This window comes from Dendropsophus ebraccatus, chromosome 11 (assembly GCF_027789765.1).
Source record: "Dendropsophus ebraccatus isolate aDenEbr1 chromosome 11, aDenEbr1.pat, whole genome shotgun sequence".
Taxonomy (NCBI): Eukaryota; Metazoa; Chordata; class Amphibia; order Anura; family Hylidae; genus Dendropsophus; species Dendropsophus ebraccatus.
Window position 1 is genome coordinate 89,271,432 of NC_091464.1, and position 60,948 is coordinate 89,332,379.

The following is a 60,948-nucleotide window of genomic DNA, read 5'->3' on the forward strand; positions in this document are numbered from 1 at the left end:
TCCCCTTCCCAGACAGCCCCGTGCGTCTGCCCCTCCAGCTGTCCCCTTCCCAGACAGCCCCGTGCGTCTGCCCCTCCAGCTGTCCCCTTCCCAGACAGCCCCGTGCGTCTGCCCCTCCAGCTGTCCCCTTCCCAGACAGCCCCGTGCGTCTGCCCCTCCAGCTGTCCCCTTCCCAGACAGCCCCGTGCGTCTGCCCCTCCAGCTGTCCCCTTCCCAGACAGCCCCGTGCGTCTGCCCCTCCAGCTGTCCCCTTCCCAGACAGCCCCGTGCGTCTGCCCCTCCAGCTGTCCCCTTCCCAGACAGCCCCGTGCGTCTGCCCCTCCAGCTGTCCCCTTCCCAGACAGCCCCGTGCGTCTGCCCCTCCAGCTGTCCCCTTCCCAGACAGCCCCGTGCGTCTGCCCCTCCAGCTGTCCCCTTCCCAGACAGCCCCGTGCGTCTGCCCCTCCAGCTGTCCCCTTCCCAGACAGCCCCGTGCGTCTGCCCCTCCAGCTGTCCCCTTCCCAGACAGCCCCGTGCGTCTGCCCCTCCAGCTGTCCCCTTCCCAGACAGCCCCGTGCCTCTGCCCCTCCAGCTGTCCCCTTTCCCAGACAGCCCCGTGCATCTGCCCCTGTGGTTGTCACCCAGCTTTCCCAGATGCCCGTAGACTCACCGGTTCCCTCTCCTTGTCCTTCTCCAGCCGCTCGATCTCCTCCATCAGCCTCCGGGACTCAGCTTGCAAAGACTCCACCTGAGACTCCTCCACGCCGTACGCGTCCTCTGCCATGGAGACATAAGAGGCTCATGGGATGCGGGGCGAGATTCTCTCTCCCCCCCCCCCCCGTTTGATGGATATAAATTATGAGGGTTTATATAGTTTCCACAGAACTGCTTGCTGCCCGACATCTTATGGTCTTATAATGGTTACAATGTAATCACATGGTTAAACAGACACATGAACTGTAACAAACACTCAGCTGTGGTGATCAGTCCAGGGCAGGTCTGTAATCTCTCAATGAAAATAACAATTGACTGACAGCAAACAGATCTTAACCCTTTAAGGACAGAGCAAATTTCGATTTTTGCGTTTTCGGTTTTTCCTCCTTGTGCATAAAAGGCCATAGCACTTGCATTTTTCCACCTAGAGACCCACATGAGCCCTTATTTTTTGCGTCACTAATTGTACTTTGCAATGACAGGCTGAATTTTTGCATAAAGTACACTGCAAAACCAGAAAAAAATTCAAAGTGTGGTGAAATTGCAAAAAAAAAACGCATTTGGTTTATTTGGGGGAAATGTGTTTTTACGCCATTCGCCCTGGGGTAAAACTGACTTGTTATATATGTTCCTCAAGTCGTTACGATTAAAACGATATGTAACATGTATAACTTATATTGTATCTGATGGCCTATAAAAAATTCAAACCATTGTCAACAAATATACGTCACTTAAAACCGCTCCATTCCCAGGCTTATAGCGCTTTTATCCTTTGGTCTATGGGGCTGTGTCAGGTGTCATTTTTTGCGCCATGATATGTTCTTTCTATCGGTACCTTGATTGCGTATATACGACTTTTTGATCGCTTTTCTGGATTTTTCTGGATTTGATGAGACCAAAAATGCGCAATTTTGCACTTTGGGATTTTTTTTGCGCTGACGCCATTTACCGTGCGAGATCAGGAATGTGATTAATTACTAGTTCGGGCGATTACGCACGCGGCGATAGCAAACATGTTTATTTATTTATTTACTTTTATTTCTTACCTGGGAAAAGGGGGGTGATTCAGACTTTTATTAGGGGAGGGGGATTTTTACTAATAATGACATTTTTTTTTTTAACTTTTACACTTATACTAGAAGCCCCCCTAGGGTTAGGGTTATTCCCCCCTGGGGTTAGGGTTATTCCCCCCTGGGGGACTTCTAGTACAAGTGCTTTGATCTCTCATTGAGATCTCTGCAGCATAGATATGCTGCAGAGATCCATGAGATAGGCACTCGTTTACTTCCGGCTGCTGCAGCCGGAAGTAAACGAGTGCCGAGCCGGGGACGGCGCCATCTTTGAGCGGTCCCCGGCCGGCTTCATTTACGGAGATCGCTCCTCCGGGATAACATCCCGGAGGATCGATCTCCCCACTAGACACCAGGGATGACGCTGCGTCCGGTAATCAGATGCAGCTGTCATGTTTGACAGCTGCATCTGATTACTGTATTAGCGGGCACAGCGATCGGACCGTGCCCGCTAATACCTACGGTCCCAGGCTACACGCGGCACCGGCGCGGTTCAGAGCGGGGCCGCCGCGCGGCCCCGCTCTGAACTCCCTTACCGGCATCAGGGCGTAAATTTACGCCCGATGTCGTTAAGGGGTTAAAAAGGGTGAAGTAATAGGGTGGGGGCCCTGCGGCCTTCCGGCTGCTGCAGAACTACAACTCCCATCATGATCATGCCTGGACAGCCAAAGCTAAAACTCTCCAGACATGATGGGAATTGTAGTTTTCCCCAATAGCTGGAGGGCCACAGGTTTCCAAGCCCTGGTCTAAGTGTTCAAAAACAAATTATAACATCTACATTAGACAGGAGCTGCAGAGATGGCGGCACTCACTAAGCTTGGAGGAAATATCACAGTCGAACTCATCGAAGGTGTCGCGTCCCTCCATGAACTGCTCATAGCACTTCGCCGTGTAATCCAGGAATAACTGCAACAGGATGTATAATAGAGATATAGATACACACACACTGGAGTCCCTTAATATACAGTGTGTATAATAATATATATATATATATATATATATATATATATATATATATATATATATATATATATATATATATATATATATATATATATATATATATATATACACACACACACACACACATACATATACACACACAGGAGCCTATCCATATACAGGCTGTATATCGTCTTATTGCAGCCAAGTATTACTAAAGATTACCATTAGATGTCGCTGTTTTGTATATTTAAAGCGCAACTGTAATTTCAGGGTCATTTTTTCTGAAAACATTAAATATCAACAGTACAAGCGATTTAAGAAACTCTGTAATAGGTTTTATGTACTAAAAAAAAAAAAAGTTTACTTCTGTACTGAAAAAGCAGTCTCCCAGCCTCCGCCCTCACTCAGAAGCAGCAGGATTTCTGTCTCCATTATGTGGCTATGGAGAGGGGAGGGGCTGAGAGGAGTGAATGAGCATGGAGCAGTCCTGCACAGCACAACACCCTGCAATCTTCTCTCAGTAAGTTCATAGAGAAGCACTGACCTTTCTGACACCTGAATTTAGCGTTTTAGGTGCCCAGAGAGTCTACAAACAGCTGACCTTTATGTCACCTCTTCCTGCTCCCTCATCTCCCTCGGCCCCTCCATAAGGATAGAATGTAGAGAGCAGAACCAGTCTTCACTGGCTTCTCTGTAATAAAGAAGTGTTTGCCTGAATGCACAGATAAGTAGTCAGGGGGGGGGGGGGGGGGAGGCTGGGAGATTGCTTTTTGCGTACAGAAGGAGGCTTTTTTGGCTGATGAAACCTATTACAGAGTTTCTTAAAATCGCTTATACTACTGAGTTCTGCAATTAAAAAAAAAAAAAAAAAAAAAAAAAAAAACACGACAGTTACGCTTGAAGTATGGAAGCTGCACAGCTGAAGTGTCTCAAAGAGTTATTGTGTGTGTGTACCAAATTCTGTGAACCAGTAGGATCTTTACTTTCTCCTGTCCTATCACCTCTTCCCTTTCTATGCTTTCGTTGCAGTCTTTCCACCCAACCACAGCGCACAAAATACGCTGGACAGGAAGGGGAGGAGTTTTTCCTGGGAGCAGTCTTAGTCAGTAGCCCGCATGGGTAGGACGCAGGACAGTGCCCTCTAACAAACTTCTCTCTTCAAGGACCTATACCCTGCGCGATGCAGTGCTAAACCCTTCAGGAGAGGACTAGCCAAAAAAAAAAAAATATATATCATCTCAACCCACGCCGAGAATTAGGAGTAACCACAGTGCAGGACAGTATCCACTAAAGACCCAAAGAACTAGGAACTGATCCGGGTGGAGCAAAGTTACTGGAAAGTCTATGAACTCCATCTCGCAGCAAGAGTGTCAGCCAGGAAATACTCAGCACTCTGCTCATCCCAGGTAACAAGGTTTGGGGCCTGTGTCACCCATCAGTACGGTTCAGCCAGTGCTAGTGGGCATAAGGTGGTGTAAAGACTATAGGAAAGTCAATACACGTGCACAGGTTGTCGTCTTCTTATACAAGTATTCTTCTCTACACTCCAACATCCCGGCAGAGCACATTACTACTTAGGTTGAGACTCATGGCACCCTCCCTCTCTACTATGCTACCTCAGTACAACCTTATCAACACTACTACATCCTACTCTGCACATATCAAGCAGATTTGGTGGGTTTAAGTCTCAGTATTTATTGGAACTTTGTCAAGCGTATCCCTCAGCACCTTTGTATTACCTGTTGCACATTTGCCAATAGTAAATCAAGTCAACGTTATCACCAGAGTCTGATTATTAACTACCACCTGCACAGCATTTACACAGCAACCTTGGGACACTTCCCCTTTCTGTATGTGTGGGGGGGGGGTCCGACTATTTGGGAGGGTCATTACACCGCTCTGGCCACCTGTGACTACACTATCCCAAGGGACCCAGTAGCAAACCGACAAGACACCGACCACAGGGGAAAAGGGTACAACCGGCCTTACACTTTAAGCAGGTGTGCCATCACACCTGTGTGCCCACCAGGAACTGGCGTCATATTAAAAACCCTTAAGGTCTGGCTGTATTGCGGCCATCCACCACAGGAGTGGCGTCACACTTCCATCTAACAAGTAACAGGCCGTCCCACCGCTACAACATCTGGGGGTCACCACACCTCCACATATAGCATGTACAGTATATCTACATACTAGGGCCCCTCCATATACAAGATGTATATCTATATACCAGGGACATTTATAAGACAAGACAATTTGAATAAACCTAAGATTACTATTTACACACACACACACACACACACACACACACACACACACACACGTCTGACAGTGAGTGCAGCTCTGGAGTATAACAGGATGTAACTCAGGATCAGTATGGTGATAACATTCTTTGCAATTATGTAGTCCGTGACTGTACCTGGTTAAACTCGATACCATCCTCACTTTGCTTAGACGCTTGCGGGTCCTTGAACACCAGGTTATCTATCTTCAGCACAGAGCTCATCTGGATGAACATATGATGAAGCAGCCATAAGTGATCCGGTATATTACAGTGACACCCCTGTCCCCCATGCTTTACACTGCAGCTCTGCTTATTCAGATTTTCTATTGATGTAGCTAAGCAGATGTCAGAGCCGACCTCTGTGGTTATAAACTACACAACCAGGGTTATAATGCTCCTGTGCTCTATACCTTAACACAGTCTATCAGCCAGACCAGGGCAGCCACGATCTGGGGCCACGTGTGCGGGGCCCCCACTGTATACATGGAGCTTTTTGACAAGACGAAGGGATATCTGCAAGAGAAATGGGTAAGGTGTCGATCAGGCCATTCTCCACACTAAGGTGTGTGTGTGTGTGTGTGTGTGTGTGTGTGTGTGTATATATAGAAATGCCCAGGCATACACAGAACAGGTCATAGAAGGGTCCAGGTTATAGGTCATACAGTGTGTGGTCTGGGGGTACAGGATATTACACCATTCCAGTACTGATATAGCCTCCAGACACTACATTATATGTGACTGATATTAGCCGCTCCTCTTATAACACTCCATTACTGATACAGTGCCTTATGCACCTGTTGCTAAGTTCTCACTCCAGGTTAAGTGGAGATGGAGTAAGTCTACAAGTCGCCATTAGGTGTCAAGCGTTATTTATGAGTCTTTTTGTTCCATGCACAGCTGAGGAAGGTAATGGGTTAATGTTGCTGTTATACCATGTGTTCTGTGCCAGCCTATAGGAGGTGCTTTCTCTTCTTCTGCCTATCCCTGCTCTCCACACACACTCACCCCCTGAAAGAGGAATTAGTTAGCTCCATGTGGGAGGAAGTGACCAGTTCAGTATAGTCTAGACAGTGTGTATAGATGCAGCTAGAGACAACCAGTTTTTTTATTTACTTCTACTATGCAGTGCTAAGCACTTAAAAGGGAGAAGAGTCCATGAACACACTAACCCACGCCGACAACATGTCTAAAAAGTGCAAGGCGGTATCCTGAAACACAAGAGGAACTAGCCAGAACTTATCAGCGGCCATTCTAAGCAGATTGCAGACTGCTACACGGCTTAAGGCCTGGCAAGTACCGGCTTGGGAGATTGGCTGGGATAGGACAAAGCTACCGAAAGAGGTCTATGTATCCTGTCTCGCAACGCAGGTAACTGGGAAAGCCCCGAAGCTTTGCTACACCAAGATAACCAGGACAGGGGCTTGTATTACCCTATTAGGACGGGTAGCTTTACACTGTAGGGCACAAGGTGGTCAGACAGTCTAAACACAGGTGTGAGTACAAGTATTTCTTCAAAGTTCCGGCAGAGTCCACAGCTACACTGGGATGGGGCTCCTTCAACAAACTCTTCTCCTTTACTCCACTCAACTCTTAAGCACCACTAAAACTACCTCTCTTCTCTACTTCTCCAAGCACCTCCTCAAGCACAAACGAGTTTATGCACTAAAGTCTGTATCAAAGATTGATCTACTGATGAAAGTATTGTATTACTAAAGAACTTTATAGTAAAGCTGTTCTATTTTTGCAACACTGTCATACTTCGTATGCACCAGCACCAATACACAGCGCCGTACACCTAGGGTTATTTTTTACTCTCTGTGGGTGGCGGTACTGATAATCCGGGTGGGTTGGTTGCCTCTCAGGACTACTGAGACAAGAGCCCAAGGGACCCATCACAGCCTGGCGGGTTACCGACCATTTGGGGAACACTACCAGCCACATACAAAGAAGGTACCAACATCACACCTGTGTGCTGGACAAGCGTCACCACAACACCATTTTTGGCTGAGCTGACAACCACCAACAACAACATCATCATCACCTGGTGGGTCACAACACTGATATAACCTACAGACATTACATCATATGTGGCTGATATCAGCCAATCCTCTTCTATCGCTCCAGCCACTGGCGTAGCTACCATGAGGGCAGGGTATGCAGTCGCTATGGGGCCCAGGCCCCCCATGGTAAAACATGTGCAACAGTGTGATCTCCTAGGCCCCCTGTGAGAGTGATTGGTGCCAGCATCACAGAATATACAGAGAGAGGGAGGGAGGGGATAAAACATGGGTGCACACACTCTCCCCCCCTCCCAGGCACTGTGAAGGAGCCCTGACTGGAGATTCCTCTCCTCCTGCAGCAGCTAGAGTCTGCTCTCCGGTCAGGCCTGTCAGCTGCCTGCACTGAGGAGCATGATAACCTCTGACCCCCAGCCCTCTCCTGTAGGACCTCATACGGTGACAGCTCCTTCCTCCTTCTGCAAGTATATGCTGTCACCCATAAGGAGTCTGTGTGGGGGGTGGGGAAACATGGTGGCTGCTTACAAAGATGTATAAGTAAGTGTGTGTGTGGTTATTCCTACAGGTGCTGTGACATTATGGGACTACATCTCCTGTCTGCTGTCAGTGCCCCCCACCCTCCTCAGACTCAATGGAGACACAGATTGACACAGACAGATCAGACAGACTGGGAGTTGTAGTCCCACACTGTCAATTTACAAAGCTGCCCTGTGGCTGCAGCTCCTGGAGGACTGAACCCCCCCATCATGCTTATGCATTATAGTCACCCTGCATACAATGAGAATAATGCGAATTGTCCGAATTGTCCTATTTTTCCTTGCAGTGCCAGACAGGATATATATGCAGTGCCAGACAGGTCTTGTAAAGTTCACTATGGAGCCCAGACATTTCTAGTTACTCCCCTGACTCCAGCACAAATATAACACTCACCCCAGCACTTTGAACACTCTGGGAATCTCCTCTTCAAACTTGGAGTCCGGGATTTCATAGTTGGGGCAGATGAAGCTGTAGATGAAAGCGAAGATCTTTAGGAAATCCTTGGCGGATGGTCCCTGTAAGGACTTCATCGTCAGCGTCTGGGAGTAGCCGTTCTCATTGAGAAACTGCAAGATATGTCAAGGAAGAAGGAGAAGGGTGAGAGACTGAGAAGGAGACCTCACTATAGAGTCCCTGCAGATACAGGAGCCAACTCAGACTTGTACTGATGCTACAATGACAGGTAGTGATTGACAGAGGACAGACCTACCTCATACAGCTGGCGGATGCACTGCTGGATGTAGGATTTATCGTGTAGAGGTCGGGGGTCCTTAATCTTCTCAGAGGGTCCAAATGCCCCATAGCTGTTCCTTGTGCCGCTAGCCCTAAGAGTAACAAGGACAAGACACAGTCAGTGACATCACTGAGAATACAGCCTATCCATCACTAGAGATCAGCAGTCACCTCACTGAGAATACAGCCTATCCATCACTAGAGATCAGCAGTCACCTCACTGAGAATACAGCCTATCCATCACTAGAGATCAGCAGTCACCTCACTGAGAATACAGCCTATCCATCACTAGAGATCAGCAGTCACCTCACTGAGAATACAGCCTATCCATCACTAGAGATCAGCAGTCACCTCACTGAGAATACAGCCTATCCATCACTAGAGATCAGCAGTGACATCACTGAGAATACAGCCTATCCATCACTAGAGATCAGCAGTGACATCACTGAGAATACAGCCTATCCATCACTAGAGATCAGTGACATTGCTGAGAATACAGCCTATCCATCACTAGAGATCAGCGCTGACATCACTGAGAATGCAGCCTATCCATCACTAGAGATCAGTGACATTGCTGAGAATACAGCCTATCCATCACTAGAGATCAGTGACACTGCTGAGAATACAGCCTATCCATCACTAGAGATCAGCGGTGACATCACTGAGAATACAGCCTACCCATCACTAGAGATCAGTGACATCACTGAGAATACAGCCTATCCATCACTAGAGATCAGTGACATCACTGAGAATACAGCCTATCCATCACTAGAGATCAGTGACATTGCTGAGAATACAGCATACTATCCATTTACCTTCCACCAAAAAAGCTGGTCTTCCTCTCGGACGTGCCGGAGGGCGGTTTGCTCATACTTAGCTTCCCCAGTCCTGGACGCTCCTTACTGTATATGACAAAAAAAAAAAACAGTGAAAACATTAAAATTTTTAGGATGAGGCTCCGCAGCGGCTGAGGTGCAGCATGAGGCTCCGCAGCGGCTGAGGTGCAGCATGAGGCTCCGCAGCGGCTGAGGTGCAGCATGAGGCTCCGCAGCGGCTGAGGTGCAGCATGAGGCTCCGCAGCGGCTGAGGTGCAGCATGAGGCTCCGCAGCGGCTGAGGTGCAGCATGAGGCTCCGCAGCGGCTGAGGTGCAGCATGAGGCTCCGCAGCGGCTGAGGTGCAGCATGAGGCTCCGCAGCGGCTGAGGTGCAGCATGAGGCTCCGCAGCGGCTGAGGTGCAGCATGAGGCTCCGCAGCGGCTGAGGTGCAGCATGAGGCTCCGCAGCGGCTGAGGTGCAGCATGAGGCTCCGCAGCGGCTGAGGTGCAGCATGAGGCTCCGCAGCGGCTGAGGTGCAGCATGAGGCTCCGCAGCGGCTGAGGTGCAGCATGAGGCTCCGCAGCGGCTGAGGTGCAGCATGAGGCTCCGCAGCGGCTGAGGTGCAGCATGAGGCTCCGCAGCGGCTGAGGTGCAGCATGAGGCTCCGCAGCGGCTGAGGTGCAGCATGAGGCTCCGCAGCGGCTGAGGTGCAGCATGAGGCTCCGCAGCGGCTGAGGTGCAGCATGAGGCTCCGCAGCGGCTGAGGTGCAGCATGAGGCTCCGCAGCGGCTGAGGTGCAGCATGAGGCTCCGCAGCGGCTGAGGTGCAGCATGAGGCTCCGCAGCGGCTGAGGTGCAGCATGAGGCTCCGCAGCGGCTGAGGTGCAGCATGAGGCTCCGCAGCGGCTGAGGTGCAGCATGAGGCTCCGCAGCGGCTGAGGTGCAGCATGAGGCTCCGCAGCGGCTGAGGTGCAGCATGAGGCTCCGCAGCAGCACTTACGCCTGTGGGGTGTGGAGCCCCATCCGGTTGTTGTCCTGTACCCGCTGGGGCGCCAGGGACTGTCTGGGTGCGGTTGAGCTTCTCCTCATTGTTCCTTCCAGAAAAGAGAGCAGTAAAGTTATTAATGTTATTGGATTGTCAGCTCTTAGGACGAGGCATACATCAGTGTAATGTAGAGCAATATCCCGTGACCGTCCATCTGCTGCAGAACTACAACCCCCAGAGTGTCCTATCAGCCAGAGGGTCAGAGCATGCTGGGAGTTGTAGCTTGCCAACAGGGGGAGGGTGTCAAGTGGAGGAACACTGCATTAAGTAGGGGGAGAGAACCTTGGCTGTCCAGGCATGATGGGAGTTGTAGTTCTGCAACAGCTGGAGGACCAAGGACCAAGCCCTCTACACCCCGTCACACTGCAGCATCACTAATCTATGAGACAGAGTGTCAGCTCTTGGGCCCAGGCCTATCCCCTCCCCCGCTGTTACACAGCATATAGGGACACACGTTACGGCACTAGACCAGCCCCCTGCAGATTGTCAGCTCTTGAGCTTCCGTCCTCTCAGCCTCCACTTACCGGCTCCGCTTCTCTCTCCGTCTCCTCCCAGCAGTTATCTTTAAATTTAGCGCCGAGCGGTCACGTGACGTGTGACGTTCACTCACAAACGTCGTAAAAAGGCCGGGTTCTGAGCCGCCGGCGCCATGTTGTTACTCCCGGAAGTCGTTATATCGTACGCCGGAAGTTGTTCCTTAGAGACAGTAACATGGCGGATGAGGATGAAGATCAGACTGTAAGTAGAAAAGGCGCAGAGTCTGTTGTTTATATTGAGTTTAGGCTGATATGTTGTGGCTTTAAGAACGTGTATCTTCATTATCTAGTGAAGAACTACAAGTCTTAGCATGCCTTATCCTGTAAGCTGTAATCCAGTCCTATGGTTACCAACATGTATGCCTGGTAAAGCCTCCCATATGGCAGCTGCATGTGGTGATAATGGAGGGTGGCCGGTGTCTGTAGATGTTGTCTTTACATTAATCCTAATAATATTTTCTCTAGTTTGAGGAGGAGACCGATGACCTGGGGGCTGGAGCTGAAGGCGGCCCCGGCCGGAGGAAGCGGCTTTTCTCTAAGGAACGTAAGTTTATCCTTTATACAAGTCTGTCTCATTGCAGAAAGCTGTAGGAGCCTTTGTGTGTTGTGCCTTTATGGCAGTGCTGTGCAGCCTGCTGGGAGTTGTAGTTACAGCAGCTGGTGGCCAGTAGGTTGCACACTGGGTAAGTATATACAGGCGGTGCTCAGTATACACATAAATCCATCACCACCTTATACCATGAGGGATGGCATTTCACCGATCTTCTTCTCTTCCCCGCAGTCCGCTGTATGATGTACGGCTTTGGGGACGATCAGAATCCATATACAGAGTCAGTGGACATCCTGGAGGACCTGGTGATCGAGTTCATTACAGAGATGGTAATTGTGTACTCTATAACCAAGCTGTGACTAATAAATTACCATTTCTGATCTGCCGCTATGCTGGTTGTTGTAGTTGGACTGTTGCCATGCAATGTCTCTCAGTGAAGTTTACGAAGTCCTGTGGATACTGAACATTCTCTCAAATATCTCCCCTTCATACATGCTTACATATAACCCCTATACACATGCATGCTCAGCTTGGCCGACCAATATCTCCCGACCACCCTCCCTCCCCAGTACACATGCACGCTCAGCTTGGCCACCAATATCTCCCCACCACCACCACCCAGTACACATGCACGCTCAGCTTGACTCAAAGATTCCCCCCCATGCACATGCACGCTCAGTTTATACCTATCAGTTGTGATTTGTCTTTATGCATTATCTTTCAGTTTCATATTTCCTGAATGGAAAGGTTGATTTATATGTGACTGTAAAGGGGTACCCCACACTCACTTGCCCAGTTATTTATTGCAATAGGTTTCACCAGTTATGTGCAGCCCAAAACCTGTCCTCTTATCCACACGAACGCTATGGCTGGAGAGGCGCCACAGATATACACTGCACTGGAAAATGGACTGGTGGGAAGGCACTCCAGTTTACTCCCACACCCATAAAACATACAGATAGGTGAAGCGCCGTGGAATCTGTGTGCGCTATACAAATAATAATAATAAAAAAAAATGGCGACACCCAGCACCCCTTCTAATCAGCTCTTTGGCCTTCCTGTGGCTCCAGCACTTACACTATGGACGTCCAGAAGCAGGTGGCTCTGTATTGCAGCCCCCATAGACGTCCTGTACAGACTAGCACTCTACAGTGATGCCCCCTCCTCCCCTCCCCCTCCTGTGACCCTGAATGAATTTCTGGCTTATATCAGGTCACACACATTACTGTGATCTTTGGTCATGTGAGATGTTACGGTCAAAGTTGCCATGGAGCGACCCCTTCAGTCCACTTAGTGGTGTCAATAAAATGTTTGATCCATGACCCATTGCTTCTAGGATTAGTAATCTGTGTAATATACATGGGTTTTGTTCTAGCTGTGAGCGCACTCCGTCTCCTGTAGGTGGAGCTGTCCTGTAGGGGAGTGCGGATGTGGAATATGGAGGAGCAGTCATCTAATGCCTAACCAACTGTGGGATTTTAGGGAATGCTGGGAGTTGTAGTTTGATTGGGGATCTCTTCACAGTACGCCAATTGTTCTTCCAGACCCACAAAGCCATGTCCATCGGGCGCCAGGGGCGGGTCCAGGTGGAGGACATTGTGTTCCTGATACGGAAAGATCCGCGCAAGTTTGCAAGAGTGAAAGACCTCCTGACCATGAACGAGGAGCTGAAGAGAGCCAGGAAGGCCTTCGATGAGGCAAACTACGGCTCCTAGGAAGCCAGTGGTCTCCTATATCTAGAGGACGGTGGGCATTGGGGGGTGCAGTCATTATGGCAACAGTCATGTGTGTGTGTTTTTTTTTTTTTTTTTTAACCTGTAAAAGTGAGAAATAAAGCTTTTTTTTAATAGTCTGAGTTTCTTGTTTGTTTTATCCTTCTGTAACCTGTGGACATTTATAATGGAGCCGTGGGGAAGGGTTATGGGGGTCCCTGACTGCAGATATAATAGGGGGGCTTTGTGGCTGGTGAACTACTCCTATAGATCGGCTCCCTGTAATGCAGGGATAAGGAACCTTGGCTCTTCAGCTGTTGCACAACTAACACTCCCAGCTAAAGCTTTGGCTGCCCAGGCATGATGGGAGTTGTAGTTTTGCTACAGCTGGAGAGCCAAGGTTCCCTACCCCTGCTGTAATGTATAGGCTGTATACTATCCGCACAGGTCGGTGGTGACTTGTATTTGTGTTCCCCGACCCCTTGCTGTATCATTATCTTTATCGGTCTGCAAATAAGATCACAGCCATCCGACGACGGACTCTGCACTCATTGTGTAAGCCCGCCCTCACACACTTATGGGGTTTTTTCTGCCATTTTTAACTTTTTTCCCCCTCTGCCATCACATGACCTAGCTGCTGGACCACAAAAGGTGACAAAAACGCCAGAAAAAAAATTCACGTCATACTCAAAACAATGAAGTTTTTGAGACAACTGGAACAACCCCATTTAAGTCTATAGGGGGGAAAGCACCACCCCCCTCAGAATGCTGCGTTTTGGAAAAACTGCCACAAAGCCTTAAAAACTCCAGAAAGGAGAGAAAAATGCCACCCCAAAAACACCATGGGGGAGATTTATCAAACATGGTGTAAAGTGAAACTGGCCCCGTTGCCCCTAGCAACCAATCAGATTCCACCTTTCATTTTCCAAAGAGTCTGTGAGGAATGAAAGGTGGAATCTGGTTGGTTGCTAGGGGCAACGGGGCCAGTTTCACTTTACACCATGTTTGATAAATCTCCCCACGCGTGTAAGGACGATCATAAACTTCCACTGACTTCCAGAACATCTGGCCGCTGGTATTTTTATTGGCATTTTTCCAGGATTTTAGGGCAGTGTGAAAATGTGATGGTGAATGTGGCCTCCAGGCTGCTGTTCTTTCCCCCATGCTTTACACTGCAGCTCTTCTGGTGTGTACATCGGCTTCTGTATATGTCGCCTGGCAGGAGGTCACTGTGGGAGAGACGGCTTCCCTTTCAGGATGGACAGAACCATCAGAAACCGGAGGAGATCAGGTAAAAGAACATTGTGCTTTTTCCCAGATATTTTGCAGAGTGTTAAGTAAAATTGACGTCAAATGTAGATTCTGTTCTCAGTGTGAACTGCGGCCTGTATTTCCTTAGGGTTTACAGAAACATGGCTGCTTTCCCCCAGAAACTGTATGACGCTTGTCCTAAGGTTGGGTGTGGGTTTTGCAGCTCCGTTCCATTGGAGCTGAATTGTAATACCACACACAACCTCTGAGGACAGGGGTGGCGATGTTGAACAAAAATAGCTGTTTTATTTTTCTACTCTTGGATACCCCTGTAATTTTAGCAGGTATTTCAGTTCCATCAGCCTAAGGGCTTATTCCCAGGTCCCATACATTACGGCAGCTATGGATTGGGAAGCCCTGTAATGGAGTGTTTCTCCGCTCCTGGAATGATACTGATACAACATGCCGGGTGGAGAAGCACTCCATTACAGGGCTTCCCCGTTCATAGCGTCCGTAACATACGGGACCTGGAAATAAGCCCTAAGCTTATGCATTGACACTGCATTTTGTTTCACTTGTTTGATATTTTTTGCTGTATATAATTGTGTATTCTGTATGTGTTGCAATGGGTTTTTCCACTGTCGTTACAACTTTCAAAATCTAAACCAACAATAGATGTGATATACAGCACGTTCCCCGTTCGCGTGGTATTGCAGCTCTGTAAATAAAGCGGAGTTGTAGTACCACATATAAGCTGAGGACTGGAGTGGCTTTTTTTTTAAAGGCAGCTTTGTTTTTCTGGTGTTGGAGGTGGGACAGCCATGGTGTCTCTACCATTGGGTTTAATGACTGAGCGCCATCTTGGACGCTATTGCTGCTGGTCAGGCTTTCTGTTCCTGCACACATACCTGGTTAGTGATCTGTACCACAAATCCATAGTGCAATGACCGTGTGACCAATAGAATCCAGACAATATAATACTGCGTCCATTCTTCTTTGAGTCCTGCATTGGCCTATAGAACACGCTAGGTTCCGATAGGGTCTGTAATTGTGGACTGTATATTATGGTTATGTGCGAGGAGCCTGATGTGATGTAATATACGGAATATAAGAGGCTGCAATCAGAATGAGGCAAGATGTGGCGAGACCCAAGCCCATCTCCCACCTCATCCTAGTGATCGCTGGGAGGCTCGCCACTCAGATTGCAAATCACCAAAATTTTAGAAATGTCTTCTTTCAAATCAACTTTTTTTTAAAAGGCTATTTAAAAATCTCCAGTCTTCCAGTACTTATCAGCTGCTTTATGTCCTACAGGAAGTGGTGTATTCTCTCCAGTCTGACACAATGCTCTCTGCTGCCACCTCTGTCCATGTCAGGAACTGTCCAGAGCAGTAGTAAATCCCCATAGAAAACCTCTCCTGCTCTGGACAGTTCCTGACATGGACAGAGGTGGCAGCAGAGAGCACTGTGACCGACTGGAAAGCATACAACACTTTCTGCAGGACATACAGCAGCTAAGTACTGGAAGACTGGAGATTTTTAAATAGAAGTAAATTACAAATCTGTATAATTTTAGGAAACCAGTTAATTTGAAAGAGATTTTCAACAGAGTACCCCATTAACTTATTTTTAAAAGTGATATTTACCCTTTAAAAGTTGCAGGCTGGTGTACAGGTAGAAGATGCCTCTGCCCCACCCAATGTTCAGCTTATGCCCAATCCATGTGTGGTGATCTGGCATCATCGGGATGTTGGGCTGATGAGTGTGTTTTTTTTAAAGCCGGGACAGTGAATCTTCATACTTTCCGGACACCTGAAGCTTTGGTTGTCCCGGCATGACGCAAATATTTTTAAGCTCTGGTGGGCAGAAGGGTTTCCATCAGAGATGGTCGCATCCCAAGCATGCTAGAGTCCATCTGAACGCGGAAGTCTCAGCTCAGCATTTGACTCCCGGTGGCTGGTGAAGTTGGATGCAGCCTTAGGTCGGCCAAGAAAACATTGATACAGCTATAGGTCATTAGCTATATCTGTGTTTTCAGGACTTCCTAGGATGTCATCAAACTTTTCCAGCCACTGGGAGTCAGATGCTGAGCTGAGACTTCCGGGTTCTGATGGACTCCAGCATGCTTGGGATGCGACCAGCTCTAGTCCCTTACCTCTGCTTTAGGGCAGCTTCACACAGGACAGATCGCAGCAGAAATCTCGCAGCAAGATCAGTTACGATCCAAGGTCCTGTCCGTTCCTGTGTGAATACATACTTGCAGCCGATCTTTCAGACCGCTGCGAGTATGTAAATCACCAGCACGCTGCCGGCGCATACACCACCTGTTCTTAATCCAGCTTGCTGCACGGGGGCCCTGGCTTCCTGCTCTCCCACCCAGCCAATCTGTGTGTTGCCGATCCGCACCCACTAATTGGCTGAGCGGGACGTCAGGGAGTCAGGAGCCATAGAAGTAAGCCGGAGCGTGGACCAGTAATGTATTCACTGGGCTGCGGCAGGTTAAGAGAGGTGCCATTTACATATATCGGGATGAAGATTCCACTGTGAGTATGTAAACCTATTCGAACTGAAAGTGCAGGAATGGCAGCGGATTTCGCCATGTGTGAACCCACCCTTAAAGGAGAAGTCCGGCCAAAACTATTTTTTAATGTTATTACTTACGGAAAGTTAGACAAATTTCTAATGTACATTAATTATGGAAAATGCACATATAGGGCTATTTTCCTTAATTTAGTAAATCAGGGAGACTTCAGATTCTCTAAAAAAAGATGACGTCACGAACCAGGGGTGTAACTACAATGGATCGCCAGCAGGGGCGCACTATATAAAGAAGTCAATGAGTACCATTGACTTCTATATATAGTGCACCCCTGCTGGACACCCCATTGTAATTACAATGGATGTGTATGTAAATGTAATACAGTATAAAGTGTTTTTGATTGATTACATTTATGGAATACTATGGGGAGCAACTTGCTCCCCATAGTATTCCATAAATGTAATCAATCAGTACATAACAGTAACCTGCTGAACCGCTACCCGCCGCTCTGGACTAGACTCAACTGCTACTCTCATGGTGATGGGAGAGTAGTAGCTGGGGTTATATCACCGCCGCTGATGCTGCTGCTGATGGGTGCAGGGGGAGCCGCTCATCACTGTGCAGCTATTGTCCCCCTCCACTCCCCCCCCCCCCCTCCGGCCAAACTTTACACTATGTGATGGCTGACTCCCCGCCCGGCCACCGCTCTCCGATCACCGGGGACACCAGGAAGCACCGGGAGCCGGCACGTGTGATTGGAAAGCGGTGGCCGGGCGGGGAGTCAGCCATCACATAGTGTAAAGTTTGGCCGGTGGAGGGGGATGATAGCAGCACAGTGATGAGCGGCTTCCCCTGCGCCCATCAGCGGCGGCGGTGATATAACCCAGCTACTATACTACTCTCCCATCACCATGAGTAGTAGTTGAGTGTAGTCCAGAACGGCGGGCGGTGGTTCGGCGGCTAACTGTTATGTACTGATTGATCACATTTATGGAATACTTTGGGAAACAAGGACACTTTCTCCCCAAGTATTCCATAAATGTATTAAATCAAAAACACTGGATACTGTATTACATTTACATACACATCCATTGTAATTACAATGGAGTGTCCAGCAGGGGCGCACTATATATAGAAGTCAATGGTACTCATTGACTTCTATATATATATATATATATATATATATATATATATATATATATATATATATATATATATAGTGCGCCCCTGCTGGCGATCCATTGTAATTACACCCCCGCCGGTTCGTGACGTCATTTCTTTTTAGACAATCTGAAGTCTCCCTGATCTACTAAATTAAGGGAAATAGCCCTATATGTGCATTTCCCATAATTAATGTACCTTAGAAATTTGTCTAACTTTCCGTAAGTAATATATTAAATAGTTTTGGCCGGACTTGTCCTTTAAACCTGATTTTACATCTTTTCTCATTGGAAATAATGATCATTCTTTTTCTTCATGCTTTTTTGTATGTCCCTAAAAACTGCTTTGCGTGTTTACAGTCTCCCACAGATTCAGTTTCTCGCTGGAGTGTTTTCCAATGAAAACCCGAAAAAAAAATTTGCTCAATATTTTTCAAGGAAAACCAGGAGTGGATTGGAAACACAGAGGTTATGGGGAGATTTATCAAACATGGTGTAAAGTAAAACTGGCTCAGTCGCCCCTAGCAACCAATCAGATTACACCTTTCATTCCTCACAGACTCTTTGGAAAATGAAAGGTGGAATCTGATTGGTTGCTAGGGGCAACTGGGCCAGTTTCACTTTACACCATGTTTGATAAATCTCCCCCTATGTTCACACACTGTTGAAATTGGGTGGATGGCCGCTAGTTAATGGCAAACAAGGCCGTTGTTTTGAAGTAACACCAAATATTTGCCATGACGGCCATCCACTTAATTTTAAGTGTGTGAACAGAACATGGCCTGTGTGTTTCCAATCCACTCCTGGTTTTGGTTGCAAAATTCTGAGCAAACATACAGTTGGATCCTTGCCTAAGGGTGGGTTCACACTACGGAATTCTGGTGGATAAACTCCGCAAAATTCCGTCGGCTGCCTGAGGCGCCTTTCCGCCGGCTCCATAGACACCATTCTATGGGCCGGCGTATTCAGCTATACGCCGAAAGAACTGACATGTCACTTTTTTTCTGCGGATAGCGGAATACGCCGGCGGAAAGGCGCGTGGACAGCCGATGGAATTCTGTAGTGTGAACCCACCCTAATACTGCACAGTGTGAACATGGCCTGTGCCTGGCTACATACAGGCATGTTCTGAGTGGACTGGCAGCAATTTCTAGCCTTTCCCAGTGTGGAAAAATGTAAGCCCTAAGAAAAGCCAAAACTTTAATTTTGTGCTGATTTGGCTGTGTATGCAAATCGGTCAGTATTGTATGATAAGTGACAGAAGCCATTGCAGATTTTATGTATTTGGCAGAAAGATTCTATTCTGTTCTCTACATCAACCGATGTCTAAGTGATCCGTTAATCAAGGTTACAGAGTCCAATCATGGCAGCGGGAGTACCAAGATGGCGGCCGCTACAGTAGCCGCGGAGGGTCAGGGGCGCGTCCTGCGTCTGTCATTAGACGAGCCCTTACCAGAAGCGTCCATAGGGTTCGGCCAGTGCGCATGCGCATTCTCCTCACACGCAGGGCTAATACCGGCGGCTGCGGCGGTGAGGGCCTGACACCGGGCGAGAGCGGAGACACCGGAGAGCGAGGGCCACAGCGGGTCACCGACACCTCAGAGCGGACACAGGAGGCAGGTAAGAGGACAGGGCCGCGGCCGGGCCCCTCACCCCCTCCCCTGCTCCCAGCTCCGTGTATTATAATGTACGGGGCGCCATTATAACCTTATTACACGTCACAGGCGGTATATATACCGGGAGTTTATTAAATGTTGTATATTTCATCTTATAATTACGAATATTTTATCATTTTCTATATTTCCTCCATGTTCTCTATCCAGGAGCTCTACAGCTGTGCAAAGACTACAACTCCCAGCATGCCCGGCGCTTCCTCTAACAGCTGCAGAGCCCCAAATGCTGCTTGGGCATGCTGGGAGTTGTAGTTGTGCATCAGCTGGAGAGCCCAAGGGCATGATGGGAATTGTAGTTTTGCAGCACTGCTGTTATCTGTGTAGACTACATTTATGGTGACTCTCAGGCTCCTCCCCCTTCTCATATTCACCAATGGGGTCTGTTATTTATTGTTTTTATTCATTTACCATGAGGAGTTAGCGGTGTGCGTGTATATCGGGGTGGGAACCCTGGCTCTCCAGGCATGATGGGAGTTGTAGAGCCAAGGTTCCCCATCCCTGGTGTATACGAAGGTCACATGACCAGCTGATGGTTTCAGGTCAGCGCTCCTCTGCCTGCTGCAGAACTACAGAGCCCAGCATGCCCACACACCCGCTGGATGGAAGTTGTAGCTTTGGAGCAGCTGGAAAAATCTGACTTGTGTGTTTTACGCAAAAATCAGGTCTGTGCACTTTTCAAATAGAGGTGGAAAATAAAAAATATATATAGATTTTTTTGTGCAGGATGCCTGAATTATGTGGAGGAAAAAGATTTATGCAAATGTATTTTAGGGTGCCTTCACATCCCGCTGCATAGATGTAGCTATCTGATCGGTGGGGGTATGACCCCTCCCCAAGGAGCAGTGCACAGGCCTGACAACATCTTCACTCATCTCTATGGAGCTTCTCAGCCATATTACATGGCCTGATCACTAATATCAATACCAATCTGCTAGATCGTCACTCGCTTAGGGTACTATTAGACGGGCCGATAGAGGCCCGATTATGTAAACAATCGGCGGCGGTAGGTCCTGAGCAGTGAAAGTCCTATGGCGTAGGATCCCCAATACAGAAAACGGCAAGAGTCGACACCGGTGTGCTGCAGACTCTTGCCGTTTTCTATATATATATATATATATATATATATATATATATATATATATATATATATATATCCAGTCCCTATTAAGACTTAAAGGACATCTCCGGCGGGACCCCCCCCCCCCCCCCCCCCAAAAAAAAAAAAAAAGAACACACGCAGGCACCATACTCACCATCCCTCCGGTGACGATCGCCACTCCATTCGCCCGCCGTACGCCTCACCGACACCTGCGTCTGTCGTCCAGCGATGCCTCTTACTTCCAGGTCCATGGGAGAGAAAAGGCTGCCAGTGCGCTTGCGCATCGGCGGCCTTTTCATTGGCTTGAGCGCATCACATGGCTTCCAGCGAGCTCAGCCAATCAGGGCTGAGCAAGCTGGAAGCCATGTGATGCGCTCCAGCCGGGGGGGATGGGGATGGGGGTGTCGGGGGTCGGAAAGTGGGGGAAGGGGGCCAGACCGGGCATTTAACCACATTACAAAAAATTTTGTGGGAGTTGTCCTTTAAAGTAGGTGCCCCTATCTACCACTACCCTCTCAGGGAACCAGTGGGGTAAGATGCCGGAATAAGGGTGGTCTCTGCCCAGTGCTACCCCTCTCAAACTCCATATAATTACTTTTTAATGTTCTCCCAATGTGTGTTATCCACCAGGAATCAGGGGGATTTTTCTTCGTGTTTTCTCAGGGTGTATTGGGTAGTTTGTGGTTTTGTCCTCCGTGGAGTTTTTTTACTTCTATATTGCAAAATCGTACAGAAATTACTGAATGATATCATCTCCAACAAACCACTTTCAGTACTTATCAGCTGCTGTATGTCCTGCAGGAAGTGGTGTTTTCTTTCCAGTCTGACACTGTGCTCTCTGCTGCCACCTCTGTCCATGTCAGGAACTGTCCAGAGCAGCAGCAAATCCCCATAGAAAACCTCTGCTGCTCTGGACAGTTCCTGACATGGACAGAGGTGGCAGAAAGCACTGTTGGACTGGAGAGAATACACCACTCCTGCAGGGCATACAGCAGCTGGTAAGTACTGGAAGACTAGAGATTTATTAATAGAAGTAAATTGCAAATCTGTTACTTTTTGGCTCCATTTTTTTTTTTTTTTGTGAACTACCCCTTTAGGGCTCTTTCCTTCTTTACAGTGTGAAGGTTTCCTTGTTGCTCCTCGGGGGCGGGGCTGAGGTTACGGAATTGTCTCACCGTCTGTAGTTATAGATCTAGTTATAACTCTAGAAATAATGGGCATGGTGGAGATAACAGATGGCCATGGGTTATAATATAAGCTCCCTGTATGAATAGCGCCCCCTAATGGTGCAGCCTGTACTGCCAGCAGATATTTCTCAGTCAGCGCCGGGATATAAATAACCTTCTCTGCTCTTGTGTCTGGAGGTCCTGCACATGAGCGATGACCTCATCTGTATTTCCTGCCTACCCCGGTGACCTCACGTGTTATTTACATCTTATAGGTCTGTGTGTCACCATGGATGACTACTGGATGACGTTACTGACCCATTGACCTAACACACATTCGCAGCTGTATAACCATATACTTCTCCCTGTCCATACTCCTTCCTATCCTTAAAGGGCAGTATTACTTTAGTTAGTACACCACATCCAGAAAGGCTCCAGCCCTGTTCTCTTGTCACATGTTAATTTGCCTCACACTTCCCCCCGTGTGAGGTCCAGAGTGCTCAGGATCAGGTTCTCAATTAGAATTTCTCTTTACTTTGCTGCATTTAGCTTTCCCTCCACCCTGACCTGTCTCCCTGTCCCCATGATGCTGCCCCCACCAGGTCTCATAGTAAGGATGGTATGGGGAAGGTGATGGGCAGTGCCCGGTCTCCTCCTCACTGTAGGGATGGTAAAGGGCAGGTGATGGCAGTGCCCGGTCTCTTCCTCACTGTAGGGATGGTAAGGGGAAGGTGATGGGCAGTGCCGGGTCTCCTCCTCACTGTAGGGATGGTATGGGGCAGGTGATGGTCTCCTCCTCACTGTAGGGATGGTATGGGGCAGGTGATGGGCAGTGCCCGGTCTCCTCCTCACTGTAGGGATGGTATGGGGCAGGTGATGGCCAGTGCCCGGTCTCCTCCTCACTGTAGGGATGGTATGGGGCAGGTGATGGTCAGTGCCCGTTCTCCGCCTCACTGTAGGGATGGTATGGGGCAGCTGATGGGCAGTGCCCAGTCTCCTCCTCACTCTAGGGATGGTATGGGGCAGGTGATGGGCAGTGCCCGGTCTCCTCCTCACTGTAGGGATGGTATGGGGCAGGTGATGGGCAGTACCTGGTCTCCTCCTCACTGTAGGGATGGTATGGGGCAGGTGATGGGTAGAGGTCTCCTCCTCACTGTAGGGATGGTATGGGCAGGGGATGGGCAGTGCCCGGTCTCCTCCTCACTGTAGGGATGGTGTGGGGAAGGTGATGGGCAGTGTCTGGTCTCCTCCTCACTGTAGGGATGGTATGGGGCAGGTGATGGCAGTGCCCGGTCTCCTCCTCACTGTAGGGATGGTATGGGGCAGGTGATGAGCAGTGCCCGGTCTCCTCCTCACTGTAGGGATGGTATGGGGCAGGTGATGGGCAGTGCCCGGTCTCCTCACTGTAGGGATGGTAAGGGGCAGGTGATGGGCAGTGCCCGGTCTCCTCCTCACTGTAGGGATGGTATGGGGCAGCTGATGGGCAGTGCCCGGTCTCCTCCTCACTCTAGGGATGGTATGGGGCAGGTGATGGGCAGTGCCCGGTCTCCTCCTCACTCTAGGGATGGTATGGGGCAGGTGATGGGCAGTACCTGGTCTCCTCCTCACTGTAGGGATGGTATGGGGCAGGTGATGGGCAGTGCCCGGTCTCCTCCTCACTGTAGGGATGGTATGGGGCAGGTGATGGGCAGTGCCCGGTCTCCTCCTCACTGTAGGGATGGTATGGGGCAGGTGATGGGCAGTGCCCGGTCTCCTCCTCACTGTAGGGATGGTATGGGGAAGGTGATGGGCAGTGCCCGGTCTCCTCCTCACTGTAGGGATGGTATGGGGCAGGTGATGGGCAGTGCCCGGTCTCCTCACTGTAGGGATGGTATGGGGCAGGTGATGGACAGTACCTGGTCTCCTCCTCACTCTAGGGATGGTATGGGGCAGGTGATGGGCAGTGCCCGGTCTCCTCCTCCACTGTAGGGATGGTATGGGGCAGGTGATGGGTAGAGGTCTCCTCCTCACTGTAGGGATGGTATAGGGCAGGGGATGGGCAGTGCCCAGTCTCCTCCTCACTGTAGGGATGGTATGGGGAAGGTGATGGGCAGTGCCTGGTCTCCTCCTCACTGTAGGGATGGTATGGGCAGGTGATGGGCAGTGCCCGGTCTCCTCCTCACTGTAGGGATGGTATAGGGCAGGTGATGGGTAGTGCCTGGTCTCCTCCTCACTGTAGGGATGGTATGGGGCAGGTGATTAGAGGTCTCCTCCTCACTGTAGGGATGGTATGGGGCAGGTGATGGGTAGAGGTCTCCTCCTCACTGTAGGGATGGTATGGGGCAGGTGATGGGTAGAGGTCTCCTCCTCACTGTAGGGATGGTATGGGGCAGGTGATGGGTAGAGGTCTCCTCCTCACTGTAGGGATGGTATGGGGCAGGGGATGGGCGTTGCCCGGTCTCCTCCAGAAATGACGCATAGAATTAAAGGACAAGTCCAATGAAAAACTTTTTCCCAGTAATTGAAGCACATTACAAAGTTATATAACTGTGTAATGCTGCGTTTACACGAAACTATTATCGTGCGAATTTGCACGATAACGATCGAATGCGAACGATAATCGTACGTGTAAACGCATCTAACGACGAGCGAGAAATTGTTCATTTTGATCTTTTAACGTGTTCTTAAATCGTCGTTCGCAAAAAATTTGCTGATCGTTCTGTGTAAACAGTCGTTGCGCGAAAGTCCAGCAGCCCCGCCCGGCCCCCCACTCATCCGCAGCCCCCTGCGCCGGCTCGATCACCGACGCCGCTCTGATTGCCACCCCCGCCGCAACTCTGATCGCCACCCCCTGCCGCCGCTCCGATTGCACCCAGCCCGTTCTGCGCTGAAATTTCAGCCATTAAAATAGGTGCAAAGCTAATTTCCATTGTGTTGAATGGAAATTCTGCCAGAAGAATGAACATTTTCATTCTTCTGCTAGCGGAAGCCTATACAAACCAATGGGGCTCTGATTTTCTGTTTCAGCGCGGAATACAAGCTAGATCTGCTAGATCTCCGCTCGTTTACTGGGCCTACTCCACGGCCCGATGATCGTTGAGCGAGGGCTGCAGGGACATTGTTACCGATGTCCTTGCAGCATCATACATTACCTGTCCGGGCTTCTTCTCCGCGCTGTCTTCATCCCCGGGTCCCGCACGCTCTATCTTCAGAATGGCCGGTCAGCTGACAGGCCACACTCAGCCAATCACAGGCCGCGGCGGTCATTGCCTGTGATTGGCTGAGCGCTCTGTCAGCTGACCGGCCATTCTGAAGATAGAGTGCGCGGGACCCGGAGAAGAAGCCTGGATCGGTAATGTAGGCTGCTGCTGCTTGTCAAATCGTCGGTCGCCTGCCGCGCACCGCTATTCAACCGTAGCGATGCGCGATGGGGGAATGATGATTTTAGGTCTGGCCCTAAATGAACGATCAGCCGATGACACGATCATCGGCTGATCGTTTTATTTCACTGAACCATAATCTGGAGAATCGGGCCAAATGGGGCCCATATGGCCGATTTGCGTTACTGTGTGTATAGGGCCCTTAGTTTGGAGAACGGCAGAAGATTATTAGTAGGTGCATCTGTCTTTTATGTAAGAATTACATGGTTTGGGATTATGGGCTATTCAGGGCAAAATGATGGGGGACAAGGGGCAACATAACAAACTGTAGGGAATGTAACCAGGGCTGGAGACTTTCTAGATACGTTGTGTATATAGGAGCAGTATTATAGTAGTTATAGTCTTTTATATAGGGGCAGTATTATAGTAGTTATATTCCTGTATATAGGAGCAGTATTATAGTAGTTATATTCCTGTATATAGGAGCAGTATTATAGTAGTTATATTCTTGTATATAGGGGCAGTATTATAGTAGTTATATTCTTGTATATAGGGGCAGTGTTACAGAAGTTATATTCCTGTATATAGGAGCAGTATTATAGTAGTTATATTCCTGTATATAGGGGCAGTACTATAGTAGTTATATTCCTGTATATAGGAGCAGTATTATAGTAGTTATATTCCTGTATATAGGAGCAGTATTATAGTAGTTATATTTCTGTATATAGGGGGCAGTATTATAGTAGTTATATTCTAGTATATAGGGGGCAGTATTATAGTAGTTATATTCTTGTATATAGGAGCAGTATTATAGTAGTTATATTCCTGTATATAGGAGCAGTATTATAGTATATTCCTGTATATAGGAGGCAGTATTATAGTAGTTATATTCCTGTATATAGGTGACAGTATTATAGTAGTTATATTCCTGTATATAGGGGGCAGTATTATAGTAGTTATATCCCTGTATATAGGAGCAGTATTATAGTAGTTATATTCCTGTATATAGGAGCAGTATTATAGTAGTTATATCCCTGTATATAGGAGCAGTATTATAGTAGTTATATTTATGTATATAGGGGGCAGTATTATAGTAGTTATATCCCTGTATATAGGAGCAGTATTATAGTAGTTATATCCCTGTATATAGGAGCAGTATTATAGTAGTTATATCCCTGTATATAGGGGGCAGTATTATAGTAGTTATATTCTTGTATATAGGAGCAGTATTATAGTAGTTATATTCCTGTATATAGGAGCAGTATTATAGTAGTTATATTCCTGTATATAGGAGCAGTATTATAGTAGTTATATTCTTGTATATAGGAGCAGTATTATAGTAGTTATATTCCTGTATATAGGAGCAGTATTATAGTAGTTATATTGTATATAGGAGGAGTATTATAATAGTTGTATTCGTGTGTATAGGAGGCAGTATGATAGTAGTTATATTTTTGTATACAGTATTACATTGATGCTTGTTTATGAACCCTTAAGAATTTTTTACATTTCTGCATATATTTAGCCTAAAGCTACATCAGATTTTCACAGGTTTTAGACGTAGATAAAGAGCGAACTCAAACAAATAAGCAAAAGTATTGGACTTGTACAAGTATTTATTAAGGAAAATCATCAGTGTCACATGTCTTGACTGTGCATCGCAAAAGTATGTGAACCTCTAGGCTGTTCCCACATGAGTCCAAAACCTTGCATGCTGTATTGGCCATGTGTTGTAGGTAATCCCCACTACTTTGCCTGGTCATTGGAGAATGTAACTGGGTATTCATATGCATGTGGGAACATGGCCTGAGACCAGCAGATAATGACCGTGATAATACTGTCTGGTGTTTACTATCAGTACAATGATCCAGGGCTCCAGACTAAAAAAGTTACCTAGGAGCCATTGGCTCCTAACCTGAAAAATTTTGGCGCCAAGTAGAATATTTGGTCGCCAACATTTTAAAACATGTAAAATTAATGTTATGTTAAATGGGACTTACTGTGTGCAGAGGCCACGGCAGCATCCTCCTTTAGATCCTTTCTTTTCTTAGTTTGAAAACGTTCAACATGGAAACTTGCAACTTAACAACCATATACCCCCCCTGCTGCCGGTGTGTTCCCTCAGCCAGCTGCCATCTTACCGGCAATGATCTAATATAATATATATATATATATATATATATATATATATATATATATATATATATATATATATCTCCCCCGGCAGCCGATGACATATAGCCCCTGTGGCAATGTATATGGGAAGTGGTACTGTGCAGTGTATATACATACAGACAGAGGGAAGTGGTACTGTGCAGTGTATATACATACAGACACTGAGGGAAGTGGTACTGTGCAGTCTATACATACAGACACTGAGGGAAGTGGTACTGTGCAGTCTATACATACAGACAGAGGGAAGTGGTACTGTGCAGTCTATACATACTGAGGGAAGTGGTACTGTGCAGTCTATACATACACACTGAGGGAAGTGGTACTGTGCAGTCTATACATACACACTGAGGGAAGTGGTACTGTGCAGTCTATACATACCCCCCCCCCCCCCCTCGCACCCCACACGCACTGACTACCGCACCTGGCCGCCATCACAACAGACACACTACCAATCCCCCACCCAGGCCGCGGTCCCCCCACACACATTACTGGCTGGCCGCCACCCCTGCCGTCCCTCCGGTTGTACTCACCCACAATCTAAGCTTGGTGCCGCTGGGGTGAACTTGAAAAACCGCCGGGTGAGGAGAGGCGTGAGAGAGGCGCTGGAGGAGTGTGGCGCCTCTGCGGCCATCCGTCCAATGAATGATGGACGTGCTGGATGACGTCACTGGAGAAGCGTGTCCCCAGTGTGCGGGGACACGCTTCGGTGCAGCGTGCGGAAGGCGGTCATTGTCCTTAAAGAGACAGCGCGCTGCCGCTGGGGCCAGTCGCAAATGGCGCCCAGATTAATAAATCTGGGCGCTATTTGCAAGATGTCAGTCGCATTGGCGACCATTTTGGTCGCCATCTGGAGCCCTGTGATCAGGTGTGAGCGGGCGGTGTGTTTTATATAAAGATCAGGGATCTATCACAGTCTGATGGTTGTGGATTATGTACCTAACATGAGATTTCTAAGGAGCTCGTGAGAAAAGCTTCTCTAGAGAGTCTGGAGTTTGCCAGTGGTGATAAAAATTAAAGGGGTACGCCGGCGAAATTTTTCTTTCAGATCTGGTATCGGAAAGTTAGAGATTTGTCTTTTACTTCTATTTAGAAATCTTCAGTCTTCCAGTACATAACAGCTGCTGTATGCCCTGCATGAAGTGGTGTAGTCTTTCCAGTCTGACACAGTGCTCTCTGCTGCCACCTCTGTCCATGTCAGGAATTGTCCAGAGCAGCAGCAAATCCCCATAGAAAACCTTGCCCGCTCTTCAGACTGGAGAGAATACACCACTTCCTGCAGGACATACAGCAGCTGATAATTACTGGGAGAGTGGAGATTTTTAAATAGAAGTAATTTACCAATCTATATAACTTTCTCAAACCAGTTGATTTGATGGAAAAATCATTTTGTGGAGTACCCCTTTAACATTGCTACCTGTCTGCATTTTGCAGATTACAGGATAAGCCAGAAGACTGTGGGAATAATGTTGTGTGGACAGATGAGCTTTTTGGTAAAAATGAAAAGTTATCAGAAAGGGAAAACCTTGCATCCCGGTATAACCCTCATCCCATCTGAGACACGTGGTTGCGATAATATCATGGTTCCCGCTTGTTGTGCTGCATCTGGGCCAGGTTGTCCGCCCTCAATGATGGAGCAACAAAATGTGAATTATAACTAACTTCTGTCCGTGTGCTGAATCTCCGGAGGACCTCGCTGGTGCGGTTAGACAATAACGCTGAGCGGACAGGAATAAAGGGGGGGGGGGCGGGGGGGATTTATCATCCGCGCAGGTGTCTGCATATTCTTCTCATATGATGGCTGTCTGTATTACATGCAGTGATATCTGCCTGATAATTACTTGGTGTAATGGCGATATTAGACTTGTGTGAAAATCTGATGCAGTTTTAGGTCTCTTTTAGGGTTCACAAACTTTGAAGCACCACTATATATTATATATAGTGCATATTAGTTCTAGCCCTGTATAAAACCATGCAGTGTTGTGGTGTTATGTTATTAATTCTATCCCAGTATATAGAATGCAGTGTTGTGGTGTGTAGTTTAGACTCTTCTTATGTAGCAGGCAGTCTGTGTAGTATAGTATGTATAGTATATTAATAGTTATATCCTTGTATATAAGGATGTAGTGTGTAGTGCTATCCTGGTGTAGCACTGTGTGTATTGCAGGGTGTGGCGGTCACACGTCTCTGTGATCTCTGGCCGTTTGGACGTCTGCTGTGGACTCTCGGATGAAGCCTTCGCCTTGTGATTCAGATGTCTTTCTCTGGTGTATGGGGCTCATCCTCCTTATATCACAGAGGAGCTTCACTACCCGGGGTCTTAGGGTCCTATTATATGAAACGATTATTAACAATTGCAAACAAGATCATTTATTGTTAACCTAAAATCGTTCCTCATATCACACAGAGCGATAGTAGTTATGATCATTACTACCTTCGTTTATGCTACGTTTACACAAAGCGATAATTCGCCCAATCGATCGTTAAACGATTTTGAAGCAACGATTTGGTTATTATAACTATCAGCGTTTAGACGAATAAATCGTTAAAAAAATCATTATTGCGATCGATTTTAAGATTGCGTAAGCCCATCTCACACACAGGGTGAATCTTTGAAAGACTGTTTACACAAAGCGATCTGCGAATTTATAGCGAACGACCAACGATTTAAGAACATGTTGAAAGATCACAATGAACGATTTGAACGATTTCTTGCTCGTCGCTTGATAGCGTGTTTACACGAGCCGATTATTGCTCAAATGCGATCGTTATTGCGAAAATTCGAACCATAATCGTTCCATGTAAACGCAGCATAACTCCATCTGATCACAGCAAATAAAGGAACGATGTGGAATTACAATGAACGATTAGGGAACTAATGCGGAATTACAGCAAACGATTAACTATTATTTTGGTGTCAGCATCAAACCAACCATGAACAATTTCTTGTTGGTGGTTTTATCGTTGCCTGCAGTTACACAATTCAAACAATATAGCCATAATTCCCCCGATAATCATCCCGTTTAATAGGGCCCTCAGGGTCCTATTAAACAAAGCGATTTTGGCTCCATAGTCGTTAGTTGTGATCGCAGTAACAATTGTTCGGTTGCCAACGAATCGTGCATGCGCGCAAAATAGCTGTAAGAGTGTTTGGCGTCCGAGCCTGCTGGAATTTTAAGTTTTCATAAGGTATAAAGTTTGCATGTACATATGGTGAGTGCCCTCCTGCTTTTTTCTTACTGATGAATGACTTTATATTCATGAGAAGCACCCTGTATACTGTTTTTTGTATGCAACCTCATCTTGACCCGAATTAGCAGAACACGACTAGTACCTGCTATCTTTCCCATTCTACCCGCAGGAGCTATGGTGAGTACAGGATCATATTCACACTGGTGTTGTTTGGCGGTAGCTTTCTCCGCCGGAGGTGCCTGCTGGATTTTGGGGGGACCCTTTTGGTTTGGTCCTGTGACATTGGGGTTGCAGGGCCATTCTGTGGCCTCCCTTCCCTGTTTGTGCACGCTTTGCGGGTTTAGCGGTCGCTGACCGACACAGTGTGGAGTTAGTGTAGGGACCCGTGTGTACCAGGAGACCTGCACGTGGTTCATGGGGCAATATGGTTTGATCAAATTATATAACAACAATCCTGGTGTTGGTTTTTAAATACAGTAATACCTCGGTTTTCGAACGCTTTGGAACTCGAACTGCTTGGTATTCGAACAAAAATTTACCCAGAAGTAGTGTTCGAAAACCGAGCAAAGTTCGAATTCCAAACGTTTTTCGAACGTTTTTGCGAGCGTGGATGGTGGGTTGTTTCTGGCGAGTTAAGCAGTGGTGAGGCTTCACGTACAGTACAGTGCTGTATAAGACTGCTGGAGTGCGTATACAGTGCAGTAGTAGTACAGGCAGTGCACCACCATCTCCCATACATTACAGTGCTTGGATGGGGGGGACGCTATACAGTAAAGGATGAGTGAGGAGTAGTGGGTACTGTACTATAATTGCTGGTTCTGATGAACATTTCTTATGTTTAATGTCCTGTACAGTATAGTGCTGTTCTGTACTGTACTGTAGTGATTATACTGAGCACTTATCAGTGTAATAAATGAGGATTGCAGGGAATTATTGGTGGCTGCTGGAACCAATTAATCACATTTACATTATTTCCTATGGGAAGACACTGCTTGGCTCTCAAACTGCCTCCCGGAACCAATTAAGTTCGAGAACCGAGGTGCCTCTGTATAGCCGAGAGGCATTAGTGTCGGCCATAGGTGTGATGTGCAGCCGCTCCTCTCTCTCCATGTCATATCATCTTGTGTCCTAGTAAAAGCCGTGCCAAAGGGGTAGTGCCGGTACTAGTTCCTATGTAAAGAACTGTTTGGTTGCTCTACTAAATGAACGATGTGTATATATAATGAAAGATCCACGAACGATTAACAAGGATTTTATGGTCAGCTCAAAATATGTGATCAGAGACATATAAATGAATTTCCGTTAGTAGTTTGATCGTTGCCTCCATATACCCAAAAAGATTATTGCTTAAGGGTACAAACACACACTGCATATACGCTGCGTATTTACTGCTGCAATACGCAGCAGATACGCAGCAGATTAGATCTAAATAACTGAACACAGTATCAAATATGCTGCGTTTCTGCTGCATATCTGCTGTGTGTGTTTGTACCCTAAATTTGAACAATTTTTTGTGCATTAACCCCTTAAGGACAGAGCCTGAAATGGCCTTAAGGACCGGAGCAAATTTTATGAATTTGACCAGTGTCACTTTATTCATTAATAACTTCGGGATGCTTTTACCTATCCGGCTGATTCTGAGATTGTTTTCTCGTGACATATTGTACTTCACATTTCTTGTAAATTGGAGTCGATACTTATAACGAATCTTTATGAAAAAACCCAAAATAGCGTGAAAAATTGTGAAAAAATGCATTTTTCCAACTTTAAAACTTTTCTGCTTATACAGAAAATGGTTATACCACATAAATTATATATTAAATAGCATTAGCAACATGTCTACTTTATGTTGGCGGCATTTATTAAACTATATTTCATTTTTTTTAGACAATAGGAAGCTTAAAACATTAGCAGCAAATTTCCAAATTTTCAGTAAAATTTCAAAATCAGATATTTTTAGGGAACTGTTCAGGTTTAAAGTGTATTTGAGGGGACTGTGTGTTAGAAAGCCTCACGAAGCACCCCATTTCAGAAACTGCACCCCCTAAACTCTGCAAAAGCACATCCAGAAAGTTTTTTAACCCTTTAGGGGAGTCACAGAAATAAAAGCTAAGTGTGTAAGAAATTTGAAAATTTTAATTTTCTGTGCAGAGATTTTATTGTAATCCAATATTTTTCATAATTATAAACCTATTACCAGAGAAATGCACCCCAATATTGATTGCCCCATTTCTGCAGTTTATAGAAATACCCCATATGTGGCCCTATTGCGCTATTTGACGCAACCACAAGCCTCAGATATAAGGGAGCGCCTAGTGAATTTCAATGGCTCCGTTATTTTTGGTCATTTTTGACTGTACCACTTCAGGTTGGCAGAGGCTCTGGGGTGCCAAAACCTAAAAAACACCCCTAAAGGGACACCATTTAGAAAACTACACCCCTCAAGGAATGTAACAAGGGGTGCGGTGAGCATCTGGACCCCACAGGTGCTTCACAGATTTTCCAAACAATATGGCTTGAAAAAAGACTAAAGTATTTTTTACACTAAAATGTTGTTCTAGCCTTCAATTTTTCATTTTCACAAAGGGATAAAAGGAAAAAAAAAACACAAAACATGTAGCGCAGTTTCTCCCGAGTACGGAAATACCCCACATGTGGACATAAAGTGCCAAGCGGGCGCAGGACGAGCCTCCAAAGGGAAGGAGCGCCAATTGGCTTTTGGAAGCTGGATTTCACTGGAATGGATTTCAAGGGCCATGTCGCATTTACAGAGCCCTCGTGCTGCCAAGACACTGGAAACCCCCCACAAGTGACCCCATTCTGGAAACTACACCCCTCAAGGAATCTAACAAGGGGTGCAGTGAGCATATGGACCCCACTGGTGACGGGCACAAATGTGGAAAAATGTGACGTGAAAGTGAAAATTTTCATTTTTTCACTTTCATGGCACAAATGTGCCCGTCATCCAGGGGTCCATATCCTCACTGCACCCCTTGTTAGATTCCTTGAGGGGTGTAGTTTCCAGAATGGGGTCACTTGTGGGGGGTTTACAGTGTTTAGGCAGCACAAGGGCTCTGTAAATGCGACATGGCGTTCATCATCCATTCTAGCCAAATCCAACCTCTAAAATCCAAATGGCGCTCCTTCCCTTCGGAGGCTTGCCCTGCACCCACATGGCGCTTTATGTCCACATGTGGGGTATTTACGGACTCGGGGGAAATTGCTCTACACATTTTGTGTGTTTTTTTCTCTTTTAACCCCTTGTGAAAATGATAAATTCAAGGCTAGACCAACATTATAGTGTAAAAAATTTAATATTTCATTTTCACGCCACATTGTTCCACATTTGTGCCCGTCACCAGTGGGGTCCATATGCTGACTACACCCCTTGTTACATTCCTTGAGGGGTGTAGTTTCCATAATAGGGTCACTTGTGGGGGGTTTAACTGTCTTGGCAACACAGGGGCCTTTTGAATGCAACATGGCCCCTCGAAATCCATTCCATCCAAATCCAGCCTTCAAAAACCAAATGGCGCACCTTCCCTTTGGAGGCTTACCCTGCACCCGCATGGCGCTTTATGTCCACATGTGGGGTATTTCCGTACTCAGGGGAAATTGCTCTACACATTGTGTTTTTTTTTATCTTTTAACCCCTTGTGAAAATGAAAAAATCAAGACAAGATCAATGATTTAGAGTAAAAATTTTAAAAAAATTACACTAAATGTTGGTCTAGCCTTGATTTTTTTCCATTTCCACAAGGGGTTAAAAAAGAAAATGAACACAAAACGTGTAGGGTAGTTTCCCCTGAGTACGAAAATACCCCACATGTGGACATAATTTGCCATATGGGCACAGGGCAAGTCACCAAAAGGACAGAGCGCCATTTAGAGGCTGGAATGGGGGATGGAGGCCATGTCGCAATTACAAAGCTCCTGTGCTGCCAGAACAGTAGAAACCCCCGACAAGTGACCCAATTCTGGAAACTACACCCCATAAGGAATCTAACAAGGGGTGCAGTGAGCATATGGACCCCACTAGTGATGGGCACATGTGTAGGACATGTGCCGTGAAAATAAAAAATACCATTTTTTTCATTTTCACGTCCCAAATGTGGCCGTCACCAGGGGGCCATATACCCGCTGCCCCACTTGTTAGATTCCTTATGGGGTGTAGTTTCCAGAATGGGGTCACTTGTGGGGGGTTTCTACTGTCCTGGCCGCACAGAGGCTTTGTAATTGCATCATGGCCTCCTCTAATGGGAATGGCGGCCATACCTACATAGCTGGGAAAAAGGGACAATTCTAATTTATTTGGGGGTATTAGGGCAATTATTAGTTTATAAGGTTGGAAATGACAGGTGTCCATCAAATTCAACCTGTGTTGATCCAGAGGAAGGCAAAAACCCCTCGTGAGGCAGACGACAGTAGCCTCATCACAGGGGAAAAATTCCTTCCCGACTCCATATTGGCGATCAGAATAATCCCTGGATCAACGTGACCCCTGAAATAGGAATAAGGGACAGAATTTAGATAATGTAGAACTCCAGTGACGTGTGGTGCGCCTTGGAGCGATCCAGTATGCAGAGGCCGGGGTGATCAGGACAGGTGTCACACTGGTAAATGGTGTCCTTCCTGATCCCCCTGTTACGCCACACTCTGCACTTCTTCTGGGGTCTCCTGTTCTCCAGTGTGGGGGACGTCACCTGGAAAATGTTGTCCTGGTGCGATACGGGGTCCCACATATCCAGAAGCGCTGGGTCCGCTCCATGGCTGCTAAATATTAGGGCTCTATTACTACTTCTGATATGTTCGGATCGTGCCGCAAGTTACAGTAGCTCGGGCAGCGAGGGACCGGAAGAGGGGGTGCTGGTATAAAAGTTATCCCCGTACAGGTGGTGACCTTTATCCAGCAGTGGGATGATCAGTTCCCGGACGATCTTCCCACTTGTTCCGAGGATGGGGGGGGGGGGCATCTGGGGCTGGATTCGAGTGTCCCTTCCTTCATACACTCTAAGGGTACGTGCACACTGCGGAATCGCGAAGGATAACCCTTTGTGCATTCCGCAGTTGGCACCCGCCGGCGGACTGATGCAGGCGCACGTCTCCGTCCGTGTCGTAGACTCCATTCTATGCACGGGCGGATTCCGCTCTGCGTCCAACGTGTTGATGGAATGACGGATGATGGAATCCGCCCATGCATAGGATAGAGTCTATGACACAGGCGGAGACGCGCCCCTGCATCAGTCCACCGGCGGGTGCCAGCTGCGGAATGCACAAAGGGTTATCCTTCGCCATTCCGCAGTGTGCACGTACCCTAAATCTGTAAGTGTACCCTGAGGTACTCTCACAGAGTTTGTAGAATTTCACGCCATACCGTCATCTCTTATTGGGACGGTACTGGCGGAAAAGACGTGTCTGGGGGGCAGCGTACGCTACGCTACTCCCAGACACGTCACTGGATGATGAGGATGAATGGAGGAAAGAAGGACCCCCCATTCATCCTCACTGGCTGTTTCGGTGTCGGAGGCAATAATAATGTATGCGTCCGACACCGAAAACACCCTGGGGGCCATCTTTATATGGGGATTGGTATATGGGGTATGTAGTGGTGTAGTGTAAAACTTTATTCAATGTAGTGTGGTGTAATGTAGTGTTTTTTTACGTGTTTTTTACAGTAAGTATACAAAAAAAACCTACGCCAAAAATGGTGTTGCTGATGAATGCCGCACTTATGTTCGGCACTTATCAGCAGACCGTGGCAGTAGGATATAAAAAAAAAACACCCTACGCCAAAAAGGAGGAGTTGCTGATTAGCAGCGCACTTTCGTGCGATGCTGATCAACACTCAGCGGCGATAGGGTGCGGAAAATAGAAAAAAAAAAAAATTGGGAAAAAATTTTTTTTTTTTTACTACATTCTGAACATCCCTGTAGTGGCTGATACGTGTATTACACTTATCAGCCGCTAGGGGGCAGCAGAGCGCAAGATCCGAAAATAGACGACGCTGGAGCCGGAAAAATACGAAAATAGACGACGCTGGAGCCGGAAAGAGACGATCGGGACTCACGGAAGAAGCCGAAGATGAAGAGGACGCCGGGAACCCGGAAGACGCCGATCAGGACCCCGGGACAGGTGAGTAATGTACAAATACCTGCTCCGGACCCCTCAGCTACCTAGCTGAGGGGTCCGGAGCAGGTATTTATTACTTGTGGGGACTTTGATCGCCGTGAACGGCCGGCCGGCTGGCCGGCCGTTCACGGCGATCGGGACGGTGGTACCGTGACCACCATTACTTTTTACAGTAATGGCGGTCGGTGCCGTCCTCGGACAGCACCGACCGCCATTTTTTTCCGGGTCATCGGGCCACCGATGGCCCGGAAAGGTTCCGATCGCCGCTATGGGCTTATCAGCCAATAGCGGCGATCGTCGGCATGGGGGGGGTTAACAACCCTCCATGCCGACAGGGAGAGATGGCCCGCTATGTATTATAGCAGGCTATCTCCCCCGATCGGGACCCGGCCGGCCGCGGCGCCCGTTTAAAGGGATGACGTACCGGCACGTCATGGGTCCTTAAGTGACAGTGATCCATGACGTGCCGGTACGTCATGGGTCCTTAAGAGGTTAAAGTGTCACTGTCGTGAATTTTTTTTTTGCAGAAATCAATAGTCCAGGCGATTTTAAGAAACTTTGTAATTGGGTTTATTATCCGAAAAATGCATTTTTATCATGAAAAAGCAGTTTGAAGCTCTCCCCCCTGTCTTCATTGTTCTCCTATGGAGAGAGCTAAAGAAAAGACCAAAACAGGACAACAAAGAGTTAATCTACAAATCCCTCACCTGTTATCTGTTCTGACCATCACCAGTGACCTGTCTGAGCTCAGATTACAGCTGTCACCCAGCTCCGTGCCTGTAATCCTCTGTTATCTGCTTTCTGCTGCCGGCTAACTCCCTCCTTCCTCCTCCCCCCTCCCCTCTCCCTAGAGCAGACAGGGTACGACTCCTGCAACAAGTCACAATTTTCCGATTTTTCAGAGTGGATGAAAAAGAGGAAGGAGGGGGGGACCTGGGAAAAGGCTTTTTACATGCAGATAATGGCAGATTTGGCTAATAAACCCAATTACAAAGGACGCCTCCATCTGTCACTATGCCAGCACTGAGTCACCTCCATATTTGTTTCCTGCTATTCCCTCTCTTCAGTCTGGAATCTTTCTTAGCTCTGCTACATCAGCGCTCAGCTGTGATCTGACCCCAGCTCAGCTGTGTTCGGACCCCAGCTCTGCTACATCAGCGCTCAGCTGTGAACAGACCCCAGCTCTGCTACATCAGCGCTCAGCTGTGATCGGACACCAGCTCTGCTACCTCAGCGCTCAGCTGTGATCGGACACCAGCTCTGCTACCTCAGCGCTCAGCTGTGATCGGACACCAGCTCTGCTACATCAGCGCTCAGCTGTGATCGGACCCCAGCTCTGCTACATCAGCGCTCAGCTGTGATCGGACCCCAGCTCTGCCACATCAGCGCTCAGCTGTGATCGGACACCAGCTCTGCCACATCTGCGCTCAGCTGTGATCGGACCCCAGCTCTGCTACATCAGCGCTCAGCTGTGATCGGACACCAGCTCTGCTACATCAACGCTCAGCTGTGATCGGACACCAGCTCTGCTACATCAGCGCTCAGCTGTGATCGGACCCCAGCTCTGCTACCTCAGCGCTCAGCTGTGATCGGACCCCAGCTCTGCCACATCAGCGCTCAGCTGTGATCGGACCCCAGCTCTGCCACATCAGCGCTCAGCTGTGATCGGACCCCAGCTCTGCTACATCAGCGCTCAGCTGTGATCGGACCCCAGCTCTGCTACATCAGCGCTCAGCTGTGATTGGACACCAGCTCTGCTACATCAGCGCTCAGCTGTGATCGGACACCAGCTCTGCCACATCAGCGCTCAGCTGTGATCGGACACCAGCTCTGCCACATCAGCGCTCAGCTGTGATCGGACCCCAGCTCTGCCACATCAGCGCTCAGCTGTGATCGGACCCCAGCTCTGCCACATCAGCGCTCAGCTGTGATCGGACCCCAGCTCTGCCACATCAGCGCTCAGCTGTGATCGGACCCCAGCTCTGCCACATCAGCGCTCAGCTGTGATCGGACACCAGCTCTGCCACATCAGCGCTCAGCTGTGATCGGACACCAGCTCTGCCACATCAGCGCTCAGCTGTGATCGGACACCAGCTCTGCCACATCAGCGCTCAGCTGTGATCGGACACCAGCTCTGCCACATCAGCGCTCAGCTGTGATCGGACACCAGCTCTGCCACATCAGCGCTCAGCTGTGATCGGACACCAGCTCTGCTACATCAGCGCTCAGCTGTGATCGGACACCAGCTCTGCCACATCAGCGCTCAGCTGTGATCGGACACCAGCTCTGCTACATCAGCGCTCAGCTGTGATCGGACACCAGGTCTGCTACATCAGCGCTCAGCTGTGATCGGACACCAGCTCTGCTACATCAGCGCTCAGCTGTGATCGGACACCAGCTCTGCCACATCAGCGCTCAGCTGTGATCGGACACCAGCTCTGCCACATCAGCTCTCAGCTGTGATCGGACACCAGCTCTGCCACATCAGCGCTCAGCTGTGATCGGACCCCAGCTCTGCCACATCAGCGCTCAGCTGTGATCGGACCCCAGCTCTGCCACATCAGCGCTAAGCTGTGATCGGACCCCAGCTCTGCTACATCAGCGCTCAGCTGTGATCGGACCCCAGCTCTGCTACATCAGCGCTCAGCTGTGATCGGACCCCAGCTCTGCCACATCAGCGCTCAGCTGTGATCGGACCCCAGCTCTGCCACATCAGCGCTCAGCTGTGATTGGACACCAGCTCTGTTACATCAGCGCTCAGCTATAATGCTTCAGGATAAGTTCAGGAAGTATTTTCTTTCTTTCACAATGGTGGCTATATAGGACAGGTAGAGGTGATAACATAAGGGCAGCCGGCTGCCAGCTGTGATACCAGGGCAGGGCGCACCGCAATATAAGTGGCAGTCAGTTTTATACAGGAAACCAAACCCCAGAGCACATAGTAATTTACATCAGGCCCATCATCATTACAAACCTGAATGGTTTCATCCACAGAAACTCCTACAGAGCAGCCTATAGATAGCCCTCTAGTGGTGACATCTGGTAGGGGAGGCTCACTGACCTGTCTCTGACCCCATAGGAGAGGTGCTGTAGAGCAAACTGCCGAGAAACTTCCTGCTGTCTATGATGGCGAGCAGTCTGATAACACAGGACCTGTATGGGGCCCCTCAGACTGGTCAGAGCCCATGTGACCCCTGATAGTGTCTACAGTGGGCATGGTAACTGCGCCATAGGCAGAGGCTGTGCCCGGGTACATGTCACATATCACAGCAGTCATACACGATGCTGATAGAGCTGCCATGTCTGATCCTTGAAGTGAAATATATGCCAAGGTGTTAAAGGGAATGTGTCATCAGAAAATGACTTATTGTGTAAATGTTTTTATATCAAACATATTTTTAAAAGAATTTTTGGTGACATTTTTTCAAATTTTCTATATATTATAAAATAATTCTGCAGTCTTCATTCTTACCACTGGGGCTAAAACTAAGCTGAGACTTTCTGTTTTGTCAGTGGTGATAAGAGGAGGCTGCTGTAAAGTGATCTGTGCAGCATTGCAGCATCTTGTGACACCAGTAGGTAGAGGAGACAATAGCAGCTCTCTGTGGAATGACTTCTTCACTGGTCACAGAGCGCGCTCAGTAATGTTTCACGTTCATCTCAAGGGGACAGAGTCTGTCTATTGTCATCTATGTCCATGAGGCCCAGGCCCATGCAGCCCAGGCAATATGGCCGCCCCCATAACAATGTACAAAAAGGGAAATAAAAAAAAAATTATGATCAGAAAAATAGAAACTGATTAGAATAAAAGATTTTGAGATTTTTGGGCATACATTGCCATTTTGTGCTCCAACTGATGTACTTATTCTATATGCCATTTTATTATGATAGGTTTCTTTTACTCTCCTTTTTGGGGCATACTTGTTATGCCTTATTTTCATGTTCTGCACTGACCGTTTGTTTTATTTGGTCTGTATTGTATTTCTTTATTGTAAAATTTAATGAAAAGTACAAGTTTGTCTGACTAATAAGTAAAAGAAAATTTAGATGACTTATTCCTTTAAAGTGAGAGACCCCGCCCACCTTCACTAAACCACACCCACTTTTAAAACCATTTAAAACTTTTACTTAAAAATTAGAAGAAGATGGACCTATGTATGTGAGACCGATGCTTCCTTCATGTTACAGATCTGGTGGGATTACTGCGGATCAGATCCATGAAACGCTGTATCAAATGTTGCTGACATGGGGTCTCTCCCTCTCTGTATATATGTGTATCAGCTACAGACATACAGTCCTTTTCACTCCCTCTGTGGTTGGCTGGAGGGAGGGGGGGGGGGGCAACATTTCATCACATCTGGAGGTTTGGTAGCACATAGAGGTTGCAGAACGATTTTATGTACACTTAACACACACATATATACACACACACACACACACACACACACACATATATATATATATATATATATATATATATATATATATATATATATATATATATATATATATATATATATATATATATATATACACACACACATATATATACACACAGTGCCTGCAAGTAGTATTCAACCCCCTGCAGATTTAGCAGGTTTACACATTAATTTTGCATTGTGACATTTGAACTGTAGATCAGCCTGGAAGTGTGAAATGCTCTGCAGCAAAAAAGAATGTTATTTCTTTGTTTATTGTTTTTTAAAATTATTATTCAACCCCTCAAACCACCAGAATTCTGTTTGGTTCCCCTAAAGTATTAAGAAGTAGTTCAGGCACAAAGAACAATGAGCTTCACATGTTTGGATTAATTATCTGTTTTTCCCACCTTTTCTGGTTATTTAAGACCCTCCCCAAACTTGTGAACAGCACTCATACATGGTCAACATGGGAAAGACAAAGGAGCATTCCAAGGCCATCAGAGACAAGATGGTGGAGGGTCACAAGGCTGGCAAGGGATACAAAACCCTTTCCAAAGAGTTGGGTCTACCTGTCTCTACTGTTGGGAGCATCATCCGGAAGTGGAAGGCTTATGGAACTACTGTTAGCCTTCCACGGCCTGGAAAACCTTTGAAAGTTTCCTCCTGTGCCTAGGCCAGGCTTGTCCAGTCAAGGCTGACCCAGTCAAGGCTGACCCAAGGACAACAAGGAAGGAGCTCCGGCAAGATCTCATGGCAGTGGGGACATTGGTTTCAGTCAATACCATAAGTAACGTACTCCACCGCAATGGTCTCCGTTCCAGACGAGCCCATAAGGTACCTTTACTTTCAAAGCGTCATGTCAAGGCTCATCTACAGTTTGCTCATGATCACTTGTAGGACTCTGAGACAGACTGGTTCAAGGTTTTCTGGTCTGATGAGACCAAGATCGAGATCTTTGGTGCCAACCACACATGTGACATTTGGCGACTGGATGGCACTGCATACTACCCCAAGAATACCATCCCTACAGTCAAGCATGGTGGTGGCAGCATCATGCTGTGGGGCTGCTTCTCAGCCAAGGGGCCTGGCCATCTGGTTCGCATCCATGGGAAGATGGATAGCACGGCCTACCTGGAGATTTTGGCCAAGAACCTCCGTTCCTCCATCAAGGATCTTAAGATGGATCGTCATTTCATCTTCCAACAAGACAACGACCCAAAGCACACAGCCAAGAAAACCAAGGCCTGGTTCAAGAGGGAAAAATATCAAGGTGTTGCAGTGGCCTAGTCAGTCTCCTGACCTTAACCCAATTGAAAATTTGTGGAAGGAGCTCAAGATTAAAGTCCACATGAGACACCCAAAGAACCTAGATAACTTGGAGAAGATCTGCATGGAGGAGAGGGCCAAGATAACTCCAGAGACCTGTGCCGGCCTGATCAGGTCTTATAAAAGACGATTATTAGCTGTAATTGCAAACAAGGGTTTTTCCACAAAATATTAAACCTAGGGGTTGAATAATAATTGACCCAAACTTATGTTTAAAATGTATTATTTAACAGAGCAACTTAACTTTTTGGTTTGTAATATTTATGCATCTGTTAATAAATCCTGCTCTTGTTTGAAGTTTGAAGGCTCTAACTTATTGCAACTTATCAAACCTGCTAAATCTGCAGGGGGTTGAATACTACTTGTAGGCACTGTGTGTATGTATGTATGTGTATATATATATATATATATATATATACATACACACATACACACACACACCTGTGTGCTCAGGATAAGACACCTGTCTCTTTTCTTGCTTTCAGGCACCATGACGAGCTCAGGAAAGGAAACCTCTCGGCTCAAGAGCTACAAGAACAAGTCCTTAAACCCGGACGAGATGCGGCGAAGGCGGGAGGAGGAGGGACTACAGCTGCGCAAACAGAAGAGAGAGGAGCAGGTGGGTGCTGGGGGTCCGCTCACAGTATGAATAGCCATTCCACATTCTCAGGGGTAGATGTAGGTGCGATCTTAAAGGGGAAGTCCAGCGAAATTTTTTAAGTATTGTATTGCCCCCCAAAAGGTATACAAATCCCCAATATACACTTACTATGGGAAATGCTTATAAAGGGCTTTTTTCCCTGCACTTACTACTGCATCAAGGCTTCACTTCCTGGATAACATGGTGATGTCACTTCCTGGATAACATGGTGAGGTCACGACGCGACTTCTAGAGCTGTGCGGGCTGTGGCTGCTGGAGAGGATGATGGCAGGGGGACACTGAGGGACACAGGGTACTGGAGGGACACTGAGCATCCCTCTGCCATTATCCTCTCCAGTAGCCACAGCCCACACAGCTCTGGGAGTTGAGTCGTGACATCACCATGTTATCCAGGAAGCGACATCACCATGTTATCCAGGAAGTGACATCACCATGTTATCTAGGAAGTGACATCACCATGTTATCCAGGAAGTGACATCACCATGTTATCCAGGAAGGGACATCACCATGTTATCCAGGAAGGGACATCACCATGTTATCCAGGAAGTGAAGCCTTGATGCAGTAGTAAGTGCAGGGAAAAAGGCACTTTATAAGCATTTCCCATAATAAGTGTATTTTGGTGATTTGTATAACTTTTGGGGGGCAATACAATACTTTAATAAAAATTTTCTCCAGACTTCTCCTTTAAGTGCAAATGATGATGTTTGTGTTATATTGCACATATAGGAATTAGTGGGGGTTCCTAAAAATCATCCAGCTGTTGTAAGACTACAATTCCCATCGTGCCTAGACACCGTAAGCTTTAACTTCGGCTGGCCAGGCATGATTGTAGTTTTACAACAGCTGGAGGCTGAAGGTTCCCCACCCCTGCTGTAAACCAGTAACTAAAGTTGTGCAAATACATAGACTTGGCCTATACTATAAACTGCATGACAGCCTCCTGAGACTTCACTGACAAACATTCTGCGAACAGGTATTGAAGCTTTATGGCCGACTATAAACCTCTGATAATTCTCATTAATTGTCAGAGACTGCCAGAAAGTGTAAGGTTACAGCCGGCTAGATGTTTTATGTCGCCTTCCTTCCATGGCATTGTCACCTGCCGCCTTATGTATGGATTCACAGCAAGCAGATTTGAGGCAGACATTTTTTTTTTTTTTGCTTAGTCAGCGCCATTCATCCAGATGGGGGCCGTGTTTGCAGCATTTGGATTCAGATGAATGGGACCGTGAATCGTTTCTGCAACAATTCACAGGATGACACTCATCGCAGTGATCTGGATTTCAGATAAACACGTCCGGTCCCTGGGGGGAGGGGGGCTGTTTACACTGCTGGCATCATGAGGTGCGGGGGCCTTGGGTGTCAGTGTGCATGGTCCAGCTGCTGCCGTCAGTCACCGACCAGCAGGGGGCAGGGGAAGACAGGATGCCTCACTTGTTTTATTTTTATAACCTATAAAGATTATGCATAAAATGTGAAGTCTTTATTCCAGCTAAAGTCTAAATAACCTGTAATGATTTATTTGGGGGTCCTCTAAGCATTTGGGTCTAAGTTACTGTTGAGATACTGGGGTCCTGAAGATGGAATTTCTCCGTCTTATAGGTACCTGACAAAATAACCAAGCTGTCACTTTCCAGCTGTTGTCAGGTGTCTAGTATGTCAGAGCATGCCGGGAGTTATAGTTTTACCTCCATGCTTCTCCCAGCAATATGCAAGCTGCGGAAAGTCACTCAGTCTGCTCATGTCAATTGCTAAAGCACAGGCCCAAAAAGCTTAGCTGGGATTGTTTTTCCACTTCCTTAGAGAGCCGAAACGAGCAGAGTAAAGTTCCATACAAAGTCTGAGACAGTATTAAAGGGGAACCATCAACAGGTTAGACAAATCTAACCTGCTGATATGTCCCTATAGCACATGGGGCACAGAGGAGGAAGCTCTTACTATCCTCCTCGGCGCAGTTCCCATGCTGTTAGCTGTGTAATCCTTGGACCAGAGCACCGTAAGGAGAACTGCCCCACCCCCAGAGCGACGATCCAGCCACCTGCTTGATTGATTTTCATTAGAAGGAACGGGCAGGCTCGTGTGATAGGGAATGGGGCGGTTCTCCTAATGGTGCTCCAGACTGAGTATTACACTGCTAACTGCAACGAAATGGCACTGAGGAGGAAGATAATACACATAGCTTCCTCCTTGGCATCCTGTGCCCAGTAAGGGGCTATCGGCAGGTTAGATTCGTCTCACCTGCTAATAGTTCCCCTTTAAGTGATCGGCAGTGGTCTCTGCACCCATATCCTCGTTGTTCACCTCAGAAGTTTGCAACAACCTGATCGGCTTCTCTCTTTGCAGTTATTCAAAAGAAGAAATGTGGCGACCGCGGAGGAAGCGGCTGAAGACGACGCCATGTTTGACGCAAACTATCATGAAGCACCGGCAAACAATATGGAGATGGCGGCGGTAATGCAGGGATTTAGCTGTAGCATGTAATGGATGATTGCTGGGATAGTCTGCTGCTTGCAGGATCCTCACTGTTTCTTGTCTTGGAACGATCTGCCATGTATAAAAGGACTTGACCGTGAGCAGACACAACCCATGGACAGGTGGAGGCATTGTTGCTGCGTGAAAGCAGTCATGTCATCCTGGACAACCTCTTTAAATTCCCCAGCACTTTAAAATATCAGATCATTCAGAAGTCCATTCACCAGCAGCAGATACCAAACTGGATAGACAAAAGACATAACGGCAGTCTGGCTTCACATATATTCCTGTTATGTTTTCTGTCTGCACAGCCATGGAGCCCAGATGCAAACTGTACGGAGCTGAAAGCCTCGGCTCCATATATTGTGTACACATATTACTATAGCTCAGCTACCATTAAAATCAATGGGAGCTGCAGTACAATAACATGGCACTACCATTCTACAGATATATAGATAGATATACACACAGAACCAAGACTTTCTAGATTGTTTACATCTGGCTAATGTGGGATTAGTGGGGGCATCATTGAATTTTCTCTGGACTACTACTGTAACAGCGCAGCACCCCATAATTGCTTCCTGTGTTGTTGATTGGAGGACAGAGGGGAATGCACCCCACATTTTAACCCCCTATATGCTGAAGTTACTATTACCTGTTATATCTAGGAAATTTCTACATGTGTTGTACACAGCCGGCACCTGCTACGTATGAGGTCGGTCTGTTACATGAACCCGTATGGCTATATGGTGTAATAGTATAGCCAGTGTCAGGAAACGGTTAATAGGTAAATCATTCAAAGACAGTCATTGTCACAGACAAGATCTGAATTAATTGAATCTGTTTATTGAAATAATCATATATAGGTTACAGTCCTGTGAGATACAGATTGCAGTTGTTTTTTTATTACATTTTTCTCCTCAGTTTGTATTGTTTCCATAAAGCTGTCTATCTGTCTGTCTTCCTCTCTGCAGAGCGGGGTGATCACATCAGACATGATAGACATGATCTTCTCCAACAATCCCGAGCAGCAGCTCACCGCCACCCAGAAATTCAGAAAACTCCTGTCCAAAGGTAACGCCTGTGCCGTCAGCTCTGTGCACTGTGCAGATGTGAAGTCCTTCCCCCTAGCTGGGACATCGCAGCTTGTGGTTCTTTACCTGTGAAGCTGTATATCAGTCATAACAATCAGATATATGATGCACAGGTTTCAAACTCAGGCCCTCTAGCTGTTATAAAACTACAATTCCCATCATGCCTGGACAGCCAAAGCTAAAGCACAATGGGAATTGTAGTTTTGCAACAGCTGGAGGGCCGGAGTTTGACATTTCTGGTATACTATTCATGGTGCTCTCACACGTACAGGATCCGCAGCAGATTTGATGCTGTGTTCAGTTATTTAGATGAAATCTGTTGCGGATCTGCCAACAGCTTCTTTTTTTTAACCTTTTGCTTTTTCTTTTCCTCAGAGCCTAACCCCCCGATAGATGAAGTGATAGGGACACAAGGGGTGGTCGCCAGATTTGTGGAGTTCCTGAAAAGGAAGGAGAACTGCACATTACAGGTGAGGGCAGATGCCATCTTGTCTGTCTGATCATGTATCATGTCATGTATCGTGTCTGTTCACACTCATATTGCGACCTCATTGTCTCCTGCAGTTTGAAGCCGCCTGGGTGTTAACAAACATCGCCTCAGGGAACTCCCTGCAGACCCGGATCGTCATCCAGTCGGGGGCCGTGCCGATCTTCATAGAGCTGCTCAACTCTGAGTTTGAGGATGTGCAGGAGCAGGTAATAGAGCAGCCCTCCTTCTGTATACCTCCTCGTATACTGTGTGTCCTCATTCCTTATATCTGTGTGTCTTCTCCACAGGCGGTGTGGGCTCTCGGGAACATCGCTGGAGACAGCACTGTGTGCAGAGACTATGTTCTGGACTGTAATATCCTGCCCCCCCTCTTACAGTAAGTGCACTGCATCATCTCTAATCTCTGGGGGACTTTCACCTCTCTGGGGGACTTTACACCTGTATGAGACGTTTATGTATTACTAGATTTCTGTGACATTGTGTTTCCAAAGCCATTTGGTATCCTTTAAATGTTCATGGTCTACATGTGTCATATTAAGCTATGTTTTTCTAATCCTGGAAGACCCCCACCACCCCCAAACAGCCTTACAAAAACACAGCTGCTTTCTTTCATAAAAAGCACCACACTCATCCCCGCTCTGTGTGTGCTTTTACAACTCAACTGCATCAACTTCAATGGCACAGAGCTGCAATACCACACATAAACTGAGGATAGGGGTGGGGCTGTTTTTGTTTTTCTAATCCTGCATAACCCCTTCAACATCCTGCAGAGCCTCCTGCCCCTTCTCTACTAGTTTTGCCTGGGCTGGAGACGTGACTAATTGGCTACAGACTGGTTACTTGGGACCGGGCTGCTTGGTGATCTACAGGGCGACACAAAATCTTTAGAAAGTGACATCCCATAATGTCCCATAATAGGTGAGATGGCCACCATCTTGAAAGCGGCCATATTGGATCAAGGAAAAGTTTGTTTTTCTCAACGGGAAGAAGGTCATTTAATATATCAAATTTGCAATATGTCTTGTTTGTTTAAAAGCTATCAACACAAAAAGTTGCCATAATAACCAGGAATGTTCCCTATGATGCACAGCTATTTAAAGGGGGAGTTTACCCTTTTTTTCTTTCAGATCAACTGGGGACATAAAGTGCCAAAGGTGTGTAGTTTACTTCTACTAAAAAAAAATCTAGTCTTTTAGTACTTATCAGTTGCTGTATGTCCTACAGGAAGTGGTGTATTCTCTCCAGTCTGACACAGTGCTCTCTGCTGCCACCTCTGTCCATGTCAGGAACTGTCCAGAGCAGCAGCAAATCCCCATAAAAAAAACCTCTCCTGCTCCCTTGATTGGAAAGAATACAGAACTTCTGCAGGATATACACCAGCTGATAAGTACTGGAAAACTGGAGATTTTTTAATAGAAGAAAATTATGAATCTGCCACCAGCTGATTGGAAAGAGAAACATTTTTGGTGAACTACCCCTTTAACATGCCTAAGGGGAAACAAAGTATCTAACCTTCTGAAATGTCCCTATAGCGTACGGGTCGCTAAGAATGAAGGGAAGTTTCTTACCTGGATCCTTATCAAATATTTAAATGAGGAAGTTTGGTGCCCTGGGGGTGGGACTACAACCCTCAGTGCGCTAGTCTGACCGGCAGCCCTGTCTGATATTGAGGAGGCAATCGGCAGTGATGTCACTCCAGCATTTATCACTGTAGAGCGCTGGATGACTATTCATTAGAAGGGTGGGTTGGGCAGATATGTCATGTAGATATGTGTACAGCTGTTCCCTATACTGTGCTGTCACTGCCTCCACCTGATGAGCCGTATATGACTTCTATATGTAACATACAGGTCTGTATTGTATATTTTAGGTTACTCTCTAAACAGAACCGCCTCACAATGACCCGGAATGCTGTCTGGGCGCTGTCTAACCTGTGCCGAGGGAAGAACCCTCCTCCGGAGTTTGCCAAGGTGAGCATCACTACTAAAGTCCCAAGGATAAACCCCTTGTTGGATAATGTAGCCATCATAGAAAGGGGTCACCTATGAGTTGCTGACACCTAGCAGCTTTCACTGTAAGGGCCCTATTCCACAGTAACTATAATCGGCCGGATCGGCCCAATTTTGCCCGATTCGGCCGATTACCGTTCGGTGAAATAGAGAGAACAATCAGCCGATGATCGTGTCATCGGCTGATCGTTCATTTAGGGCCAGACCTAAAATCATCGTTTCCCCGCCGCGCATCGCTACGGTTGAATAGCGGTGTGCGGCGGGCTACCGACGATTTGACAGCAGCAGCATCATACATTACCTGTCCAGGCTTCTTCGCGCTGTCTTCATCCCCGGGTCCCGCACGCTCTATCTTCTGAATGGCCGGTCAGCTGACGGAGCACTCAGCCAATCACAGGCCGGGACCGCCGCGGCCTGTGATTGGCTGAGTGTGGCCTGTCAGCTGACTGGCCATTCAGAAGATAGAGAGCGCGGGACCCTGGGATGAAGACAGCGCGAAGAAGACCTGCAGGTAATGTATTACTGCTGCTGCAAGGACATCGGCACTGTACTTTTCAATGAAGATAACTTTAAACTAGTCCTAACTTTAAACAAATACACTCTATACATTGCTAATGTGGTAAATGACTATTCCAGCTGCAAATGTCTGGTTTTTGGTGCAATATCTACATAGGTGTATAGAGGCCCATTTCCAGCAACTATCACTCCAGTGTTCTAATGGTACAATATGTTTGCTCATCGGCTCAGAAGGCTAATTGATGATTAGAAAACCCTTGTGCAATCATGTTCACACATCTGAAAACAGTCTAGCTCGTTACAGAAGCTACAAAACTGACCTTCCTTTGAGCAGATTGTGTTTCTGGAGCATCACATTTGTGGGGTCAATTAAACGCTCAAAACGGCCAGAAAAAGAGAACTTTCATCTGAAACTCGACAGTCTATTCTTGTTCTCAGAAATGAAGGCTATTCCATGTGAGAAATTGCTAAGAAACTGAAGATTTTCTACAACGGTGTGTACTACTCCCTTCAGAGGACAGCACAAACAGGCTCTAACCAGAGTAGAAAAAGAAGGCTGCGTTGCGCAACTAAGCAAGAAGATAAGCACATTAGAGTCTCTAGTTTGAGAAACAGACGCCTCACAGGTCCCCAACTGGCATCTTCATTAAATAGTACCCGCAAAACACCAGTGTCATCATCTACAGTGAAGAGGCGGCTGCGGGATTTTGGGCAGAGTGGCAAAGAAAAAGCCATATCTGAGACTGGCCAATAAGAGAAAAAGATTAAGATGGGCAAAAGAACACAGACATTGGACAGAGGAAGACTGGAAAAAAGTGTTGTGGACGGATGAATCCAAGTTTGAGGTGTTTGGATCACAAAGAAGAACGTTTGTGAGACGCAGAACAAATGAAAAGATGCTGGAAGAATGCCTGACGCCATCTGTTATACATGGTGGAGGTCATGTGATGGTCTGGGGTTGGTGCTGGTAAGGTGGGAGATTTGTACAGGGTAAAAGGGATTGTGAATAAGGAAGGCTATCACTCTGCAACGCCATGCCATACCCAGTGGACAGCGCTTGATTGGAGCCAATTTCATCCTACAACAGGACAATGACCCTAAACACACCTCCAAATTGTGCAAGAACTATTTACAGCAGAAGCAGCAGCTGGTATTCTATCATAGGTAATGGAGTGGCCAGCGCAGTCACCAGGTCACCACCCCATTGAGCTGTTGTGGGAGCAGCTTGACCGTATGGTACGCCAGAAGTGCCCATCCAACCAATCCAACTTGTGGGAGCTGCTTCTAGAAGCGTGGGGTGCAATTTCTCCAGCTTACCCCAACAGATTAATAGCTAGAATGCCAAAGGTGTGCAATGCTGGAATTGCTGCAAAAGGAGGATTCTTTGACGAAAGCAAAGTGTGATGTAAAAACAATGTTATTTCAAATACAAATCATTATTTCTAACCTTGTCAATGTCTTGTCTCTATTTTCTATTTATTTCACAACGTATGGTGGTGAAGAAGTGTGACTTTTCATGGAAAACACAAAATTGTTTGGGTGACCCCAAACTTTTGAACGGTAGTGTACATCTGTAAACCTTCTTTCACTTCTCCTCCACAGGTCTCCCCATGTCTGAACGTGCTGTCCTGGCTACTCTTTGTTAGTGACACCGACGTCCTGGCCGATGCCTGCTGGGCGCTCTCTTACCTGTCCGATGGGCCAAATGATAAAATCCAGGCGGTCATCGATGCTGGAGTGTGCAGGCGACTGGTGGAGCTCTTACTGTAAGATATATTGGATGTGATGAGAGTAGTAACCTTTACCCATAGAACCAGGATCACACTGACACGACCATGACTAGATATCACTGGGACAAGCACCATCTGATGACCCATAACCTTTTTGCTTCTTTCTTTAAAGGCACAGCGACTACAAAGTGGTGTCACCTGCCCTGAGAGCTGTTGGTAACATTGTCACCGGAGACGACGTCCAGACACAGGTCAGTATTGCATCCCTTAAAGGGAAAGTGTCCATTGGCTGTGTTCAGAGTTTATATGAATGGGGTTTAAGCTGCAATACCAGACCCATCCACAAGGACGTCAGTGTAGCTCTCTGGTCAGTACTAAGAGTCCTGGGGGCATCTGATCTCCTCTGGAGTGATGTCAGCTCAGTGGGTATAGACATTATGTATAATTTTCATGAAGGTGTTTGAAGCAATGTTGGCCAACCTATAGATCCCCAACTGCTGCAGAGCTACAACTCCCATCATGCTGAAGGCTTTCAGAACGTGAGAGTAGTTGTAGTTTTGCCACAGGTTGGAGAACAGTCATCTGATGTGACTCTGCCCTCTAGTGGACCATTGTGTGAACAGCATGCACCTGCCCAAATTATTTAAAGGTGAAGTCCTGCTGAAGCAAAATTCTGACAGCTGGCAGAGGAGAAAATAACAATCAAGGATCGCTTACCTCCCCCTGTGCCTGCGATGCGCCACCTGACCGGCCCCGGGAAGTTACGGCGTGGGGGGAAAATGCCATCCCGGCTGATAGGTTACACGCTCAGCCAATCAGTGACTGCAGCGGTGTCCCACCCCACTCACTGAGTGGTAAGTCCATCAGCTAGGTCATGACGTCTGCTCTGATAGATATCCTTGAGCCTGGCAGGGGTCCTGGAGTGGTGATCTAGTGCTGGAGAGGCACAGGGAGAGGTGAGTTACTGTTTGTTATGTTCCCCCCATGCCCTGCTGATTGAAAAAAATTCCTGTGCCCGGAGTTCTCCTTTAATTTTGCATGTAGAGAGGGGCAATTAGAGAACAGCGGGGAAAGCCACCTGTATTCTGCAGGACACTTCTGTCGGGTGGTTTCAGCTATGTTATACAGCCATCATGTATGAAGTGGGCTTAGCTCCATACATCCTTTCCAGCAATTTATTGTACATTTATAAAAAAATGTCAGTATGTGGATAAGAGTTTTGTAAACCCATAATATTAATGGCACCCCTGCTCCGTGTCCCCTTCATTGTCTACCAGACACAGCGCCGTCTGCTTTGCAGCGGTTGTGTCTGGTACTGCAGCCTTCAGAAACCCCTTTATCTGCCTTGATTTACTAAAGCCATGTGAGGAGATTGTGCTATGTACTAAGACATTTTCTCCGATCCACAGGTCATCCTGAACTGTTCAGCTCTTGCGAGTTTACTCCATTTATTGAGCAGTCCCAAGGAGTCTATCAAAAAGGAGGCATGCTGGACGATATCCAACATCACAGCCGGGAACAGATCTCAGATCCAGGTCAGTATCCTCTCGCCTTGCTCCATTTCATCCATTACCTCCCCTTTGTGCTGTTTGAATCCCAATCACGGTATAAAAAAAACTACCAATTCCTCACAATCTTTCAGTTTCTCTCTGTTTCCATAATGTTTGTCAGTAAATGACAGCGAACAGATTCTAAAAACCATTAGGAATTAAAAGGCTGGTTTTTAAAGGGACATAAAATATTAGATTTTATTTATTATTTCTCCCCAGACGTCCTTATAATTGCATCGTTAAATCAGGGAGGAGGGTGGAGCAAATGTCAGAGCGAGCTCCACATCATTACTGATCTGTACTAAGGTTACACTGCCAGGCCAAAATTATATGGGCCAAAATAAAAGGTCCAGGCTATTACTGCCATTGCGAGCCCTGCTTTACTGTTATGGTGGATATTGGACTGTTGGGAGTCCTGGATTGTCACCTTCAGACAGTATTGGGATTTTACGGAGAAGTAATGAAGTCTCTTAGGGCTTGGAGTTTCGCACTGTACACAGGTGGAATCTTCTTCCCCTATAGGGGTGTGTGTGTGTTTTGCAGTCTAGGTAAACCAATAGGAAGGGGACACTGTATAGACAGCAGGCGTCTTATACAGGGATATGTCAGTATTAAACCACTTCTTATATTTTCTCTTTTTACAGACCGTGATTGAAGCCGATATCTTCCCTGCTCTTATTAGCATCTTGCAGAATGCAGAGTTCAGGACCCGGAAGGAAGCCGCATGGGCGATAACAAATGCCACTTCAGGGGGCTCTGGAGAACAGATAAAGTAAGGGTCTACTTCATATCCGGAACTGCTCGATTTCCATTCTCTTAGCACAAATGTAGGTAAAGAGGGTGATCATTTCTCAGGGCGGGACTCTATTGTGTAAGTCAGACACTGTACAGAGCCGCTCTGTCATCCTTCTAAGAACCAGATATCCATTATGTCCATTACACAGATAGAAGTACTTAGAATTCTATAGGAGCAGAAAAAAGAATTACTGAGACCCCTTAACTGGGGACTTAGTTGCCTTAAGAAACACAAGGCAGAGCTGGTAATCCTGTGTCTAGTGTTCATACCTCCTTGTATTCTTGTGTTTCAGATACCTGGTGGAACGCGGCTGCATCAAGCCTCTCTGTGACCTCCTCACTGTCATGGACTCCAAGATTGTGCAGGTGGCTTTGAATGGCTTAGAAAATATCCTGAGGCTCGGCGAGCAGGAATCGAAGCGCAGCGGCTCGGGCATTAACCCGTACTGTGCTCTCATTGAAGAAGCCTACGGTAAGGATGAGAACATGGTGGCTGGGGAACAGCATGCTTAAGTGAGACTCCACATAGGTCATATTGTTAACTCTTTATACTTTTATATTCCAATCACATTCACAAATCTTCTGGAAACTCTTAAAGGGGTAGTCCTGGGATCTATAAGCTCTGGAGATATTATAGATCACAGGTGTCAAACTCAGGCCCTTCAGCCTGTTACAAAACTACACTACCCATTGTGCCTGGACAGCCAATGCTAAAGCCCCATGGAAATTGTAGTTTTTTTCAATAGCTTGAGGGCCGGAGTTTGACCCCCCAGTTGTAGATGTAATAACATGTTGTGACTGCCTTTTCTCCTTTTCCTGCTCCCTTGCCCAGGCCTAGACAAGATCGAGTTCCTGCAGAGCCACGAGAACCAGGAGATCTATCAGAAGGCATTTGACCTGATTGAGCATTACTTTGGCACGGAGGATGAAGACAGCAGTATTGCCCCCCAAGTAGATCTCAGCCAGCAGCAGTACATCTTCCAGCAGCGAGAAGCTCCCATGGAGAGATTCCAGCTGTAATGGGATCCACCGGGGCTCAGCATGCCACAGAGCTAGATCTCCATCATCCCCCTTCCTCATCCTCCACCATCTGTCTGCCGCGTGCACAGTTTTCTCCTCTTCCTCCTCCCTCTTAACCCTCTGTTTACCACTCTGTAAGCCTTTTCTTTTCTTTCCTCCTCCTCAGTATTTCTTCTTTTTGTAGCATTCCCCCCCCCCCCCTTCTTTAGTTTCCGGATCTTTTCTCCCATCACTGTGCACTTCTCTTCTTGTTTCCTCTTTGGCGCTGCCAGTGGAGCCCGGAGGTCTATTTCTCCGGGCCAAAGCAGACTTAATCCCCACCACCCCCACCCTAACCTCTGCCTACGCCATGACGGATTGGCGTCATCCATCTGATTGCTTTAACATATCTCCATTTCACCTCCGACTTCAACTACAAGGACGCAATGACAAAAGGAAGGACCAGACCAATCGTATACACCTGACAGTACTGACAAAGGGAGGCCTGGGCCAGGAGACTGGTGCCGGGGCCAGCACAAGGCATGGGCCCTCTGGATACAAGCAAGCTTCTGTTGGACCTGAATGTCCTAGAGGGACGAGTCTTACCATACCAGGCTGAGAACATACAGGAAGTTTTGCGTTGTTGACTTCTCGGCCATTCACTACTGACCATCTCTATTCCCGGACAGGTGGTTCAGCTCTCCAGATGATCTTCAGGCTGCCTTGATTTTTTTTTTTTTTTCTTCCAGTTTTTGTTTGTTTTTTTTTGTTTTGTTTTTTCATTTTGCTACTTAAACATTTTTGTGTCTCTTCCCTCGGACCCCATGAGACTGTGGACGGCTGCTGTCCTTACTCTCTTCCCCAGAGACACGACGGACTTTAAAAAAAAATTCTTTTGTGGAGACTTTTCTAGTGACTCTTTAAATTAAAAAACGTGAAAAAAAAAATGACAAAAAAAAAGTTCCCCCTGTCCCTCGTAAAAACCGACCTCCAAACACAAAGAAAAAAAAAAATGTGATGGGACTGAATCTTCTGCCGCACGCCATGGACGCAGCTTCAGGCCGTGACGTTCCCGAGTGAGGTCTCCTCCTCCTCTTCCTCCCTCCCCCCCTTCCTTCATCTGTCTGGTTTACAAAGAGAAGCCGCTGTAGGTTAGAGTATATATATATTTTTATTTTACGTTGATGCAGCAATTTTTTCTTTGCTGTATAAATTATTGCATTATTTTAATGTACACATTGTTTATTGTTCCCGAGGCCATTTTACAGGTCACAGGGTGGTGACACTATAGAGATCTATATAGAGCATTTCCCAGGCTGGACACTCTGTGCGTCCTCTTGGGTCTTGTGCATTTTCTGGATTTGCCACAATGATTAAACCATGCTCATTTCTCTCCGGTCCATGCCATGATTCCTCCCTGTGTAGACTGATGCATTAAAGCACAGCGCTCACACGCACGCGTATCTCAGCCCGACTACACGGTCATCACACCAGGGAGGGTGCAGGATCCAGCTTTAGGTTTTACTTTACAGGATTTACTTTGCAGCAACATGTCTGTCACATCCAGAGCTGCATTCCCTCTTCTGTAATAGCTGTGCACCCTGCACACACATCCCACCAGCAGTGCAGCCTGGGAGATAACAGGAAGCCGGTGCAACTCTGACCAGTAGAGGATGCATTCACATTGGAAGTTATGGGCAGTGCATGTCCGGTCCTGCTGTTGCTGCACTTGTCACAGCTTCCATGGGTTGGGATAATGGATGCTCCATTAGGATTCATGGAGTGAAACATACAATTGCTCTGCTTGTATAGAAATACTTAAAGGGGTTATCCAGGCTGGAAAAAAACATGTCTGCTTTCTTCCAGAAGCAAGCACTCTTGTCTTTTTAGTTTGTGGGTGATACAAGTGAATGGAGCTAAATGTAATACCACATACAACCTAAGGACAGAGGTGGTGCTGATTTTTCTAACACTGCATAACCCCCCATTTAAAAAACAAAACAAAAACCCAACAACTCAGAGACATGTTAAAAGTTTTGATTGGTCGGGTCTGAGAGTTCAGAATGCGACTGATCAGGAAAACTAGCGGGGGGGGGGGGAGAAGTTTACTATCATCTGTGTCACATGACCTAGGTAAAAAAGGGAGAGAAAAGAAGGGAGCGGGGGCGCCTCCTGGTGCAATAAAAGATGGCAAGAGTGTCTAACACAGAAGGAATGTGTAACACTCACCTAGGAGAGTTGTGCTAGATTATAGGCACAACTCTATATCAGGCATAGTAGAATGAACACCGCAGCTCCTGCCGGGGTACGTCCAAGGGAGTCGTACAATAAGTGGTATAGTGTGCTGGCCACAGCAGGCTTTAGGACCATGTGAAATCCCGGCTTGTATAGGGCGCTGGTGTCCAATAGACCACAGATTGGAGTGGTTACTTCATAGAAAGGAGTTTTATTGAAATGCAACAACGCGTTTCGGCCGCCAAATGTAAGGTGGCCTTTCTCAAGTTTACAAAACGTAATAGAAACAGGGGTTTAAGTAGTGTATGGAATAACATCATGGCTCATCACTTCCGGGGCGACAGCACAAATATAAGTGGCGCCTCGAGTGTATATAAATAGCTAAACTAATGCAGAGGTCAAATATACATCATAATGTAAACAGCATGTATAAGTAAAAAATGTATAACTTACAGTCCCAGAGAGTTCCGGAGGTCGGCGTCCGGGTCCGGCAGAGTCACGTGAGCGGCCGGGCGTAATTGCGTCATTACGGTCGTACGCACCGGCATCATGTGATTTCGGAGTTCCGAAGACGTGGCCTACGTAAACTGCGTAAAACACATATCAAGAATAGTAAGAAATAACGTAAGTAGAGTAAATCTCGGGATCAAGCATTAAAGGTAAAAATGCAGAAACTGAGCATACAACCAATAAGTAAATGAACAATTTAAAACCAAGATAAATTACTGCACCGTAAGACTCAAAATGCTAAGCAAAAAATAATAAAGAAAGATAGAGCATATATGGTCCTGTCGCCATCTAGTGGACAGAGAATAATTGGCAAGAGGGCCAATATATATCAGTAAAGGACTGGGTAAATGTGAAAAATATATATAGAAAAAAAGGGGAAATGTATATATAAATATATATGTAAAAAAAAAAATATATATGTGAAGGTGTATGTATAAATGTATAAAAACTAATTTAGTATACAGGTATATTAGTTTTTTCAGAAAAAAATATATATATGACTCAATCTGTTAGTTCTATGCCTCAACGAATGCATAACTAATATACCTGTATACTAAATTAGTTTTTATACATTTATACATACACCTTCACATATATATATTTTTTTTTACATATATATTTATATATACATTTCCCCTTTTTTTCTATATATATTTTTCACATTTACCCAGTCCTTTACTGATATATATTGGCCCTCTTGCCAATTATTCTCTGTCCACTAGATGGCGACAGGACCATATATGCTCTATCTTTCTTTATTATTTTTTGCTTAGCATTTTGAGTCTTACGGTGCAGTAATTTATCTTGGTTTTAAATTGTTCATTTACTTATTGGTTGTATGCTCAGTTTCTGCATTTTTACCTTTAATGCTTGATCCCGAGATTTACTCTACTTACGTTATTTCTTACTATTCTTGATATGTGTTTTACGCAGTTTACGTAGGCCACGTCTTCGGAACTCCGGAATCACATGATGCCGGGGCGTACGACCGTAATGACGCAATTACGCCCGGCCGCTCACGTGACTCTGCCGGACCCGGACGCCGACCTCCGGAACTCCCTTGGACTGTAAGTTATACATTTTTTACTTATACATGCTGTTTACATTATAATGTATATTTGACCTCTGCATTAGTTTAGCTATTTATATACACTCGAGGCGCCACTTATATTTGTGCTGTCGCCCCGGAAGTGATGAGCCATGATGTTATTCCATACACTACTTAAACCCCTGTTTCTATTACGTTTTGTAAACTTGAGAAAGGCCACCTTACATTTGGCGGCTGAAACGCGTTGTTGCATTTCAATAAAACTCCTTTCTATGAAGTAACCACTCCAATCTGTGGTCTATTGGACACCAGCGCCCTATACAAGCCGGGATTTCACATGGTCCTAAAGCCTGCTGTGGCCGACACACTATACCACATGACCTAGGTAGACTTTCAGTGAAAATGTATGGGGCCCGTCTAAGGTGAGGAGCGTACGGCAGCCTGGTTGTCTCCATGCTCATTCTCATGATCAGTCGTGGCCTGACCGATAAAAAAAAAAAAAAGGTTTTAATATGCCAGACATATCAAATTGTTTAATGACAGCTACTCCTCATCAGGTCCATCCCGTAGGTGCTTCTCATCAAGTAATACACCTGTCCTCAGCATGCATTGTCTGCACTGTTACCGGGATCATCTGCCTCATTGTTATATACCCTTAGAGGTGATGGTCACACTTTGTAGGGTTCCCCTGTAACTCCTTCCAGCAGAGACATTAAAGGGGTGATAGGGTTAACGTTTTGTTTTTGTCTGACTTTATGAAGTCATACTCTCCCCAGGATAGGATGGTTCCTAATCGAGAGTAAGCAGCTGCCGTCTACTGTCAACCTTAAAATCACAGATACAGACCGCTGATGTACGTATCGGTAACATAAGTTTGGGAGGCCCCACCCTTATTTCTTTTGTATTAGCTTTTATAGACAGAATATAGGGCGTCATTACTCATGCGCAGTGTGTTCAAGTATTGCAAATGTAACATATGCGTCAGAGTTCCTGGAAATTATCATTGTAAGTGAGAGTTCCCATTCCTTTCTTCCTTCCAGACCATCTTCCTGTCACGCTCTGATCACCTTCTAATTCAGAGAGCCGTATATATAGTCTTAGTCCTGCAGGTCACGGTGGAAGCAGGTAAAATCACATCACCTAGTCTTATCACTCTGTAACTCCTTCCAGCAGAGACGTTAAAGGGGTTATGCAGCGTTAGAAAAACATGGCCACTTTCTTCCTGAAACAGCACAACTCCTGTCTCCAGTTTGGGTGCAGGTTTTGTAACTCCGTTTCATTGAAGTGAATAGAGCGTAAAGGGGTTCTCTAGTGAAAATCTTTTTCTTTCAAATCAACCTGTTTCACAAAGTTAAATAGATTTGTAATTTACTTCAATTAAAAACTTTCAAGTCATGTAGTACTTATCAGCTGCTGTATGTCCTGCAGGAAGTGGTGTATTTTTTCCAGTCTGACATACTGCTCTCTGCTGCCACCTCTGTCCATGTCAGGAACTGTCCAGAGCAGGAGAGGTTTTTACTACTGCTCTGGACAGTTCCTGACATAGACAGAGGTGGCAGCAGAGAGCAGTATGTCAGACTGGAAAGAATACACCACTTCCTGCAGGACATACAGCAGCTGATAAGTACTGGAAGATTGGAGATTTTAAAAAAAGTAAATTACTTATCTATATAACTTTCTGAAACCAGTTGATTTGAAAGAAAAAGATTTTCCCTTTAATTGCAAACCACACCTGAAGTAGAGACAAGAGTTTGTTGTTTTGTCTCTAGAAGAAAGTGGCCGTGTATTTCTAACACTGGCTAATTCCTTCACGTGTAAAGCAATCTGGGCTGTGGCCAAATGCCTCTCAAATAATGGACTCCCATTCCTGGTGATGGAGGAATCTGCTATTGCCTTTAATATTACTTTATTATCTACTGTAAGGGTATGTTCACACTGAGTAAATCCGGCGGAATTCTCTGCCTGCCTCAGTGTGCCATAGCCTGTATCAGTGTGAACATATCCTAAGGGTGCGGTCACACGTACAGGATCTGCAGCAGCTTTCATGCTGTGTACAGTTTAGATCAAATCTGCTGCAGTTCTCCACCATCAAATTCACTGCGCTATGGTATGTGTGAGGCTATCCTTAGTGACAGACTTGGGGCTAAACATGGCTGCGGTCAGGAGAGGATACCCACTTACTGATAATTACAGTTTCTCCTCTATATTTACCACCATCCTCAGTAACAGTCGCTCTTACACCTTGGCTCGCTATAAGCAAGGTTATTAATGGTTGTCAAAGGAAGCGTCTGCCAAGCTGAAGACATCCATTTAATTTTTCAATGGTCGATGCGAATGACGTCCCAGATGTGCTGCATGTAAGAGAGGTGCGGAGACGCTGTAGGCCAGAGTAGTACATTTATCCCACCACACAG

General features: G+C 46.7%; 3 protein-coding genes across 3 annotated transcripts in view; 2 read left to right on the top strand and 1 right to left on the bottom strand.

Annotated features, from left to right (window-relative positions):
• The window catches only part of NDC80 (NDC80 kinetochore complex component), a 16,236-nt gene extending 5,422 nt beyond the window's left edge, over window positions 1-10,814 (bottom strand). Inside the window, exons 1-9 of the mRNA XM_069945378.1 lie at window positions 10,664-10,814; window positions 10,095-10,188; window positions 9,095-9,181; window positions 8,257-8,371; window positions 7,941-8,113; window positions 5,403-5,505; window positions 5,128-5,214; window positions 2,576-2,669; window positions 650-756 (exon numbers count right to left, since the gene is read on the bottom strand). Coding sequence (XP_069801479.1) covers window positions 650-756; window positions 2,576-2,669; window positions 5,128-5,214; window positions 5,403-5,505; window positions 7,941-8,113; window positions 8,257-8,371; window positions 9,095-9,181; window positions 10,095-10,183 — 855 coding nt within the window. The 5' untranslated portion in view covers window positions 10,184-10,188; window positions 10,664-10,814. The remainder of the gene's footprint in view (window positions 1-649; window positions 757-2,575; window positions 2,670-5,127; window positions 5,215-5,402; window positions 5,506-7,940; window positions 8,114-8,256; window positions 8,372-9,094; window positions 9,182-10,094; window positions 10,189-10,663) is intronic.
• TAF13 (TATA-box binding protein associated factor 13) lies at window positions 10,770-13,074 on the top strand. Its single transcript, XM_069945379.1, has 4 exons — window positions 10,770-10,877; window positions 11,141-11,219; window positions 11,457-11,554; window positions 12,770-13,074. Exons 1-4 carry the CDS (start codon window positions 10,851-10,853, stop codon window positions 12,938-12,940), a joined length of 375 nt encoding a protein of 124 aa, XP_069801480.1. The 5' UTR covers window positions 10,770-10,850; the 3' UTR covers window positions 12,941-13,074.
• Window positions 13,075-19,351: 6,277 nt separating this feature from the next.
• On the top strand, window positions 19,352-56,138 carry KPNA1 (karyopherin subunit alpha 1). The gene is made up of 14 exons (XM_069944381.1): window positions 19,352-19,507; window positions 42,910-43,043; window positions 45,430-45,537; window positions 46,533-46,632; window positions 47,028-47,122; window positions 47,217-47,348; window positions 47,430-47,518; window positions 49,013-49,112; window positions 51,270-51,433; window positions 51,570-51,648; window positions 52,807-52,932; window positions 53,592-53,719; window positions 54,036-54,214; window positions 54,575-56,138. The coding sequence occupies exons 1-14, from the start codon at window positions 19,372-19,374 to the stop codon at window positions 54,760-54,762; spliced, it is 1,758 nt and encodes a 585-aa protein (XP_069800482.1). The 5' UTR covers window positions 19,352-19,371; the 3' UTR covers window positions 54,763-56,138.
• Window positions 56,139-60,948: the final 4,810 nt, after the last annotated feature.

Coding starts and splice junctions, on each gene's coding strand:
- TAF13 (XM_069945379.1), top strand. CDS start 10,851: ATGGCGGATGAGGATGAAGATCAGACT. Junction 10,878..11,140: donor ATGAGGATGAAGATCAGACT/GTAAGTAGAAAA, acceptor TATTTTCTCTAG/TTTGAGGAGGAGACCGATGA. Junction 11,220..11,456: donor GCGGCTTTTCTCTAAGGAAC/GTAAGTTTATCC, acceptor TCTTCCCCGCAG/TCCGCTGTATGATGTACGGC.
- KPNA1 (XM_069944381.1), top strand. CDS start 19,372: ATGCGCATTCTCCTCACACGCAGGGCTAATACCGGCGGCTGCGGCGGT. Junction 19,508..42,909: donor AGAGCGGACACAGGAGGCAG/GTAAGAGGACAG, acceptor TCTTGCTTTCAG/GCACCATGACGAGCTCAGGA. Junction 51,649..52,806: donor GAGACGACGTCCAGACACAG/GTCAGTATTGCA, acceptor TCCGATCCACAG/GTCATCCTGAACTGTTCAGC.